The sequence below is a fragment of the Salmo salar genome, chromosome ssa12, assembly GCF_905237065.1.
Source record: "Salmo salar chromosome ssa12, Ssal_v3.1, whole genome shotgun sequence".
In the NCBI taxonomy this organism is placed as follows: Eukaryota; Metazoa; Chordata; class Actinopteri; order Salmoniformes; family Salmonidae; genus Salmo; species Salmo salar.
In genome coordinates this window covers 84,859,922-84,925,578 of record NC_059453.1, presented here as the reverse complement: position 1 = coordinate 84,925,578, position 65,657 = coordinate 84,859,922, and the positions used below count along the sequence as shown (strand labels likewise).

At 43.1% G+C, this 65,657-nt stretch overlaps 4 protein-coding genes across 6 annotated transcripts; 3 read left to right on the top strand and 1 right to left on the bottom strand.

Annotated features, from left to right (window-relative positions):
• The first annotated feature begins 7,521 nt into the window (after positions 1–7,521).
• Positions 7,522–15,693, top strand: LOC106565993 (protein DDI1 homolog 2). 2 transcript variants are annotated; one of them, XM_014133739.2, is made up of 10 exons: positions 7,525–7,922; positions 8,450–8,579; positions 8,827–9,108; positions 9,246–9,372; positions 9,583–9,710; positions 10,096–10,224; positions 10,399–10,502; positions 10,629–10,821; positions 12,393–12,443; positions 12,791–13,024. In XM_014133739.2, exons 1-9 carry the CDS (start codon positions 7,785–7,787, stop codon positions 12,401–12,403), a joined length of 1,242 nt encoding a protein of 413 aa, XP_013989214.1. In that variant the 5' UTR covers positions 7,525–7,784; the 3' UTR covers positions 12,404–12,443; positions 12,791–13,024. The 2 variants fall into 2 exon arrangements, with proteins under 2 accessions (XP_013989213.1, XP_013989214.1); XM_014133738.2 differs by lacking the exon at positions 12,393–12,443 and having other exon boundaries at positions 7,522–7,922; positions 12,791–15,693.
• A 573-nt stretch (positions 15,694–16,266) lies between these two features.
• si:ch73-15b2.5 (rho guanine nucleotide exchange factor 19) lies at positions 16,267–21,037 on the top strand. The gene is made up of 12 exons (XM_014133762.2): positions 16,267–16,895; positions 17,320–17,487; positions 17,571–17,647; positions 17,761–18,017; positions 18,153–18,313; positions 18,696–18,848; positions 18,930–19,059; positions 19,210–19,284; positions 19,389–19,481; positions 19,664–19,815; positions 19,960–20,130; positions 20,207–21,037. Exons 1-12 carry the CDS (start codon positions 16,666–16,668, stop codon positions 20,289–20,291), a joined length of 1,752 nt encoding a protein of 583 aa, XP_013989237.1. The 5' UTR covers positions 16,267–16,665; the 3' UTR covers positions 20,292–21,037.
• Positions 21,038–23,235: 2,198 nt separating this feature from the next.
• LOC106565994 (ephrin type-A receptor 2) lies at positions 23,236–45,111 on the bottom strand. Of its 2 annotated transcripts, none has more exons than XM_014133740.2 (15): positions 44,860–45,111; positions 43,722–43,789; positions 41,678–42,317; positions 32,215–32,370; positions 31,332–31,792; positions 31,014–31,191; positions 30,804–30,903; positions 29,814–29,869; positions 28,690–28,815; positions 28,388–28,573; positions 27,922–28,193; positions 27,527–27,676; positions 25,490–25,683; positions 25,218–25,373; positions 23,236–24,861 (listed from the first exon to the last, which is right to left on the bottom strand). In XM_014133740.2, the coding sequence occupies exons 1-15, from the start codon at positions 44,942–44,944 to the stop codon at positions 24,741–24,743; spliced, it is 2,949 nt and encodes a 982-aa protein (XP_013989215.1). In that variant the 5' UTR covers positions 44,945–45,111; the 3' UTR covers positions 23,236–24,740. The 2 variants fall into 2 exon arrangements, with proteins under 2 accessions (XP_013989215.1, XP_013989216.1); XM_014133741.2 differs by having other exon boundaries at positions 30,804–30,900.
• An 8,895-nt stretch (positions 45,112–54,006) lies between these two features.
• On the top strand, positions 54,007–61,241 carry LOC106565995 (GDH/6PGL endoplasmic bifunctional protein). The gene is made up of 5 exons (XM_014133743.2): positions 54,007–54,094; positions 56,260–56,932; positions 57,863–57,980; positions 58,096–58,365; positions 58,760–61,241. The coding sequence occupies exons 2-5, from the start codon at positions 56,285–56,287 to the stop codon at positions 60,106–60,108; spliced, it is 2,385 nt and encodes a 794-aa protein (XP_013989218.2). The 5' UTR covers positions 54,007–54,094; positions 56,260–56,284; the 3' UTR covers positions 60,109–61,241.
• Positions 61,242–65,657: the final 4,416 nt, after the last annotated feature.

Genomic DNA, 65,657 nt, shown 5'->3' with positions numbered 1-65,657 from the left:
GATTTGGCATGGGTCCTCAGATCCTCAAAAGGTTCTACAGCTGCAACATCGAGAGCATCCTGACCAGTTGTATCACTGCCTGGTACGGCAATTGCTCGGCCTCCGACCGCAAGGCACTTCAGAGGGTAGTGCGTATGGCCCAGTACATCACTGGGGCAAAGCTGCCTGCCATCCAGGTCCTCTACACCAGATGGTGTCAGAGGAAGGCCCTGAAAATTGTCAAAGACCCCAGCCACCCAAGTCATAGACTGTTCTCTCTACTGCCGCATGGCAAGCGGTACCAGAGTGCCAAGTCTAGGACAAAAAGGCTTCTCAACAGTTTTTACCCCCAAGCCATAAGACTCCTGAACCGGTAACCAAATGGTTACCCGGACTATTTGCATTGTGTGCCCTCCCCGCTACTCACTGTTTATCTTATATGCATAGTCACTTTAACTATACATTCATGTGCATACTACCTCAATTGGCCCGACCAACCAGTGCTCCCGCACATTGGCTAACCAGGCTATCTGCATTGTGTCCCACCACCCGCCAACCCCTCTTTTTACACTACCGCAACTCTCTGTTCATCATAGTCACTTTAACCATACCCACATGTACATACTACCTCAATAAGCCTGACTAACCGGTGTCTGTATATAGCCTTGCTAATCTTATTTTCAAATGTCTTTTTACTGTTGTTTTATTTCTTTACTTACCTATACACACACACACGCATCATTTTTTTTCGCACTATTGATTAGAGCCTGTAAGTAAGCATTTCACTGTAAGGTCTACACCTGTTGTATTCGGCGCAGGTGACAAATAAACTTTGATTTGATTTTAACACATTGAACTTTCGATTTTGATTTGGTAGGCTACATGAAAACTTAAGTGAAAAATGGAAACACCACTAACCACGTTTCCATACACAGATTTTCTGTGAGTAAAATCATACCATATCCTCTATGGGACCGGCGGGACGAATTCGTCCCACCTACGTAACATCCACTGCCAGCCTGTGGCGCGATTTTCAAAATCTTCAAAATCCTATTACTTCAATTTCTCAAACATATGACTATTTTACAGCCATTTAAAGATAAGACTCTCGTTAATCTAACCACACTGTCCGATTTCAAAAAGGCTTTACAACGAAAGCAAAACATTAGATTATGTCAGCAGAGTACCAAGCCAGAAATAATCAGACACCCATTTTTCAAGCCAGCATATAATGTCACCAAAACCCAGAAGACAGCTAAATGCAGCACTCACCTTTGATGATCTTCATCAGATGACAACCCTAGGACATTATGTTATACAATACATGCATGTTTTGTTCAATCAAGTTCATATTTATATCAAAAACCAGCTTTTTACATTAGCATGTGACGTTCAGAACTAGCATACCCCCGCAAACTTACGGGGAATTCGCTAACATTTTACTAAATTACTCACGATAAACGTTCACAAAAAGCATAACAATTATTTTAAGAATTATAGATACAGACCTCCTCTATGCACTCGATATGTCCGATTTTAAAATAGCTTTTGGTGAAAGCACATTTTGCAATATTCTAAGTATATAGCCCAGGCATCACGGGCTCGCTATTTAGACACCCGGCAAGTTTAGCACTCACCATAATCATATTTACTATTATAAAAATGTCATTACCTTTTGTTGTCTTCGTCAGAATGCACACCCAGGACGTCTACTTCAATAACAAATGTTGGTTTGGTCCAAAATAATCCATCGTTATATCCGAATAGCGGCGTTTTGTTCGTGCGTTCCAGACACTATCCGAAATAGTAAAGAAGTGTCGCGCGCTTGGCGCAATTCCTGACAATAAAATTCAAAGTATTCAATTGCCGTACGTCGAAGCATGTCAACCGCTGTTTAAAATCAATTTTTACGTCATTTTTCTCGTAGAAAAGCGGTAAAATTCCGACAGGGAATCTCCTTTTCGGCAAACAGAGGAAAAAATCCCAAAGGCGGGGGCGGTCGGGGTCACGCGCATAAGCTAGTGTCTCTTGATGGGCCACTTGAGAAAGGCGATAATGTGTTTCAGCCTGGGGCTGGAATGACGACATTCTCTTTTTTCCCGGGCTATGAGAGCCTATGGACGACGTGGGAAGTGTCACGTTAGAGCAGAGATCCTTAGTAAATGATAGAGATGGCAAAGAAGTTCCAGAAATGGTCAGACAGGCCACTTCCTGTAAAGGAATCTCTCAGGTTTTGACCTGCCATTTGAGTTCTGTTATACTCACAGACACCATTCAAACAGTTTTAGAAAATTTAGGGTGTTTTCTATCCATATGTAATAAGTATATGCATATTCTAGTTACTGAGTAGGAGTGGTAACCAGATTAAATCGGGTATGTTTTTTATCCAGCCGTGTCAATGCTGCCCCCTAGCCCTAACAGGTTTTTAAATTAAAAAAATACAGCTGTGATGGAAACACAAATGTTCAGTACAATTTTATGAATGCCGACAGATAATTTGTTCATTCGACATGGTGGGATATTTTTGTGTTGGTAAAATTTGAGAAATGGCAGTGGTTTTTATATTGATATTAAAACCATCATATCAAAGTAAACTTGGAGTCACGTGATGATATTGTGTGTGGTCCTCCCACTACAATCTGGAAACCATGCAGTTTATTAGGATACAGATTAAATAAAATGGTGAACTTCACAGGGTGGTGAAAATCAAATCAAATCACATTTTATTAGTCACATGCGCTGAATACAAGATTACAGTGAAATGCTTACTTACAAGACCCTAACCAACAATGCAGTTTAAAAAATACAAATAAGAAATAAAAGTAACAAGTAGTTAAAGAGCAGCAGTAAAATAACAATAGTGGGACTATATACAGGGGGTACAATGTGTCAATGTGCGGGGGTTAGTCGAGGTAATTGAGGTAATATGTAGTTAGAGTTATTAAAGTGACTATGCATAGATAATAACAGAGAGTAGAGGCGGCGTAAAAGGATATCCATTTGATTAGATGTTCAGGAATCTTATGGCTTGGGGGTAGAAGCTGTTTAGAAGCCTCTTGGACCTATACTTGGCGCTCTGGTACCGCTTGCCGTGCGGTAGCAGAGAAAACAGTCTATGACTAGGCTGGCTGGAGTCTTTGACAATATTTGGGGCCTTCCTTTGACACCGCCTGGTGTAGAGGACCTGGATGGCAGGAAGCCTGGCCCCAGTGATGTACTGGGCCGTACGCACTACCCTCTGTAGTGCCTTGAGGTCGGAGGCCGAGCAGTTGCCATTCCAGGAAGTGATGCAACCAGTCAGGATGCTCTCGATGGTGCAGCTGTAGAACCTTTTGAGGATCTGAGGACCCATGCCAAATGTTTTCAGTCTCCTGAGGGGGAATAGGTTTTGTCGTGCCCTCTTCACAACTGTCTTGATGTGCTTGGACTAGAGGTCGACCGATTATGATTTTTCAACGCCAATACCGGTACCGATTATTGGTGGCCCAAAAAAAGCCGATACCGATTAGTCGGCTGATTTTTATATATATTTGTAACAATGTCAATTACAACAATACTGAATGAACAAATAAATAATGAAACATGTTCAATTTTGTTTAAATAATGAAAAAAAACAGTGTTGGAGAAGAAAGTAAAAGTGCAATATGTGCCATGTAAAAAAGCTAACGTTTAAGTTCCTTGCTCAGAACATGAGAACATATGAAAGCTGGTGGTTCAATATTCCCAGATCTTCAATATTCCCAGTTAAGAAGTTTTAGGTTGTAGTTATTATAGGAATTATGATGCGTCAACTATTTCTCTCTATACCATTTGTATTTCATATAACTTTGACTATTGGATGTTCTTATAGGCACTTTAGTATTGCCAGCCTAATCTCGGGTGTTGATAGGCTGGAAGTCATAAACAGCGCTGTGCCTCAAGCATTGCTAAGAGCTGCTCGCAAACGCAGTAACGTTGTGTTTGAATGAATGCTTACGAGCCTGCTACTGCCTACCACCGCTCAGTCAGACTGCTCTATTAAATATCAAATCATAGACTTAATTATAATAAACACAAAGAAATACGAGCTTTTGGTAATTAATATGGTAAAATCCAGAAACTATAATTTCGAAAACAAAATGTTTATTCTTTCAGTGAAATACGGAACCATTACGTATTTTGCCGAAGGGCTGGCAACCCTAAGTCTAAATATTTTGGTTACATTGCATAACCTTCAATGTCATAGTTATGTAAAAGTCTGGCAAATTAATTACGGTCTTTGTTAGGAAGAAACACAATTTGCAACGAGCCAAACTGTTGCATATACCCTGACTCTGCTTGCACTGAACGCAAGAGAAGTGACACAATTTCCCTAGTTAATATTGCCTGCTAACATGCGTTTATTTTAACTAAATATGTAGGTTTAAAAAAATATACTTCTGTGTATTGATTTTAAGAAAGGCATTGATGTTTATGGTTAGGTACATTTGTGCAACAAATGTGCTTTTTTCACGAATGCGCTTTTGTTAAATCATCACCTGTTTGGCAAAGTTGAAGTAGGCTGTGATTAGATCATAAATTAACAGGCACCGCATTGATTATATGCAACGCAGGACAAGCTAGTTGACCTAGTAATATCATCAACCATGTGTTGTTAACTAGTGATTATGTGAAGATTGATTGTTTTTTATAAGATAAGTTTAGCGCTAGCTAGCAACTTACCTTGGTTCATTGCAGCCACAATGTCCTTTTGACGCTGCACTCGAGTAACAGGTGGTCAGCCTGCCATGCAGTTTCCTCATGGATTGAAATGTAATCGGCCATAATCGGCGTCCAAAAAGGCAGATTACCAATTGTTATGAAAACTTGAAATCAGCCCTAATTAATCGGCCATGCCGATTAATTGGTGGACCTCTAGCTTGGACCATTCTAGTTTGTTGGTGATTGTCCAGAGAAGACAAGGTGAGCGCTACCATCAGTCCTGTGTCATGCCAATAGTAAAGCATCCTGACACCATTCATGTGTGGGGTTGCTTCCCTGCCAAGGGAGTGGGCTCACTCACAATTTTGCTTAAGAACACAGCCATGAATAAAGAATGGTACCAACACATCCTCCGAGAGCAACTTCTCCCAACCAACAGTTTGGTGACGAACAATGCCTTTTCCAACATGATGGAGCACCTTGCCATAAGGCAAAAGTGATAATTAAGGGGCTCGGGGAACAAAACATCGATATTTTGGGTCCATGGCCAGGGAACTCCCCAGACCTTAATCCCATTGAGAACTTGTGGTCAATCCTCAAGAGGTGGGTGGACAAACAAAAACCCACAAATTCTGACAAACTCCAAGCAATTGATTATGCAAGAATGGGCTGCCATCAGTCAGAATGTGGCCCAGAAGTTAAATTGACCGCATGCCAGGGAGGATTACAGAGGTCTTGAAAAAGAAGGGTCCACACTGCAAATATTGACTCTTTGCATCAACTTCATGTAATTGTCATTAAAAGCCTTTGACACTTATGAAATGCTTGTAATTATACTTCAGTATTCCATAGTAACATTTGACAAAAATATCTAAAGACACTGAAGCAGCAAACTTTGTGAAAATTAATATTTGTGTCATTCTCAAAACATTTGGCCACGACTGTACTGCTCAATGCCATAGGAAGAATCCCGGAACATATTCCAGTCTGTGCTAGCAAAACAGTCCTGTAGCTTAGCATCCGTTTCATCTGACCACTTTTTTATTGACCGAGTCACTGGTGCTTCAAGCTTGAATTTTTGCTTTTATGCAGGATTCAGGAAGATAGAATTATGCTCAGCTTTGCCAAATGGAGGGCGAGGGAGAGCTTTGTACACATCTCTGTGTGTGGAGCAAAGGTGGTCTAGAGTTTTTATCCCACTGATTGCACATTTAACGTGCTGATAGAAATTTGGTAAAACAGATTTAAGTTTCCCTGCATTAAAGTCCCCAGACACTAGGGGTGCCGCCTCTGGATGAGCGTTTTCCTGTTTGCTTATGGAGGAATACAGCTCATTGAGTGTGGTCTTAGTGCCAGCATCGGCACTATGTGCACTGTCATCTTGATGCACCTTTACAATATGGGTCTAATTCTGGTGACATGATGATTGATGCTTGACTGCAAAAATATTCTCCATAATAATCTCATCATGTAGAGTAGCCTACCTGCCCAGCCTACCCACACTGTATCTGCGAGCCATTGGCTAGAGTGCACATGCCAAAACCAGAGTAGGCACATTTACTATTTAACGCAACAGTATTGTGACAAAACTATTGGTAGAGTTGAAAAGGAGATGGAGACACATTGAATTTAGATTTTTATTCGATACATGAAAACTTAAGCGAAAATGTACATTTTGTGTGATTTTTATACACAGTACGTTCAGGGTAGAAACACCACTGGTGGGAAAATGTGCATCTTTTTTTATGCATATTTTAGAATATTTGCATGAAAATCTGTCACCAATTGATGGAAGCCTAGCTATTGGTGGGAAAATTCACATATTTTCTTTATGCGAATTTTAGCTACTAACAAGGTTTCCATCCAACTTTTTTCATGTGTGTAAAGTACATGTCCAAATGTCACAAAACAAAATACGCTAGACAAGGTGGAACCTTTTTGTGTCTGTAAAATTAATTAAGCGAGAAATTTAGGTGGGAACGTTTTTATGCGCAAATATTGATATAATAACCATCATATTGATGTAAACTTGGAGACACTATGATATGGTGTGTGGTCCTCTCACTGCATCTCCTTGGGAAAGCATAAGGTTTATTGGCTAACATATAAAATAAATGATGATGAACTTCACAGGGCAGTAAAAGTGCAAGATGATGAGGTTAATGCTCCTTTCCAGTAAATATCAGGGGTCTTATTCTGGTGACATGATGATCGATGCATGGCTGCCATTGGACAAATAAAAATAATCTCACTCTTTTGTCCATAATAATCTCATCGTGCAGGTAGGCTATACCTGCACCACAGGAGGATGGTGGCACCTTAATTGGGGGGAACAGGCTCGTGGTAAAGGCTGGAGCGGAATTGTGGAATGGTATCAAATACATCAAACACATGGTTTGATGTATTTGCTCTGTTCCAGCCATTATCATGAGCCATCCTCCCCTCAGCAGCTCTACTGCCCTGTACTGTATCTGCAAGCTGTTGGCGAGAGCGCATGTGGGCACACTCGCTATATAACATATAATGCAAAAACAATTGTGAGAAAACCATCAATAGAGTTGAAAATGCAATGGAACCCCATTAAACTTTGTATTTTTTATTAGGTAAATGGGAATTTAATCACAAAGGGTATTTTTATGTGCACTACGTCATCACGCACAGCCTTTTATCCGCAACAAGTACATTTGATAAACACATCTCATGTAGTTTTTATGTGGATTTTAGAATATTCGCATGAAAATCTGTCACCAATTGGATGGAAACCTTAGCTAATGACTGTAAAAAGTGTTGCTCCCGTTTGGTGGGTGTGACTTGAAGTTACGTATTTAAAGAGCAATTGAACGTTCCCGAACGTGAAAACGTAATGAACGCAGCCCTGGTTCCGGATACATAAAAGAACCAGAGTGCCTATTTAGCAGTATTTGAGGAGCCGAAACGTCATACACTTATCTACATAGCTAGCGCCCGTGAATATTTCATGTTAGATTATATTTGTTGAGTTTTGCTGAACAGAAGTTTGCGTGCTCACAACGATACTGAAATTAGCTAGCTAGTAGTAGTGTCAACAAACTGAAAGTGACTTTACGTTACGTTAACGAGTTCAAGTAACTCTGCCCAAAAGCGCGATGCTGGTAACCGTTTTCTGCTGCCCCAATGACCGTTCGGAAATCACATTTGCACTCGATGTCTCTCCAGAGCTTGAACTCAGAGATTTTGTTGCTCTGTGTGAACTAGAATCAGGAATCCCTGCTGGTGAAATTCAGGTGAACTACTAGCTAGTTAGCTTAGCATAAACGTGTTAGCAGCTAAGTTAGCTAGCTACATCTCATTGTTTATATCAGCTAGTTCATAATATATATATATATATATATATATATATATATATATATATATATATATACTTAACAGAACTAGCTAAACCTACTGAGTAAGCAGTCAGTTAACTTTGTCATTGGTCGCTAGCTAGGTAACGTTAGTTGATTTAACTACTGTCGTAATTAGCTATTTACGCTAGCCATCTTGCTAACTAGTACGTTGAGCTAACATAGCATGTGTCAACAGTCAGAGAACAGAACAACAACAACTTCTACTGACTCATGTAACGTTACCTGGCTAGCTGTCCATTGGTTTGCTTGCCACGTTTTGATTAACCACCTAGTTAATAAATTAAGTTGATTTGGCCACCAGACAGCATTTTAATTTGTCCTCTTACTTTTCTTCAAGTGTGAAAAGGGAATGCTTCTTATTTTGCATCATTGTTTTTCCTCCTGTGGCCCTTCCCCCTCTTCAGATCACATATGCAGAGCAGCCCCTAAAAGATCTGACCTGTGCTTTAGGGACTTATGGTCTGAAGGATGGCGACGTGGTGGTGCTCAGACAGGTAGAAAGACGGCAACTGCCAGCACAACCAGTCTTCCCAGGTAAAGTTAGTGCCAGTGGGCAAGCCAGAACAACTGAGAAATCTACAGTCTGGCTGCTCTAGTAAGAGTTCAGTCGTAACCCTTCACTAAAGCACTTCATTCTGTTGGTTCTATTGTTCCTCAGTCAGTAATGGATTTACAATTTAATAGGTCATCCCAAATGTCTACCTGGCATGATGTCACTCAACCCTCAGTCATGCTTACTCTCTCTCTCTCCTACCCTCCCTGTCTCCCCTTTCTCCTCCAGGTCTGCCCCGTATTGACTTCAGTTCCATCGCAGTCCCTGGAACCTCTTCTGGTTCCAGTCAACGGTCCACCCGTAGACAGCAGCAACAGGCCCCGACTTCACAGCAGCAGCGCCCTCCACCCCCTGCTGCACCCCCATCCCTACTGGGCTCCACCTCCTCTCCTCAGGGTCTGGATGACCCCGCCTTACTGCAGCAGATGCTCTTGGCCAATCCACATGAACTGTCGCTGCTCAAGGAGCGCAATCCGCCATTGGCTGAGGCCCTGTTGAGTGGAGACCTGGGTGAGTAGAAGTGGTGTTAGCGGGATAGCATCAACCCCTATCTCTGAGTTGAATATCTTGTCATTATAACGGCTAATGGGTCTTAAGTGTTCAACTAGGAGCTCTAACCATGTTTCTGACTGCCTCCCTTCCCATAGAGCGTTTCAGTAAAGTGCTGTTGGAGCAGCAGCAGGATCGAGCTCGCAGAGAGCAGGAGAGGGTCCGGCTTCTGACTGCCGACCCATTTGACATGGAGGCCCAGGCCAAGATAGAAGAGGACATCAGGTACACACACCTAATATCACACATCCAAGAGGGGAAAGGAAAGGAGTTGGGTTGGAGTTGAAGACAGCTTTAGTCAGGGTCTCTTCTGAAATCAATTAAAAACGTGCTAGTTTACATATTGACTTATGCCCCCTGTCTGAACTATTTGAGAGTACTAAGTATCCATGTACATGTGCGTCAATACATAATCACACACAATTTGTACTTCAGGCAGCACAATGTTGAGGAGAACATGACCATTGCGATGGAGGAGGCCCCAGAGAGCTTTGGCCAGGTGGTTATGCTCTACATCGACTGTATAGTCAACGGGTACCATGTGAAAGCTTTTGTTGACTCAGGTATTGTATCCTATAATTTTCTTCCTCGGTGCAAAAGCATTTTTGACTAGGGCAGTAGGGGGACTCTTCAGTTCAGGGTTTGTCTGTTGTGGTGTCCAGTATAGTGTGTCTTGGCTAGTTTTGACATGGCTTTGCTCTCATGATGGTATATCCACTAGTATTCAGTGTGTCTTGGCTAGTTTTTTACTTGGCTTTCTACTGCATATATTCTCTCTACACCACTTCTGACATATCTTGATTTAAAAAAGTCTTCCAACTTGCTTGCCTGTACTTCATACATCCCCCCCACCTGTTCTTCCCTACTCCTGTCCTGTCTCTATCCCCCCTTTATTGTCTTTGTTCTGCTCCTCTCACCCTCTACCATTGCCTGCTTCCCCTCTTCCAGGGGCCCAGATGACCATCATGAGTCAGGCGTGTGCTAAGCGCTGTAACATCATGCGCCTGGTGGACCGACGCTGGGCCGGCATCGCTAAGGGAGTGGGCACCCAGAAGATCATTGGCAGAGTCCACTTGGGTGGGTATCAATCATATCTCAAAGAACCACTTTCTTAAGGATGCACCACATTGTGTTCCTGTAGACTAGACGGTCATGAGATGTTTTCCTTGTTTTATAAATTTTTTCGAAAGTAAAGATATCCAAACCTGAAAGCAAGTGTTGGTGGTATCATCTGTGTGTTTCCCTACCCAGCTCAGGTCCAGATAGAAGGGGACTTCCTGCCTTGCTCCTTTTCCATCTTGGAGGACCAGCCTATGGATATGTTGCTTGGACTGGACATGCTCAAGAGACATCAGGTCAGATCCCTGTCCCTCCAAATCCATGCACACTAACTACCACACAATGACATCCTTTGGAAAAGTAGGTCTTTAAAAATACCCCTGTGTGTAAATGGCTGTTCTTTCTATATCCTGCTACTTCAGTGTTCTATTGACCTGAAGAAGAACACGCTACTGATCGGGACAACGGGCACTGAGACCCGCTTCCTGCCCGAGGCGGAGCTGCCAGAGTGTGCCCGACTGGCGTACGGGCCGGAGGGCCGAGAGGACGCCCAACCAGACGAGATCGCAGACAGAGAGCTGGCGGAGGCACTTCAGAGATCTGTTCAGGAGAGCGGTAAGAAACACGGTCTGGGAGAGAGGGCTATGGGGATTCCTCAGCTCTCTGTCTGCACACTAAAGCAGTGGACATTTTTGCAGTACAGCAGAGACATGACCCAGAAAGCACATTTGCATGGGTCTTTTTTTAGCTGCTTTACTCCTGAGCCCTGTTTCTGTACTCATCTGCCTTCTCAGTCACATGATCACTGCATTTTCACCTCAGCAAATAAAAAATAAGCTTTATAATCAGCAGGGTTCTTGCCATCATGAAAGTCTTTAGTCTTCGAGTTTTAAAATTGTGTTTTCCAGGCCCCGAAAAGTTTCAACATTTCTGTTTTATGTAATTTATTTAGGCACAGTTCTTAAATATTTTATCAATCAAATACATATCAACATATCAGCCAGGATTGTCTGTTTGTGCGCATCACCTGCATATTTATTTATTTTAATTATTTCACCTTTATTTAACCAGGTAGGCTTGTTGAGAACAAGTTCTCATTTACAACTGCGACCTGGCCAAGATAAAGCAAAGCAGTTCGACACATAAAACACATGGAATTAACAGACATACAGTAGAAAAAGTCTATATACAGTGTGTGCAAATGAGGTAAGATAATGGAGGTAAGGCAATAAATAGGCCATGGTGGCGAAGTAATTACAATATACCAATTAAACACTGGAATGGTAGATGTGCAGAAGATGAATGTGCAAGTAGAGATACTGGGGTGCAAAGGAGCAAGATAAATAAATAAATACAGTATGGGGATGAGGTAGTAGGATGGGCTATTTACATATGTGCGAGATGAGTGGGCCGTTGCTCAAGGAGAGGGAGTCTGTCGGACATTGTAGCAGCAGGTATGCCTATGTAGTCTATACCATATGATGGAGAACAGACCAATAACTAGGTGGCCAATTCAAAACATATCTTGTACCCTCAAGTTAATTGTTTAGCATCACTGAACAAAAATATATACGCAACATGCAACAACTTTTAAGATTTTGTTAAGTGCCCTGCACAACGACAGGTGATAGATGGTACATGGGATCAGTGAGCAGTCGCCCAGTGTCCACATTGCATTTGTTTTTTATAGGTGTATGCTGCCAATTGATGGTCATGGAAATCTGGTTAGAAGTCATGGAGAGGTTATGAAATTCCATCTGTCAAAATGTGTATGAACCCTGAATTAGACTAGATATGAAATTAGGCTAAGGCCCAATTTTGGGTTTATATTAAGTCTAGTTACAGTAGTGTTTAAAAAGTATTGGAGGTTGCAGTGACGAGACAATTGGATATCATGAAATTGTGGAGAAAAGGGGGGTTAAAAATAAAATAAATGCACATTTAAAAAAACTGTATTGGAAGTTTGGTTCTGTAAATGTATTTGGTTTAATAGTTCTCTAAGTTCAAAATACACTGAAGTCCCTCTGCGGCCCAATTTGGATCTGGAGTCATAGGTCAAATAAAGTTGTCTTGGCTGACTCTCTTCACTATGTGAACAGTCTGACTGTGGCGCATGCTTTGTGTGCGAGTGCTAACGCTCTGCGTCCCTTTGCATGATGTGTGGTGTGTGGCCTAACCATGAGCAGGACAGCACTGATGCATTTGGAGAGACAGCTGGAGTCAACCCTACCAACCAGGTACTGCAAACTTACAGAGAATCAATACCAAGGTCATCACCCATATTCTTTTGGGGAATTTTGTAACAAAATCAGTTTTGCTTATTGAAAAACCAATGATAAAGATTGGTATGATAATATAATTTTTGTATATATATATATATATATGTCAATTGTATTTACCATGTTTTCCCACTTATTTTAAAAAGTAGAAGATGCAACCACTAAGGTCTCTGCATTTCATGTTTAATTTCAGAAGCTGGCATGGACAAAAATGATGCATGTTGTGTGCTTGAGTGTTTTGATCCGTAGCAGGTTTCAATTGTTGTACAGTACTGTTTAACTCTCGAACTGATCTCTACCATCAGACACTGCAGATGGACAAACTACCTCACCGGAATCCCCACCATTCCCAACGCCCAAACCCCTGAACAACATGTCCCCTTCCCCCGGCCATCCCCGGAGCCTTGTCCTGGACCGCTCCCAGTCTGCTCCATCCTACATGCGCCAGCCTGGGGCCCCAACACCAGGACAGAGCCAAACAGAGCCTGGCTTCCAGGGTCTCACCATCCCTGGACCCTCATCCCAGGCCCAGAACACAGCACCTACAGCCCCACAGTCTCCTCTCTCAGGCCCCAGCCCTACCAACCACACCCAGCCCCTCCTTTCCACTATCACCACTCCCCCGGCTCTGTCCACATGCTCCCCTCCTGCAGACAAGATGGTGACTGGGACTCCCACCTTGGGAGGTTCAGCCAGTCAGATCCCTTCAGCCACAGAGATTGGGTGTGCCTCTGAGAAGGCAGGGAACAGCTCAGTGTTCCCCCACCCAGAGGAAAGCCTTACCACTCAGCCCATGGAGCAGGAGGAGGACATGTCAGACACCATTACAGATCACCGGACCTGTCTGAGTATCCCACGTCAGCAGAGTGAAGGGGGTTCCCAATATCCCCACCAGCCCGTCTCTAATCCCCCATCACTCACACTAGAACCCTGTCCTTTTGGATCCACCTCTACAGAGATCAAGCCTCCCCCTGCCTCCTCCCAGAACACTGTGCCATCAGAGAGGGACCAGCCAGAGGGGAAGCGCTGTTACTACTCAGACCAGATCCCATCTCTGGCCCAAGCCCTGCTGGAGCTCCATGAGCTGCTGGTGTCTAACAGCCGTAGCCTGTCCCCTCAGGACCACAGTGCCTCCTGCTCCCCCTCACACAGACAGAATGCTGACGGACTGGACGACAACCACAACCCCACCGTAGAGCCCCGAGTCCTGACACCTGAAAACACCACCCAACCCTCCCCCTCTACTGCCATTACAGCTGATGCAGAACCATGCGATGCCAAAGCCAACCATCCTGCTGCTGTGTCTGACAGAGGACCTCCTCCTGACTGTGTCCTGCCAGGCTCCTCTGAGCAGAGCCTGGAGACCAGGACCGAGGCTGAACCAGGAGAGGGACACAGGGAACCAGAACCACAGTGTCCAAACAGCTCCTGGGGGGAAAGGAGGGCAGACGGGTATGGGCTAGATACCAGTAAACACAAAGGGACTATGTCTGAAGCCAAAGGCCCCTCTTCACTCCAAGCAGACCTGGTGTTCAGGGAGCCCCCTGAGGGGCAGCAGGGGAGGGGTGTGGCGGACGGGAGAGCCTCTGGCAATGACAACCCAAACACACTCAACCTCCAACCTGACAAAACACAGCAGAGCCCCCTGTCCATGGCTGCGGGCTCACCTGGGGAGGAGTCTGGCGATTCGCCCCACACTTCACCTCTTCCTCAGGCCCCGGACCACCCCTCCTCCTCAGCCCCTCTCTTCTCTGCTCCACGTCTCTTTACCGATGATCACATCCAAAGGATCCAGGCAGCTGGCTTCTCTGCCAGGGAGGCTGCGGAGGCACTGGAACAGGCCCAGGGCAGTGTGGAGTTGGCTCTGCTGGCACTACTGGCCCGCAAGATCACTGTGCCCACCTAGACACTCGCAACATTGCATTCATGTAAGAGTCCCAGCCTCTGGCAACATGGGTTTGATTTGTACTCTTGTACAGCACTCTGAGATATCAGCTGATGTAAGAAGGGCTATACAAATACATTTGATTTGATTTTGATTTGATGGTGACATCTGAATTCCCCTGGCCTCTCACAGCTACGACATGCTGAAGGGGAAATGCTGTCAGTCTCTTGGTTTCTCACAGACCATACAACCAACTGTTATTTGTTCCTGGATTTAGCCGATATGATCTGAGTTGTGTGTGTGTGCAGCAGTTGGTGGTGCCTCAGAAGAAACCTGTTTTTATGCATTTTATAGATGGGATTTAGTAGATTGATTTCCCCCCCCCCGAACTCCGTATATACATTGAATTGCCCCAATGATTTAGGTTAATGTTTACAGTTGTGTGTGAAATAGCATTTTTATAAAGGGCTGAAGATTAGTTCAAATGTCAGATTTGTGAGGAGCATTATTGATGCGCCAAACAATTAATTGGTTAATAAAAAAAAATATATGTTTTACTCATCTCAGATTCTGCTAATAAAACCCACCAGACCGTCAACTTATTGCACTGTGGAAATAGCTCCATTTTAAGAAGCAGTGCTAACTGGTGATCTTTGCCTTCTGCCAATGTTATCATGTTGTAATATGACATTCAGTCAAGTAATTATTGCCAATCCTGGGGAACTTGATGGTTTTAATTTTTAAATGGCTTGCATGAAGAAGAAAAAAATCAGGCAGCACTATTTTTCAAATTACCCTTTTATTTTCTTCATTCCTTTGATTTATAAAGGAATGTCAAAATACATGAGGACATATTCAGCAAAGTTATAAGCCACACATTGAATTTTTCAGAAAAATGTCTGTGTGATTGTGAAGGATAAAGAGGTCTTTAAATATAACAGCATGTGTAATGGGGATGTCTGGAAATGTGTATAAAGGGTTTTGGAGTTTCCTGTTCAGTTTACTTTGGTTTGTTTCAAGTATCTATCATGCGTTAGAATAACTCCATCCCCCATCAACTGGTAATCTCTCTCACAGTCCAAGTTTACCCTATCCAGCTGACTGATTTATTTGCTCAGTCATTCATGTAACAATTTCAAAATTATATAATGGAATTATTTGGGTCATATTCATATACCAACAACAGCGAGGCAGGTTCAATTATTTAGTTATCTTGTACTCCATTTTAAACTCTCAAATAAAGTTAAACTGGTTCTTTGTATGTTTGGGATATTTCTAGGGAATGGGTGTTAAGGATTGTAATTAAAGCCACGTTTTTTCTAATCTGTCTTGTTATTCCTTGCTCTTATAGTTGCTTTTGCATATTATGCAAACATATTTGTTTGTATGTATCTATTATATTAGTGGAGTAAAATAACATGTTTTATGGCAGCTCTATCCTTAAGGCCAATTTCTGCATGCTCTGACAATGCGATCCGGAGGCCAAATCGAGCGCTGTACTGCATTGACGTGCGCCTCCCAAATGTTGTAACACTAAGGAGGATGCCGTATAGTTCTGCATAGACATGATTGTTTGATGGTAGGTGGGGTGGGGAGGTCCTGTATAAACACTCACTTCCTTGAAGCGCAACAAGTATGAATGCCCTGACTGCTGCAGAGGCCGTATCACAGTAAATGCTCTACGACAACAGCAGACGTAGCTTGACCATGCAGAGCCTTTAAGGGTAAACTGATTATTAATGTCCAGAAGTGTCATGAACAGGGAAATGAAATGGGGGCAGACGGCATCACATGTAGACTTTGATTTGATAGACTGCGTTTACACAGGCACCCCAATTTTGATATTTTGCCCAATTATTGGCAAAAGATCTGATTGTCCAAAAACCAATCAAGTGGCCAAAGATCAGAATTAGGCTGCCTGTGTAAACATAGCCGTAGTGACACAATTGTCTAGCAAGCAATTCAATGGTGGCAGAAGCACAGTCCAGCATTTATCCATACTAGCAACAATAACCAGTGTGACAGAATCCACATAATGCACACCTGTAACTAGTTGCTTTGGGATTGTTAGGGTGATAATGCCCAGCTGAAACCAATAAACTGGAACATCCTGTGTTGAAGCAGGTCCATGGTAGGCTTAGACTACCTTTTAACATTTGTGATTGTACCTTGATTTGTTTTCACCCCCAACTCTCAAACCATTACCACTGCATAGTATGACTCTGTACAGGTGTTTTTGAGTCCAACAATACACTAACTATCAGAATCTGTCCACCGATCGATTACTTGAGCACAATGGCTCAGCTGCCTGACTTGGTAGTTCACTTAAGGAGTGAGTCATTTCACCACACATATCCCTGCATGGGGGTTTTGGACCACCTTGAGAATGATCTTATGGAACAGATGCCATCGGTAGAGCGCTCAGAACAACCTGGTGGGTCTGAGGAGAGCAACAGGTCAGAGATGAGTGGAAACATTGTAGGTGGTGTGACAGAAGATCAGAACCAATTGGAGGACCTCTTTGGGTATGTGACTATTTTACACTGGTGTAAAATGTAGTTGATTGTCATACTTGAGTGAAAGTAAATGCTATACATCCGTCCTTATATTAAGTAAACCAAACAGCAATATTTATTTACGGACAGCCAGGGGCACACACATTTACAAATACTGTATTTGTCTTTAGTGAGTCAGCCAGATCAGAGGCGGTAGGCATAACCACGCTTTATATTGATAGAAGCGTGAATTAGACTATACTGCTGTCCTACCTGTGCATTTGAAATGTAATGATTCCTTTTGGGTATCAGGGTAAATGTAGTGGAGTGAAGTACAGATACCCCCCCCCCCCAAACAAAATACTGAAGTACTGTACCCCACTGCTAAGTTTTCTTATTCTTCAAACCATGACTGTCCTGTGTTACTAATATAATGCCTTCTATTTTTCCTTAGTTCTGGAGGCATAGCAGCAACTCTCATGTCTGTGGCCACTTTACATACATGGGGTCTTGGAGGCCAGGTGCAGCAATCTGTGCCCAAGTTATTTTCAGTTCCAGGGCAGGATGACAGGGAGGCTACAGCCTCTCCATTATCACTCTATAAGGATGATGACAATGAAGGGTGAGCGTGCGGAAGCTTTAATTTATTATTTTATTCTGCTGGTTTTGTATTCTAGATTAAAAGTCCCTGTTTTGTTCCTGTAGGGCAGCAGATGCCAATAAAGAGGATACTCAAGACCTCACTTTGAAGGAATTGTTTGAGTCTAAGTACACTCATGTTTGTAAGTTTCTTTCAATTGTGTACTTTTTTATATAATTGACCCCACATGTTTAGTCTCAATCACTAGTCGTCTAAGTGCATTGATAAAGTGTAATATTTGCCTCCTTTCTCCAGTTCCTCTGTATCAGTACTACTGCCTGCAATCTGTAAAAGCTGACCTAAACAGGATAAACCACAACAGTCTGTCTGAGCTTGTGACCGCCCAGTGTCTACCTGGCCTACAGTCCCCACCTGTCTTCCGCGTGGTCACCTCTCCCCCACCACTGTCTCCTCTCACAGTAAACCCATGCAGCTTTTGGCAGGACTTGTCTGAGGTGAAGGAGAGTGGCCTACTTAAAACCCTCTCCCTCAGCGAGCTCCGTCTACAGGAGGTGGGTGGGTAGTACCAAGAATGTTTTCTGCTGATGCTGTGTCTGATGTTTGTCATCCCATACAATAGTGAACATCTCTGGTATGACTTGAAGTGTAGTGAGGAATAGATTAAGTAATCTGCTTTTGCTCTGAAGGCTATGTTTGAGATGATTGGTTCTGAGGCCTCCTACCTGAGAAGCCTGGGGGTAGCTGTGTATCACTTCTTTGCATCAAAGACACTGAAACAGACCCTCCATCGCATGGAGCATCACATTCTGTTTTCCAACCTACGCAGTGTGATGGCAGCCAGTGAGGGGTAAGGACTGCCAATGGACTAGTCTTTACATGACTGACCAGACTGGCATAAAACATTTTTTTTTGTCATATAGGTGTAGTGAAATGTGGTATTTTACAGGGTCAGTCATAGTATGGCTCCCCTGGAGCAAATTAGGGTTAAGTGCCTTGGACATTGACAGATTTTTCAGCTTGGGTATTCCATCAGCGACCTTTCAGTCTCTGGCCCAACACTCTAATGGCTAGGCTACCTGCTGCCCTTGGGGTGTCTTCGGGTTACTGTTGAATGAGTCTTGCTAAAATGACAGAACTAAAATCCTTAGTCTCCATTTTTGTTTATTTGACATTCCATACCAACTTGTGTGTTATGAGGCTTTAGGCTGACACTGCTCTGATACCTACAGGTTTCTGCTGGACCTGGAGTTACGTCTGGGGGAGGGTGTGGTGATCTCTCAGGTTGGAGACATTGTGCTGCGTCACTGCCTCACGTTCCGATCCCTCTACGTGCCATATGTGACCAACATGATGTACCAGGAGGCCCTGGTCACGCTACTGCTGTGGGTTTCCCCTCTCATTATGCTTCTGTTACTGTCTTGGCTTCATTTTTACCTCGGTCTTGCTCTTTCCCCTATTCCCAGGCAGGAGAACCGACAGTTTCTGTTAGCAGTGAAGAAACTGGAGAGTGATCCAATATGTCGGCGACAGACCCTAAAATACTTCTTAGTCCTCCCCTTCCAGAGGATCACACGTCTGAAGATCATCATGGAGGTAGGCAGGCCTCAGATGTGAGTCTACAGGGGGAGTGCAGTATTGGGTGGTGTCCCTTACTCGACTGATTAGGGTTCGGTATACAGGATTCCATGCAATAGACTTCATGCTTGTGGAGGTTAATGCTGGGACTTTCTATGGTCATTGCAGAGCATCCTGAAGCTGACTGGGCAAGACTCTAAATCGATCCCTTGTCTGAAACAGGCCATTGAAGCCATACACAAGGTAGAGGTCACTACTTACACAATTGAATAAAGATTTGGTTTTAAGCTCAACTGTTGACTTGTTAGGCTGCAACACTGCCATTTTATCTCCTCCAATGAGACCAGATAGTGATGGAGTGTGATGGGGGGGTTCAGCGGATGAAGCAGATTGAGAAACTGGTGGACCTGGACAAGCACATGGATTTTGTCAATGTTAAGGTCTGACATCATTGCAGTCTCTAGTTATTTCAGTGACACTTGTTAGTTACTACGTCGTTGTATCCCTTCAGTTTTAACAAGGTCACAATCACAACAGCCTGCTTGTTCTCCCTGTTTAACCTATAGGTGGCAGTGGTGCCTCAGCATTGCGATTCACCATTTACCTCATTGTTTCTCTCCAGTCCATTCCTCTGATCACAAGTGTCCGCTTTCTGGTGCATGAAGGCCCCTTGAGACAGCTCACTCCAGAGGGCTATGTGCCAGGATCCAGGATTTCCTACATGGATGTTTACCTGCACCTTTTCAATGACCTGTTGCTCATCTCATTGAAAAAGTATGCTGCCAGATCTTCATACATGCATCTATGAACAATATTTCCAAGCACTACATCCAAGCACTGTGCTTGTTAAATACAAAGTACCACTTTCTCTTTGTATTCCTGTCACCCAACTTCCCTTTGGTCTTCTCAAACCATCAGAGAGATGCGTTTCAGAGTGCTGGATCATGCAGTGTTCCCCACCCACGTGCACACTGAGCAGCTGAAAACAGAGGCCCTTGGTCTGCCCCTGGAGTCCTTCGTGCTGCGCCTCTCCCAGAACCACACTGGGCATGCCACTGCTTTCATACTTGCCCCACATACCACTACCAGGTAAGAATTTCGTTATAAATTCCTTTGTCCCCTCGCATCTAATTCCCACAATGACTCCATATGCATGTGTTTACAGGTCAGACAAAGAAGCCTGGATGAAAGCTTTGTCCTCTGTCAGTGGGGACATGTATGAAGGACCTGTGAAATACTGTACTGTGTAGAGTTTCTGATGTGTTATTAGTCGATGGTTCTCTGGAAGTGCAGTAGTTTTAGTTGCCTGTCAGTGTTACTGCATTGGAAAAAGTGTTTACATTTTTTTTTTTTTTTAGACATGTTTCAGCTTCTGATATTGTGCAATTTGATGCAACAGTTTTAATCTGTTACTGGATTGCATGTACTTGCATCTTATTCACTGTGTATATTTGGCACTTAGTTTTCCTGTTTTTTTGCACTTTTTGGGGGGGATTGTATTATATTGGATATTTGATGGACCACAGCTCTTGTTTGTACATGGATGACTTGGACGGATCAGTTACCAGCTCACAATTAGTTTAGCAAACATCAGTTTGACATTTTTATGTGAATTTTATGCATGATAAATAAAGTGTCATATTTTTAAAACTCCCTGTTGAACTATTTTCCTGCTGAAATCGCTTGTACGTTTCTATAGTTACATTTTGAGCAGCATGGTTATAACTATAAAGCCCTCAGTACAGAATAAATGTCAGTGTGGCAATGACTGAATTAGCAGGTAGCTAATGTGAACATTACAATTAGAGCATGCTAGCTAACCCACTCTTTTCAGCAATAAAATACAAACGCTCATTCCAGGTTTCCCCCAATGGCTAACAGGTACAGTTGAAGTCAGAAGTTTACATACACTTAGTCATTAACTCGTTTTTCAACCCCTCCACAAATTTCTTCACAAACTACGGTTTTGGGAAGTCGGTTATGACATCTACTTTGTGCATGACACCAGTAATTTTTCCAGCAATTGTTTACGGACAGATTATTTCACTTATAATTCACTATCACAATTCCAGTGGGTCAGAAGTTTACACACTAAGTTGACTGCATTTAAACAGCTTGGAAAATTCCAGAAAATTATGTCATGGCTTTAGAAGCTTCTGACTCAAATGATGTCCGTTAGCCTATTGACGGTGTACCTGTGGATTTATTTCAAGGCCTACCTTCAAACTCGGTGCCTCTTTGCTTGACATCATGGGAATATCAAAAGACCTCAGAAAAAAAATGATAGACCTCCACAATTCTGGTTCATCCTTGGGAGCAGTTTCCAAATGCCTGACGGTACCACGTTCATCTGTACAAACAAAAGTAAGCAAATATAAACACCATGGGACCTGGCAGCCATCATACCGCTCAGGAAGGAGATCGTTCATCTCTAGGAGACAGAACGCTACTTTGGTGCAAAAAGTACAAATCAATCCATGAACAACAAAGGACCTTGTGAACATGCTGGAGGAAACGGGAACAAAATATCTATATCCACAGTAAAACGAGTCAAATTGACATAACCTGAAAGGCCACTCACCAAGGAAGAAGACACTGCAACAAAACCACCATTAAAAAAAGCCAGACTATGGTTTGCAACTGCACATGGACAAAGATTGTACTTCCTGAAGAAATGTCCTCTGGTCTGATGAAACAAAAATGGAACTGTTTGGTCATAATGACCATTGTTTTGTTTGGTGGAAAAAGGGGGAGGCTTGCAAGCCGAAGAACACCATCCCAACCGTGAAGCACAGGGGTGGCAGCATGTTGTGGGGGTGCTTTGCTGCAGGAGGGACTGGTGCACTTCACAAAATAGATGGCATGAGGAGGATATATTGAAGCAACATCTCAAGACATCAGTCACGAAGTTAAAGCTTGGTCGCAAATGCGTCTTCCAAATGGAAAATGACCCCAAGCATACTTCTGAAGTTGTGGCAAAATGACTTAGGGATAAAGTCAAGGCATTGGAGTGGCCATCACAAAGCCCTGACCTCAATCCTATAGAAAATGTGTGGGCAGAACTGGAAAAGTGTGTGCGAGCAAGGAGGCCTACAAACCTGACTCCGTTACATCAGCTCTGTCAGGAGGAATGGGCCAAAATTCACCCAACTTATTGTGGGAAGGAAGGCTACCTGAAACGTTTGACCCAAGTTAAACAATTTAAAGGTAATGCTACCAAATACTAATTGACTGTATGTAAACTTCTGACCCACTGGGAATGTGATGAAAGAAATAAAAGCTGAAATAAATCAATCTCTACTATTAGTCTGACATTTCACATTCTTAAAATAAAGTGGTGATCCTAACTGACCTAGACAGGGCATTTTTACTCTGATTAAATGTCAGGAATTGTGAAAAACTGAGTTTAAATGTATTTGGCTATGGTGTATGTAAACTTCTGACTTCAACTGTATGTACACAAACGCACATCAGGACATGTGTACTGAACAAAAATATAAATGCAACAATTTCAAAGATGTTCCTGAGTTAATATTACGAATCGATCAATTGATATAAATTAATTTGGCTGAAATCTATGGATTTCACATGACAGGGCAGAGATGCAGCAATGGCCTCAACCTTCCATTGATCTCACTGTACAATCATACAAGGACTGAGAGGAGAACGTCTGTGGAGGAGCAACGCATACATATATCTGTGCAAAGATAACACTTCATTATTTCGTCACCCTGCCCTCCCCATCTGACGACAATGCACATGAAGAAGCCGGATGTGGAGGTCCTGGGCTGGTGTGGCTACACGTGGTCTGCGGTTATGAGGCTGGTTGGACGTACTGCCAAATTCTCTAAAATGATGGTGGCAGCTTATGGTAGAGAAATGAACATTCAATTCTCTGGCAACAGCTCTGGTGGACATTCCTGCAGTCAGCATAGCAATTGCATGCTCCCTCAACTTGAGACATCTGGCATTGTGTTATGACACAACTGCACATTTTAGTGGCCTTTTATTGTCCCCAGCACAAGATGCACCTGTATAATGATCATGCTGTTTAATCAGCTTCTTGATATGCCACACCTGTCAAGTGGTTAAATGCTCACTAACAGGAATGTTAACACATTTGTGCACATTGAGAGAAATAAGCTTTTTGTTTTTTATTTCAGCTTTTGAAACATGGAACTAACACATTACATGTTGTGTTTATATTTTTATTCAGTATAGATAAACGTGTCTATTACATTTAGAAACATTGTAATTACTGTCCCACTCAAAATTGCAAGTGAACAATTAATTGAAGAGGAATTAATATTGAGCCCTAGATGAAGCGAGAATGAATTTAGCAGGGGCTCAGTAACAGATGATGCATATGTGATGGGGTACAGTAGAGTGGAGATGGAACATTCCAGACTGCAATGGTAGTCACTAATTGACATCGAAGCTGACTGTGCTTATCGCCAACTGGAGGGTGGTTGTCAAGGAAATGCCCCCAAAAATGTTTATTCCAATCAAACATTATTTTTTCTTGCCTGTATTTTTTATCAAATCAAAATGTTTCATGTGCTGAAATGCTTGTTTCTAGCTCCTTAACAATGCTGCAAAAAGTCAAACAAGCACACAAATAATCCTCAGAAACAGGAAATCATGAATATCAGAACTTATCCAGTGAACCCAAATAACATTGTATTAGTAATCCTAATGCAATCTATGCATATTTACACCAAATATATATACCTAGAATGATATGTACAGCAGTAGATATTACAGTGAGCTATGTCAAGAATCCAGTGTATAAATAGTATAATGTACAGTAGTAGATATTATTTTCTGCTGGTTGATTGAATTCAGACAAGTGATTGTTACAAGGCAACAATGATTTTATTGAAACAGAAAACTATATTTCTAAAAACATGCCAGAGCAGTGTCTTTAATTTAAAAAATACAATAAATATTAAATAAATATTAAATAATAATGGAAGAACCACTAAGAGTAGATTGAGACGAACTGTAAACTAAAGAAAAATACTATTTCAAAATGTATGAGAGAAAAGTATATGAGCTGGATTGCAGACAGGATGGAACCTACAAAATCAAAAAGAAAGAAAAAGTATTTGATCTCTTGACCTGACTGGAATAATTCAGAAGACCAATAAACCTGTCATTTGAGTAGACTGGCAGATAGATAGACTCGATCTAGATAGACTCTATCTGTTATGTCAAAGCCTCAAATCTTTATGAAACAAATAAGTCCAGAAGTGACTAGAGGAAGAAGTGAGTGCTTGAGGTAGACCCAGTCCTGGAGTGCCTTAGCTTGAATGTCTTTTGTTTTTCAGACTTCCAGTTGAGAAAAAAGGTCTCAGGTCTCATACAGCTTCCTCTAAAGCCTGTTGATTCCTATCTGCCATTATATTTCCATACTTGATAATATAAAAAGTTACTTCTCCTTTAACCACATCTCTCAGCGTCTCTTGTCATGGAGTACTTCATGGAGGACTGACATGTAACGGTTTTACATGTCAGTCTTTTCTGAGTGGCTGGCAGGAAAGGTCCTCTTCAGTCATGCCACTGACCAGTCTAAAGCAGCGTAGCTCAGCCATTATTAGTACATGTTCAACCCAACTTGTTCCATTTCCTTATTCAATGTGACAGTGAAATAAGGTGGTCAGTGCAGTCCTATTTTGGGGAATCTCAGGTTGGGGGTCTCACACTGCAAACACTGTACTGCAAACACTGAGTGAGCTGGTCTGGTCTTTAAGTCCAACGATGCTGTAGGCGATTCTCTTCATGTGACCTGGTAACCGCACGCCAATGTTCCTGATGTCCCTGAGAGAGAAGAAAGATAGAGACAGGAGCTGTTAGGAAAATGTTTCACATTCAAACCAATAGGTAGCACATGATAAAATATTATTGCATTTGAAACTTCCTACTCGGACATGATACAGCCAGTGGTGCTATATAGGGTGGGGCAGCGAGGAATGGTATGGGGGAGGGGCATTTGATGAATGCAGCATGAATGAGAGTGTTGCATTCCATAGATGAGAGTGTGGCATACCAGACAACAAATGCTTAACAAAGATCTGAATACTCTTACTGTATTTTTCAAATGTGGCAGTGTCCCTACTAAGCCCATGTAATGTGGTGAGGCTGGTGCACGGTTACTGTATGTGTGTAGTACTTACTCATGCCTCATGGATAGCACCTGCTCCATGGTTGTGATTCCAGCGCAGGCAAAGCTCTCAGTGTACTGGCTCATCTTAATGGACTCCAGCCATTCCGGCACAGACCTGAAGGGGGAGCCGTCACAGCCACTGGTGCTGGGGAGGCGGATGGACACACTGTGGGAAAAAACGGGGAAATAGATTGGTAAGTAAATGCTATATTCACAGTATGTGATTGAAAAAAATCAACTGACAAGTCCAGGGGAAATCAGCTTCATTCATTCACATCTTACCGGGGATCAAAGTCAGCAATGGTTTTCAGAGACTCTGGGCTCCGGAGCAGTTTGTCCAGGATGTTGACGATGTCTGGGAAGCGAGGTCGTTTGGAGCGGTCCTGCAGCCAACACTGCAGCATCAGCTGGTAAACGGTGGATGGACAGTCCATGGGTGCAGGCAGCCGGAAGGCCTCGTTAATGGCCTTCATCACCTGAGGAAGAAGCGGGGTTTAGACCATGTCTCAGAGCTAGTGATTATGATCTAGACCAACACACTGTAAGATTATGTGTTGTTTTAATGCATGTGGGCACTAACAGTTTTATGTGAAGAGGACTGTGGGAACTATTTTGACTTAGAGGCCCTTAGTGGGTTGTTTTAAACACTCCACCCAGGATAAATACCTAGAGATGATGCATCACAGAGGCCTTGTGTTTACCCAGACCTACAGCGCTCTGTTATTTCCATAAAACAGGGAAGGGAGTGAAGGAAATGTGACGGATTAAGTGTAAGGTCTACCTCATGTTTGCTCATGCCCCAGTAGGGTCTAGCTCATGGTTGCTCATGTCCCAGTAGGGTCTACCTCATGGTTTCTCATGTCCCAGTAGGGTCTACCTCATGGTTTCTCATGTCCCAGTAGGGTCTAGCTCATGGTTGCTCATGTCCCAGTAGGGTCTACCTCATGGTTGCTCATGTCCCAGTAGGGTCTACCTCATGGTTTCTCATGTCCCAGTAAGGTCTACCTCATGGTTGCTCATGTCCCAGTAGGGTCTACCTCATGGTTGCTCATGCCCCAGTAGGGTCTAGCTCATGGTTGCTCATGTCCCAGTAGGGTCTACCTCATGGTTGCTCATGTCCCAGTAGGGTCTACCTCATGGTTTCTCATGTCCCAGTAGGGTCTACCTCATGGTTTCTCATGTCCCAGTAAGGTCTACCTCATGGTTGCTCATGTCCCAGTAGGGTCTACCTCATGGTTTCTCATGTCCCAGTAGGGTCTACCTCATGGTTGCTCATGCCCCAGTAGGGTCTAGCTCATGGTTGCTCATGTCCCAGTAGGGTCTACCTCATGGTTGCTCATGTCCCAGTAGGGTCTACCTCATGGTTTCTCATGTCCCAGTAGGGTCTACCTCATGGTTTCTCATGTCCCAGTAGGGTCTACCTCATGGTTGCTCATGTCCCAGTAGGGTCTACCTCATGGTTTCTCATGTCCCAGTAGGGTCTACCTCATGGTTGCTCATGTCCCAGTAGGGTCTACCTCATGGTTTCTCATGTCCCAGTAGGGTCTACCTCATGGTTTCTCATGTCCCAGTAGGTACCTACCTCATGGTTTCTCATGTCCCAGTAGGGTCTACCTCATGGTTTCTCATGTCCCAGTAGGGTCTACCTCATGGTTTCTCATGTCCCAGTAGGGTCTAGCTCATGGTTGCTCATGTCCCAGTAGGGTCTACCTCATGGTTGCTCATGTCCCAGTAGGGTCTACCTCATGGTTTCTCATGTCCCAGTAAGGTCTACCTCATGGTTGCTCATGTCCCAGTAGGGTCTACCTCATGGTTTCTCATGTCCCAGTAGGGTCTACCTCATGGTTGCTCATGCCCCAGTAGGGTCTAGCTCATGGTTGCTCATGTCCCAGTAGGGTCTACCTCATGGTTGCTCATGTCCCAGTAGGGTCTACCTCATGGTTTCTCATGTCCCAGTAGGGTCTACCTCATGGTTTCTCATGTCCCAGTAGGGTCTACCTCATGGTTGCTCATGTCCCAGTAGGGTCTACCTCATGGTTTCTCATGTCCCAGTAGGGTCTACCTCATGGTTGCTCATGTCCCAGTAGGGTCTACCTCATGGTTTCTCATGTCCCAGTAGGGTCTACCTCATGGTTTCTCATGTCCCAGTAGGTACCTACCTCATGGTTTCTCATGTCCCAGTAGGGTCTACCTCATGGTTTCTCATGTCCCAGTAGGGTCTACCTCATGGTTTCTCATGTCCCAGTAGGGTCTACCTCATGGTTGCTCATGTCCCAGTAGGGTCTAGCTCATGGTTTCTCATGTCCCAGTAGGGTCTACCTCATGGTTGCTCATGTCCCAGTAGGGTCGTTCTCCGAAGGCCATGACTTCCCACATGACTATGCCGAAGCTCCACACGTCGCTGGCCGAGGTGAACTTCCTGTAGGCGATAGCCTCTGGGGCGGTCCAGCGGATGGGGATCTTCCCTCCCTGAAGGAACAGCAACAATAACTAATCGTAAGAATGAGACTGAAGGGAATGTATTCACTAGAGGCATGGCTATTACTAATGTAAAGGTTTAGGAGGCGGAGTGAGTGTCTGTCAACATCACTAATCATTTGTAACCAATTATAAGTAAAGATATGGGAAGGCTACTAAGTGCATAGCACATGGTAGATTGTAATACCCCCACTGTTTCCATACATTAATATCAGTACTATGGATGTTTGACTCACGCTGGTGGTGTAGGTGCCCTCCGGATCGTCTTCCAGCACGCGGGACAGGCCGAAGTCAGACACCTTGCACTCCAGGTTGCTGTTGACCAGAACGTTGCGGGCAGCCAGGTCTCGGTGAACATAGCTCATGTCAGAGAGGTACTTCATGCCGGCCGCGATGCCACGCAGCATGCCCACCAGCTGGTACGATGACATCTCCCCATCATGGTCCTTTAGATAGTTGTCAAGCGCTCCATTCTCCATGTATTCTGTCACAATCATGGCATGCTTGACTGCTTGAAGAAAATTATAAAAAGGTACAAATGTAGTACTTCATGTCAACAAAAGAGGCACAGTATGGTGGAGATGGGAAATAGGGGATGTTACTAAATAAGGTAAATAACTTAATAACTAATAAATGACTATTCAGTGAATCAGTAGAGGCTGCCATTTGAGACGCAGACAGTGTCTGAGAGCAGGAACTCACACTTGGTGATGACTCCCTCCAGGCGGATGATGTTCTGGTGGGAGAACTGGCCCATGATGCTGGCTTCACTCAGGAAATCCTGCTTCTGCTTCTCTGTGTAGCCTGGCTTCAATGTCTTGATGGCTACCGCTACCTCTCCTCTCCTTGGAGCCTTCATCACACCACGGTACACTTCCCCAAACTCTCCTGTGAAACAGAAACACACACACACAGAGAATAATATGAATTCATAACATTCTTCTTGGGGGAGGGGATCAGAGAGATTTTTTCAAAATATTACTGTAAACTGGTTTGACATTTACCTGCTCCGATGGCTTTTTGCTTAGTGACAAGACTGGGATGAATCTCGCTGGCAAACTTCAGGATCGCCGTGTTGGGGTCCTCGTACATGTGTGGGTCAACGTAGGTCTTCAGGGGCTTCAGTTGATCTGAGGAAGTGTGAAAGACAATTAGTCAAGGAGGAGATTGAAGATGGGAGATAATCTCTTTGGTAATGCACATCGCTGTTCCAATAGAGGGACTTTGACTATATATACAAAAGTATGTGGACACCCCTTAAAATGAGTGGATTTTGCTATTTCAGCCACACTCGTTGCTGACAGGTGCATAAAATCAAGCACACAGCCATTCAATCTCCATAGACAAACATTGGCAGTAGAATGGCCTTACTGAAGAGCTCAGTGACTTTCAACATGGCACTGTCATAGGATGCCACCTTTCCAACAAGTCAGTTAGTCAAATTTCTCTGCCGCCATTGGACTCTGGAGCAGTGGAAACTCGTTCTCTGGAGTGATGAAACATCTGGCAGTCCGACGGACGAATCTGCGTTTGGCGGATGCCAGGAGAATGCTACCTGCCCCAATACATAGTGCCAACTGTAAAGTTTGGTGGAGGAGGAATAATGGCCTGGGGCTATTTTTCATGGTTCAGGCTAGTCCCCTTAGTTCCAGTGAAGGGAAATTTTAACGCTACAGCATACATTCTAGATGATTCTGTGCTTCCAACTTTGTTGCAACAGTTTGGGGAAAGCCCTTTCCTGTTTCAGCATGACAATGCCCCCGTGCACAAAGCGAGGTCCATACAGAAATGGATTGTTGAGATCGGTGTGAAAGAACTTGACTGGCCTGCTCAAAGCCCCATCGAACACCTTTCGGATGAATTGGAACGCCGACTGCGAGCCAGGCCAAATCACCCAACATCAGTGCCCGAGCTCAATAATGCTCTTGTGGCAGATTGGAAGCAAGTCCCAGCAGCAATGTTCCAACATCTAGTGGAAAGCCTTCCCAGAAGAGTATAGGCTGTTATAGCAGCAAAGGGGGGACCAACTCCATATTAATGCCCATGGTTTTGGAATGAGATGTTTGACGAGCCGGTGTCCACATACTTTTGGTCATGTAGTGTATTTCTTAGATGCTGTGATTCCTACCTGTGCTGAAGAAGTAGGGGTCCTCTGATCCCTGTCTATGACGGTAGTTCATTCTCCTGTTAGGAAGCATAGTCACTATTATGATTGGCCAGACAATATGCAATGTTAAGACATTCTTATTATGTAAGGTATCATTAAACTGCCCAGTGAAAATCTCACTTTTAAAAGTTAATATTCTGTTAACTCGTATCCAGATAATGTTGTTGACTCGTCCTATACTCGTATTTGTGGACAAAGCATAAATTGGAGAAGAAAACACTTTAAAAAAAAACACCTCAAACTTGTATTTCAAACAGATTGTTTAAAAAATGCTTGATATTTCCTGAGGGGGATGAGCTGGCCAATCAGTGGTTTATTGGCGTGAATATTTTCAATGACTGGTATACGCCCACACCATTCGGACACAGAGCTGCTTTTTAACATACTTCCTTTAACAAATTTGGAAGGAAAACAATTTCACTCATAGTATTTAATAGAAATATGGAAACACTGGGCAGTTACTTTAACTAAATAGCATAGAGACGCATAAACCTGTTTCCTGTGGTGATTAGACCAGTTTAGCTAGAGACACGTAGATTCCCTTTTTTTTGGTGCCATCTCAGGGTTGAACAGTGTTCAAGATGCTTTTAAAGCACACTTCATCACAGACAGGCTGCCGTATCAGTAAGGGGCAGCATCATCTTCAGCCACAGACCCAGTCAGCTACAGTTACAGTTTTTAACAGCTACTCTGGCTGTTACTGATAAAAAACCCTCTTAGAGATGACATGGCATTACATTCTCAATCAGCTTATTAAGAAAAACATTTACTCACTATGACTGAGATACAGTATGTGGTTGTCCCACATAGTTATCTTAAGATGAATGCACTAACTGTAAGTCGCTTTGGATAAGAGCATCTGCTAAATTACTGAAATGGAAATGTAATGAAATACCAAATGTGAACTACATCTTAGGACAGCGGGATATGATAGGATTAGTGTGTTCTAACCGTTTGTGCAGCAGTAGAAGGACTACAACGACGAGCAGCATGATTCCTCCTCCTACTACAGCTCCCATAACCCCTGTGTAGTTCTGGACCTGAGACTCTGCTGAAACACAACCACAGACAACACAGTTAGATCACAATACACTCACATTTTAAAAAGTCTTGCCTGGATATTAGAGACAAACAGTGTGGTGTCTCTACGGCCACACTTACCAATGGGCAAGGTTTTGAACTCATGCTTCATGCTGTATCCCCCTGGGTTTCCCTCAGGGCTGAGAGCCTGGACTCTGAACACGTAGGCCGTGTTAGGGGAGAGGTCACTGATCTGCACCGTACTCTTGTCCAAAACCAGGACTGTGTATGTAGTGACATCACGCTCACTGTCGTCCTCCTGCACGGGGCAGGGAGAGAGAGGAGCACTGAGAGGGGATTCACTATAGAGATATACTAATACTATTATATATATGTTGTGTTTAATGTGTGACTGACATGGAGAGAAGAGAGAGGGAGGAGTGTAGTTGTCTGTCTTACCTTCCTGCGGTACATGAGTTCGTAGCGGTGGGTGATATGGGATGGTGCTCGGCTGGACAGAGCCCAGGACAGAGACAGGCTGGTGGGGCTCCGCTCGTCCAGACGGATGGACGTCACCTTGGGGGGATCAGTGAAGTGCAGAGCAGTGGTGATGGTGCTGCTGGGTCTCTGGCTGCTGTACTGAGACACTCCGCTGCGGGCCTCTACAGTGAAGGTGTAGTTGAGGTGGGGCTCCAACTGGCTGACAGTCACCACAGTGTCCTGGAGGTCCGTGGGGTCGGGCTGGAAGCGGACCTTCTCCCCACAGGGCACACACAGGGCCCCGGTGCAGCGCTCACACACCACGCTGTAGCAGATGTCCCGGCGGCCTCCTGTCACCAGTGGGGGGCTCCAGGACAGCTGCAGCCTGCCGTCCGCTGACAAAGTGGTGGAGGCCAGGTCACGAGGGGCGCTGGGCGGGGCTAAAGGAGGAGGCAGAATGTAGACAAGAGTTATTATGAGACATTCCAAATGTTAATACACCAGATGAAGAACGTTCAGATCCCTCTATCAACAATGATGATGACATAAAGACAGTATAGCCTATGAGGACACAGGATAAAATAAGGAATGGCTGTAGAATTGGCTAATCCTTTGTTAGTGATAGGCCTAGCTGTAGCAGTCCCGTGTGGCTCAGTTGGTAGAGCATGGTTGGTAGAGCATGGTGTTTGCAACGCCAGGGTTGTGGGTTTGATTCCCGCGGGGGAGCAGTACGAAGAAAAATAAATAAATAAATAAATGTATGAAATGTATGCATTCACTACTGTAAGTCGCTCTGGATAAGAGCGTCTGCTAAATGACAAAAAATGTAAATGTAGCTGACTATCTGGCCATTTGTTCTTACCAGAGCAGCTGGACATAAGAGGGTCTGATGGGGAGCGGTAGAATCCCGCCATACATGGACACAGGAGGGCGCCGGCTGTGGATGGCTTAGTATTCTCAGGACAAACCTCACAGGACTCACTGGACACAGTGTCTTTAAAGGAGCCTGGTGTACACGCTGAAAGAAACAGGAGGATGCTTATTAGTTATAGTATTATTAGTATCCACACGTGCACAAGGGAAAGAGTGTGTGATTGAGTTACAATACATTAAAACGATATCTCTGTCAGTCCCCTGGGGCTTGACAGGAAACTCAGGCTGTGGTTAAACTGTAATCACTGAGGCTTTGTATTTATACAGAATGGAATGGGATTTTCCGGACGATTTGCCTCCACTTGTCCTTTGCGCCTCAAGTTCCATTCTCAAGTTGCACTGACAGTCAACCGGATGCCACGGAAACTCAACACAGCAGATGTTCACTCTGTACAACCGTTCCCTTTTCAACTCCAAAATCAGCACTGTGAATGCTGGTGTGGGTATTGTTTGAGGAGCCTAACGGAAATAGCAAAATGGTTACTGCTGAAGATATTCATTGACCTGTAGGATATAAAGAAAAAATGTACCTTCCATTCCGGAACTTGTGTGTGTGTGTGTGTGTGTGTGTGTGTGTGTGTGTGTGTGTGTGTGTGTGTGTGTGTGTGTGTGTGTGTGTGTGTGTGTGTGTGTGTGTGTGTGTGTGTGTGTGTGTGTGTGTGTGTGTGTGTGTGTGTGTGTTTGTTTGTATTGGACAGAAACCAGGATGCAAGGATTGCAAGTCTGAAACTGTACTTCCTTCCTTCCTCCGGTGACAAATGACAACATGCAAGGATGGAGCAAGGGAGAGGAAGTCTGGAGGAAGTAGAACTGCTAAAGGGGAGATGTTGACCGACTGTGTTGTTGGAGCCTAAATCAATACAAATTTTTTAGGAGAATCGATGTGAATGTTTACTTTAAGAAGCGATCTCCTCTCTCTCACCCTTTATTCTAATGTCTCCCTAGGGGATAAGTCTTTCATCAGACCTCTATAGTGAAGAGGGTGACCTGTGATGGACAAGAGGGATCTGCCGGTGACTTAACCACCATGGCAGAAGGACCGCTGTGTAACAACCGGCCCCACAATAGAACAATGGATATGAGTTTTGAGTTTGAGTAGGGGGGATTGAGAAGAATAGATGGATGGGGGATGGGTTAGGGTCGCAAGTACCAACAGAAGTTCTCTCTGGGGAATCACTCTGGGAGTGTAGGGGTGTATAGTGCTCTGGACGCATAAGAAAAGGGGGCCAGCCTCTTTCATCTGGAGAAGGAGCAGCAGGACTCCTGCCACGTATCAAAGCACCCCTACCCCTATTCATCTATTGTGACTGGGATTGGACGGAGTGGTTCCATAAATATGTTGTGCTTATTCATTAGAGCCCTAAAATGGTGGCATGTGCGCTGCATATATCACTCTTTCAAGATCACTCTGAGAATGTTTGAATCTCAGTGAGTGAAACTTTAGAAGACTAAAAAATGAATTTGACTGAATTATTACACATTAATGTGGTTGTTTGTTGTTGATGAATTATATTAAGAGTAAAATAATTGATGTTCTTACAAACTAAGGAAATAAAAAAAAATACCTGACTGAAAGTGGGACCTAAGATAATGCCTCACATTGTCCTGGTCAGTCCCTTTGGACACGGCAGTGCTCTTTATGAATGAATGGAGTGGTGGAGGCAGTAATGCATCTGTTAATTTCATCTATGTTTTGATCTCTGTGTCGGCCCATTGTTCTAATGAGTGGGAACAAGGTTTAGAGAGCTCATTGTGTGTGTTAACAACCGGATGAAAGAGCAAAGAGGAGTAGGGCATATCATTCGCAAACAGCTGTCCTTTTGCTTCACACTAATACTCTTGAAAACATTTTTTTTACCTTTATTTAACTAGGCAAGTCAGTTAAGAACAAATTCTTATTTTCAATGGTTAACTGCCTTGTTCAGGGGCAGAACACCAGATTTTTACTATGTCAGCTCAGGGATTGATCTTGCAACCTTTCAGTTACTAGTCCAACACTCTAACCACTAGGCTACCTGCCGCCGCTTCCCTAAATTAACTACGTTCCTGGCAGTTCCACACATCTAACTGACCAACCTCTCATGCGCCCACCAACTGTCCACTAACCACCAACTACCCTCCCTAATGACTTCATACTGAGTCATGGACAACAATCTGATTTGAGTCATCCTGGCCCAACCTTCCCCTTTACTTCCTCGTTCCCAGAAGATATTCTCTGGACCTTTAGAGAAATAAATCCCTTGCCATTGACAGGAATGTGTTTCTGCTTGACTGCACAGAGAATTAGGATATGACTCAGTATTATAAATTAGTAATAATGAACTGAACAAGTTTGTCATGTCAACCCCCGTTTGGGTCTTTTCTGGCTTTGTCCTCTAGAAGCTTCTGATGGGCTAATTGACATAATTTGTCACGTTCGTCGTACTGATGAGACCAAGGCGCAATGCTCATCTTCTTTAATTAATGAAGAAGAAAACGAAACAAAACACTTAATACAAAAAACAATGACGAGAAACAGTCCTGTAAGGAACATAACAACACAAGGAACAACTACCCACAAAAACCCATGAAAAAACACCCCTACTAAATAGGACCTTCAATTAGAGGCAACGAGGAACAGCTGCCTCCAATTGAAGGTCAACCCAATAAACTAAACATAGAAATAGAATAACTAGACACAGACATAGAAATAGACTAACATAGAACATTAACCAAAAAAAACGAAACACATAAAACAAACACCCCCTGCAACGTCCTGACCAACCTACAATAACAAATAACCTTTTTACTGGTCAGGACGTGAAAGTACCCCCCCCCCCCCCCCCCCGCAAAGGTGCAGACCCCGGATGCACCTCAAACAAAAAAACACAAAAATAAACACAAAAATAAACCCCAAAACAAAAATAATCCGAAACTAAAGGGAGGGAAGCGAGGGTGGCCACCGTCACCGACGGTTCTTGTGCTACACCCCTCCTCCCCCATCCTCCTACTATGGAGGTGGCTCAGGCTCTGGCCTTAGTCCCCAACCTAACCTGTCCACCCCCGCTGAAGGCTCAGGGCTAAGGCACGTCGCTGGAGACCTCGGGCTGATGGGCGACTCTGGGACCTCCGGACTGGAGGGTGACTCTGGGAGCTCCGGACTGGAGGGCGATTCTGGGAGCTCCGGACTGGAGGGCGACTCTGGGAGCTCCGGACTGGAGGGTGACTCTGGGAGCTCCGGACTGGAGGGCGTCTCTGGGAGCTCCGGACTGGAGGGCGACTCTGGGAGCTCCGGACTGGAGGGCGACTCTGGGAGCTCCGGACTGGAGGGCGTCTCTGCAGGCTCCGGACTGTGGGCCGTCTCTGCAGGCTCCGGACTGTGGGCCGTCTCTGCAGGCTCTGGACTGTGGGCCGTCTCTGCCGGTTCCGGACTGTGGGCCGTCTCTGGCGGTTCCGGACTGTGGGCCGTTTTTGCAGGCTCCGGACTGTAGGACGTCGCCGGAAGCACTGGACGGGAAACTGTCGCCGGAAGCTCTAGACGGGGAACTGTCGCCGGAAGCTCTGGACGAGGAACTGTCGCCGGAATCTCAGGACTGGACAGGCGCACTACAGGCCTGGTGCGTGGGTCTGGCTTTGGAGGCGCCAGACTGGTAACACGCACCTCAAGGCCAGTGCGAGGAGCAGGAGCAGGACGTACTGGACTGGGCTGACGCACTGGAGGCCTGGTGCGTGGGGCTGTTACTGGAGGCGCCAGACTGGAGACACGCACCTCAAGGCTAGTGCGAGGAGCATGAACTGGATACACCGGGCCATGAACAAGCACTGGAGGTCTGGAGCGCACAGCCTGCACAACCCGTCCTGGCTGGGTGGTAACAGTAGCCCTGCACGGGCGGAGTGCTGGCACAGGGCGAACTGGCCTGTGCAGAGGCCTGATGGCTGCCGTGCGTAGAGCAGGCGTAGAGTAGCCTGGGCCTAGGAGACGTACTGGTGGCCAGATGTACTGCGCAGGCATACTCCTACCTGGCTGGATGCCCACTCTAGCACGGCATTTGCGAGGGGCTGGAATCGCTCGCACCGAACTGTGCGTGCGCATGGGCGAGATCGTGCGCACTTCCGCATAGACCGGCGCTCTTCTGATCCGCCGCTCCCCATAATAAGCACGGGGAGTTGGCTCAGGCCTATTGCCTGACCTAGCCACACTCCCCGTGTGCCCCTCCCCCAAAAATTATTGGGGCTGCCTCTCGCACTTGCCAATCGGCGCGTATAATGCCTCGTAACGTCGTTGCTCCGCCATGGCTGCCTCCAACTCCTCCTTAGGGCGTCGTTATTCCCCAGCCTGGTGCCATGGTCCTGCCCCATCCAAAATGTCCTCCCATGTCCATAAATCCAAAACCCTCTGCTGCTCCTTCCTCCGCTGCTTGGTCCGTTGGTGGTGGGTAGTTCTGTCATGTTCGTCGTACTGATGAGACCAAGGCGCAGCGGGAATGTGAATGCTCATCTTCTTTTATTAATGAAGAAGAAAACGAAACAAAACACTTAATACAAAAAACAATGACGAGAAACAGTCCTGTAAGGAACACAACTACACAAGGAACAATTACCCACAAAAACCCATGAAAAAACACCCCTACTAAATAGGACCTTCAATTAGAGGCAACGAGGAACAGCTGCCTCCAATTGAAGGTCAACCCAATAAACTAAACATAGAAATAGAATAACTAGACACAGACATAGAAATAGACTAACATAGAATATTAACCAAAAAAAAACGAAACACAAAAAACAAACACCCCCGCCACGTCCTGACCAAACTACAATAACAAATAACCTTTTTACTGGTCAGGATGTGACATCATTTGAGTCAATTGGAGGTGTACCTGTGGATGTATTTCAAGGCCTACCTTCAAACTCAGTGCCTCTTTGCTTGACATCATGGGAAAATTAAAAGAAATCAGCCAAGACCTCAGAAAAAATGTTATAGACCTCCACAAGTCCGGTTCATTCTTGGGAGCAATTTCCAAACGCCTGAAGGTACCACGTTCATCTGTACAATCAATAGTACGCAAGTATAAACACCATGGGACCACGCAGCCGTCATACCACTCAGAAGGAGACGCGTCTCTCCTCTCCTAGAGATGAACGTACTTTGGTGCGAAAGTGCAAATCAATCCCAGAACAACAGCAAAGGACCTTGTGAACATGCTGAAGGAAACAGGTACAAAAGTATCTATATCCACAGTAAAAACGAGTCCTATATCGACATGACCTAAAAGACCGCTCAGCAAGGAAGAAGCCACTGCTCCAAAACTGCCATAAAAAAGCCAGACTATGTTTCGCATCTGCACATGGGGACAAAGATAGTACTTTTTGGAGAAATGTCCTCTGGTCTGATGAAACAAAAATAGAACGGTTTGGCCATAATGACCATCATTATGTTTGGAGGAAAAAGGGGGAGGCTTGCAAGCCGAAGAACACCATCCCAACCGTGAAGCACAGGGGTGGCAGCATCATGTTGTGGGGGTTCTTTGCTGCAGGAGGGACTGGTGCACTTCACAAAATAGATATCATCATGAGAAAGGAATATTATGTGGATATATTGAGGCAACATCTCAAGACATCAGTCAGGAAGTTAAAGCTTGGTCGTAGAAGGGTCTTCCAAATGGAAAATGATGCCAAGCATTCTTCCAAAGTTGTGGCAAAATGGCTTAAGGACAACAAAGTCAAGGTATTGGAGTGGCTATCACAAAGCCCTGACCTCAATCCCATAGAAAATTTGTGGGCAGAACTGAAAAAGTGTGTGCGAGCAAGGAGGCCTACAAACCTGACTCAGTTACATCAGCTCTGTCAGGAGGAATGGGCCAAAATACACCCAACTTATTGTGGGAAGCTTATGGAAGGCTACCTGAAACGTTTGACCCAAGTTAAACAATTTAAAGGCAATGCTACCAAATACTAATTGAGTGAAAGTAAACTTCTGACGCACTGGGAATGTGATAATTCTCTCCAGGAATTGTGGAAAACTGAGTTTAAATGTATTTGGCTAAGGTGTATGTAAACTTCCTACTTCAACTGTATATATATTTTTTAAAGGTCCCGAACAGTCATTCCCATGTAAAATGGCCTTTTGAGTGACTAAAATATCACCCATAATATTTTTTTGGGGTAGAAATGCTGAAATATTTGAGAAAAAAAACCATTTCTCTCTCATGGCTTACTATCAGGAAGTTTGAAAAGACAGGCTGAGTGGCGGAGAGCTTATATTCATGAGCTCGCCTTGACTGACAGCTCTTTGAAACGCCTATGTCAAGAAACTTGGATGCAGTGAGCAGTGTTGCAGTGAAATCATCTCAAGCAAATGTAGTGATTCACAAAGAAACTCAAACAACATTGAAATTGCATCAATAATGTATTTTTTTAATACATGTTCTGTTTGGCATGTCTCTTGTGATGCGATTCACAGCAGCACTGACAGATGCCTCTGCCAACGGTCCTGGACATGGAACATTCCTGAGCTTGGCCTTCCCCCTTAGCCTGGAACTATCAGACCCTTCGGGGTACCCTTCCTCAGGCTTGGAGCTATGATATGGTGGAATACTTCTCAATGTTAAGATAAATGTAAATGTCTCTTTAATGTAGCACGGTAACAACATAACAATCTATGACAGGGTTCCCCAACTGGCGGCCTGCGGGCCGGGTTTGGCCCTCAGTTTTTAGACATTTTAGAAATGTTTTTGAAAATGAAATACAGAAATGTCTCACACCCCTGAGTCAAACCCTTGTAGAAGCACCTTTGTCGGCGATTACAGCTTTGGGTATGTCTGTATCTACAAGAGACACATCTGGATTTGGGGATTTTCTCCCATTCTTCCTTGCATATTTGATCAAGCTCTCATAAATTAGATGGGGAACGGCGGTAAACCGTAATCTTCAAGTCTTTCCACAGATTTTCAATTCTAGTCTGGGCTTTGGCTGGGCCACAAAGGGACTTTCACATTCTTGTTCTGGAACCATTCCAGCATTGCATTGGCTGTATGCTTGGGGTCATTAAATTCTCTAAAATGACGTTGGAGGCGGCTTATGGTAGAGAAATGAACATTAAATTCTCTGGCAACAGCTCTGGTGGACATTCCTGTACTCAGTATGCCAAATCCACACTCCCTCAATACTTGAGACATCTATGGCATTGTGTTGCGTGACAAAACTGCACATTTTAGAGGGTCCTTTTATTGTCCCCAGTACAAAGTGCACCTGTGTATTGATCTTGCTGTTTAATCAGCTTCTTGATATGCCACACCTGTCAGGTGGATGGATTATCTTGGCAAAGGAGAAATGCTCACTAACAGGGATGTTAACAAATTTCCGCACAACATTTTTGAGAAATAAGCTTTTTGTGCATATAGAAAAATGTCTGGGATCTTTTATTTCAGTTCATGAAACATGGGACCAACACTTTACATGTTGTGTTTATATTTTTGTTCAGTTAGTTGATGATCCCTGATCTATGAGCTAACCTGGTTGCATAGCCTATTGGCTATATTTTACTGTAATAGGGAGTCTCCACTGGCTTCCAGTCGAAGCTCGCATCCGCTACAAGACCATGGTGCTTGCCTACGGAGCTGTGAGGGGAACGGCACCTCCGTACCTTCAGGCTCTGATCAGGCCCTACACCCAAACAAGGGCACTCCGTTCATCCACCTCTGGCCTGCTCGCCTCCCTACCTCTGAGGAAGCACAGTTCCCGCTCAGCCCAGTCAAAACTGTTCGCTGCTCTGGCACCCCAATGGTGGAACAAGCTCCCTCACGACGCCAGGACAGCGGAGTCAATCACCACCTTCCGGAGACACCTGAAACCCCACCTCTTCAAGGAATACCTGGGATAGGATAAAGTAATCCTTCTAACCCCCCCCTTAAAAGATTTAGATGCACTATTGTAAAGTGGTTGTTCCACTGGATATTATAGGTGAATGCACCAATTTGTAAGTCGCTCTGGATAAGAGCGTCTGCTAAATGACTAAAATGTAAATGTAAATGTAAAGGGATACAATCCAAGTAATTATACCACCCAAGGTGACCGGGATTTCTGGCTTCAACAAGGGAGCCTCTTGTCCCGTCATAAACCACAGACTGACTCAGTATAACCTTCCTGACTGAGATGGGCGTGACGGCACAGTCCCTGTAATCTGTGGTTCGCCTCAGCCATGGCTATGGACGCACACAAATAGCTGTGTGGAGAAGACACACTGCTCAGGTACTCTTCAGCTGGCACATCAAGTCACATGGCTCTCCTTAGCCAATCAGTACGGGAGGGGACGTGAGGGTGAACGAATTCCTTTCAGAAATCCCCACAGTTCACTGAGCGTAATGTAATGTAATGTTCCTACTGATAGCTCAACACACCACACCCCGGAATACCAAAGACATGGCAACTTTCATACAAACAATGTGAGCAAACAATCATTTACATTTCAATTCATTACTGCAATGTGTTCCATCTAGGTGTACTCTCAGTGTTTCTCAACTACAACATTAAAGAGCCAAATGCCTCTCTACCAGTCCCCTTGCCTCAAACAAACAGATGTGTCCGGATTATATGCATTCGAACATTCTAAAACAACATTCCTACTTAAACTACAAACTTTTACGCCTCATGCCCCTATAGTCTACAACAGATTTCCCTTGTACATTTTTAATTGTCCATAAAACAGTATCCTCCTCACCCCACCCCATTTCTAAGTCCTGAGAGACAAACACAGTGGAAAGAAAACTTTGGCCAACACTAACAGGTAGAATGATTCATGACCAGGAGTGCTCTTTACATCAGTCAAAACTTCCGCAAAATTCCCTTATGCCTTGTACCTCTGCCACATTCTCCCACACGCAGTCCCTCTCCCATATTATGTTTGGAAATAGTGTTACAATCCTAAACATCTCGTGGTATTATTGCTGTCAAAACAAACAAAAACATGTCCAAATTCCTTTCACTGTTTTGTGTTCATTCATTCCTGTAAATCATTCTACACCTGACCTGCTTTTATTTTTGTTTGTGAGATGTTTGAAATCAAAATTAACATGTCTGTGAGGTGTTTGAATTCACAATTAACATTCATGTCTGTGAGGTGTTTTAAATCACAATTAACATTCATGTCTGTGAGGTGTTTGAAATCACAATTAACATTCATGTCTGTGAGGTGTTTGAAATCCCAATTAACATTCATGTCTGTGAGGTGTTTTAAATCACAATTAACATTCTTGTGCACAGTGTGCAGTCATTTCTAAAACCCAGCCAGGATGGTGGTTAGGCCTTGCACTTCTGTAAATACAGCTGCTGTTGAATACTAACACCCAACATTACAACAGGTAGGGGGTTGGGGTGTGCAGGGAGATGTATTATGTGAAGCCTGGCTGTAGTCTTACCTTGGCAGGAGTCTCCAACAACTTCATAGCCTCCGCGGCATTGGCACTGTCCCACAGGCACCACCCACTCTCCCTCAGCGGTGCAGTAGATGCGTGGGGTGGCCTGGCTCACGGCGTTCTGCACACATGTTCCCTCCACCTCCCTCAGGGCATCTGTCACCGTCTCTGGGAAGGCGGCCAGGCTCTGCACGGTGGACGGACACGTCTTGTAGTACACCCTCACCGAGAGCAGTGCCACACACGCTCCCATGTCCTGGAAGGCCAGGTAGAAGCCCTTCCTGGATAGAGGGCCCATTGTCCGTGTCTCCACGTTTACCTTCAGTACACCGCGGCCCCGCGTGATTTCGTCTGACGCGATCGTGGCCACTTTGCGGAACCGGCCCTTATGGAAGCTGGTGCCCACGTCGGCATCGGCCTCGAACATGTGCAGGTTGAAGGTCTCTTTGCAGGCGAGCGAGGAGCCGTCAAAGGTGTTGCAGTCCCGCACAACGAAGTGCAGCTCCACAGAGACGCGGGTGGTCCCTGGGTGCCCCTGGATGAAGGTGGTTCGGAGCCAGTTGTCCTGCTCACCCGCGTCGATGTTACACACACTGTAAGTGTAGAGAAGGGAGCCATTCACCACTGTCTGGACTATCTCCCACTGAAACAGAGAGAGAACAGAGGTTTAATTTAACACAATGTACAGGGCAAGACACAACAAGTGAAGGAAGGAGAGAGAGGGTTTTAAGAGAATGAGCGTAAGATTAAGGGGATTATGTTCTCGTCAAGGATCAGTTGCTGTTTTATTGATGAAACAACTGTCTGCCTGCTGAGAAGCCTATAAACTGCTCAAGCTTTCCTGCTACTTTTTTCCCCACACGCCAGGGAAGGATTTGGTCTGGACGCGTGGATTGCTCACTACGTGTGTGGTTTTCACGAACTGACGTGGGTGCCTGTGTGACACAGACATAACACTAAAACAAATACTCTTGTGAAATACCAAGCATTATGGCAGTTAAAGGGTTTTTTATTAGTTCATGGAAAAGACATGGCAGCAATATTGGCTGTGATTAGGTCTATTTTAAGAGAGGGAAAATAAGGAAATGCTTGCCTGGTAGCAGGATTTAAAGGAATCCATTAATTAAGCACAGGGCTTTAAAAGAATAACCATCATCAAATCATTTAACCCCTCAGATGGCTTCCATAAAGGCATATTTCATTGGACCATGCACAGTGAGTGCTTTATTCCAAGTGTGAGAAGGGAGAGTGTGAGAAGGAAGAGAAGATAGATATAGATCAAGAACAAAGTGCAGTATTAAAACATCCACCTTAAAGTCAAATGTAAATGTGTTTCATAAATTTGAGGAAGTTTGGTGAGAATAGACAAACATCATAAAATAGGGGGGAATCCTACCCAATACATAGAGAATGCATTGCAGGATCTGTAAACTTCACGGTCACAAAAGAAAAGCAGTTAGTGCACTGACGCTGACCACGTCCTGTTGCTTTTTTAAGACAGTCAACCACACTACTATAGATAGAGGAATGCCTCTCTCCCCCTCCAACCAGTCTCCCTTCCTTTCTCCTTCCATCAGTCTTGTGTTCTACTTTGACTGACAGGAACCTCCCAAATTTATATCACCACAGCAACAACATTTTGTGGAATATTGTTGGAATGATGACAACCTGTTGGCTATTTTCAGTTAGAAAATGTACTTTTGTCCTGTAAATTCAGATGCAGCTCTTACGCTGACATTTTATGACATTCATAGTTGTATTATGAAAGGGTTGCTCTAAAACCAGTGTGGGCTAGCTTTGCCAAAACTTTGCGAGCTGCCACTCATTCCATCTTTCACAGAAAACTGTTCTGAAGGAATGAGAGCGGAGAGAATGTCTTGCATGTGACCTTTTAAAAATGTGCAATTTAAAATGTGGCTTGGAGTCTACATTGTGTGACATCTAGCCTACGTTTCACACCATCTAATGTATCATGTGTAGACCATCCATCTGGTTAGACTACTGCAATCCTTATATTTTCACACTATATGGTATGGTAACTACTCACCCCTTCTTCATATGGCCAGGTCAACCATCCCAACTCGCCTCCTGAAGCTTTCATATCCAGCAGCACCTCTACAGAGATAATGTTAGAGCACTATTAGTAAACATTCTTAATTCATATGAGGAGCCGTTTCATTAGAAAATAATAGGCATACGGTCTTATGTGTTATAAGAAATTGAACATGTGTAATAAGCGATGTACTCTACAAGTAAACTGGATTATCAAAGTTACTTTGTTTCTCTGAGCCAACAATTACTAAAGTAGCCTGCTAGAAATTGCCAGGTCTACATTCACCAAATATGCCCAATATAATTCCATCCATGGCTTTCAAGAGGACATGCCCTGGCATGACAAATCTGATCAAATAAGCCATGTCCATTTAAGTAAACTATGAATTACTATGTCCTTCTACCCCCGTGTTTGCATGAAAAAGGCAGAGAAAAGTATGGGAAGTTAAATAGCATGATAAAGGGAGTGAAAATTGTTGGGAACATCTCTAAGAACCCATGCAAGTCAATCACAGCCTACACTCCCATCCCTTCTCCCTTCAGTACAAGACCCTGTCCACTCCAATACTGAAACTAAAAACTTTGAATGAACAATGGCATCACCTAGCAACTCTCATCTGAAGGAATTTCAGTGTCAAGTCCTCTTTTTGTGAAGTAAAATTCCTTCCTTTAAATCATGATGAAATACCAACATTACCAAGTTGTGTAAATTAAGAATAATGAAAAGTATCATTATTGCATGTTTAAAGTAGCAAAGTTAGCCTACAATGTACTGCCTTTCTTTTATTTAAGTCAACATAGGCTAATTCTTTTTTAGTATATAACAATTTACTATTATTTTCATCAAGAAAGAAACTGAACAGTACATGAACAAGCCCATGAAATAGTTTGAGGGATCTTTCCCCATATTGACAAGTTAGTTATCATAGAAAAAGCAATACATTGAACAGAAAATAGAAATATTGGAGGAAAAAGACTGTTAAAAAAGACTGTATAACACTGTAATATAGACAATATTGCAAGAATATTACAAAACTTCAAGACTACCATGTCACAGCCCAATCCCCCAACTCATAAAACACAAAGCAAAGCTCTTTACAATCGCATTTTAAAACGAAAAATAGATTACGTACGTTCTTTCGCGTGAAGAGTAATAAATATATGGTTAATAAATACATACAAAAACAAAGAATAAAAAGTAACACGACGGAAATCCATTTTTTTTTTTTACTTTCACGGCAACTCCTCTCTGAACTGATCTCGTAATATCGCCGAACGTCTGTGAGCACTACCGGTGTCAACCGCCCTTCGTTTCAGTCGAAAGTTCCATTGAAAAACAGGTGGCACGATGAGCTCCGCCTTTGGAATGTGGGCACAATCCATATATGGTATGCGGTAGAGGTTGGGTCAAATCATAAGATTATACTACCTGTGTAGTGCGGATGTACATTCAGTGAAACGACTGTAGGCTATCCCCCTAGTATTTCGCTTTTATAAAAATTTGAAAAAAAAGTACAATATTGTACTATGTCTATTTGTACATTTCTTTCAACACACCACACACACGTGAGCACGTGCATACATACACACGCTCACACATACACACACACCTAGTTCCCTGCCCCAGAATAGTTAATTGAATATGGATTATATCTGTATTATATTCTTATATCCTTATCGATAGTAATAACATGATTTATAATGTGACATTTTGTCTTCTCACCTACTACTAGTACTACTTCAGTAAGAGAGAAAATGAGTGTGAAGAAACCAGTGGTTATTACTTATGGTCATCTTGAGGTGTTAAGATTCTGAAAATTGAGCAAGCTAGAGTCCTTATCTTGTTGGACAGTCTTACGAGTAGCTGGAAGCATCTTCCACAAACCATCTTATTTAAAATGGGTCTTTCCCACCCTAGGAAAGGGAGGGGTCAAGTGGAGGGGTCGGCTGGTATGAATATGTGACTACTAATGAGATGGTCTTCATAAAGAACCTTAGAATTTGGGTATGAATATGGGGACACAAAAAAGGCATGAACAATGGCATCACCTAGCAACTCTCATCTGAGGGAATGTCAGTGTCAAGTCCTCTTTGTGAGGCAGCGTGTACTTGGACAGGAGAGCCCCTTGAGCTGAACGCCAAACACAGACAGCCGTCCTCACAAAGACACAGAAGAATCTACTGAAGAAGACAGACATTGTCTTGTCTTATGTTACCATACATGGACATTAATCACACAACAGTTGGAAGGAACGTTGTTGGTTAAAAATGTATTAACAAGTTAAGTGCGCTTTGGACTATACAGTGCATTCGGAAAGTATTCAGACCCGTTTCCTTTTTCAAAATGTTGTTACGTTACAGCCTTATTTTAAAATGGATTAAATGAAAATGTTCCTTCATCAATCTACACACAATACCCCATAATGACAAAGCAATAACAGGTTTTTAGATTGTTTTTTGCAAATGAAAAAAATAAATAAACGGAAATATTACGTTTACATAAGTATTCAGACCCTTTACTCAGTACTTTGTTGATTCACCTTTGGCATTGATTACAGCCTCGAGTCTTTTGGTTATGACACTACAAGCTTGGCACACCTATATTTGGGGAGTTTCTCCCATTCTTCTCTGCAGATCCTCTCAAGCTCTGTCGAGTTGAACGGGGAGCGTTGCTGCACAGCTATTTGCAGGTCTCTCTAGAGATGTTCGATTGGGTTCAAGTCCGGGCTCTGGTTGGGCCACTCAAGGACATTCAGAGACTTGTCCCAAAGCCACTCCTGCGTTGTCTTGGCTGTGTGCTTATGGTCGTTGTCCTGTTGGAAGGTGAACCATCGCTCCAGTCTGAAGTCCTGAGCACTCTGGAGCAGGTTTTCATCAAGGATCTCTCCGTACTTTTTCCGTTCGTCTTTCCCTCGATCCTCACTAGTCTCCCAGTCCCTGCCACTGAAAAACATCCCTATGGCATGATGCTGCCACCACCATGCTTCACCGTAGAGATGGTGCCAGGCTTCCTTCAGATGTGACGCTTGGCATTCAGGCCAAAGCGTTCAATCTTGGTTTCATCAGACAAGAGAATCTTGTTTCTCATCATCTGAAAGTCCTTTAGGTGCATTTTGGCAAACTCCAAGAGGGCTTTCATATGCCTTTTACTGAGGAGTGGCTTTCGTCTGGCCACTCTACCATAAAGGCCTGATTTGTGGAGTGCTGCAGAGATGGTTGTCCTTCTGGAAGGTTCTCTCATCTCGATAGAGGAACTCTGGAGCTCTGTCAGAGTGACCATTGGGTTTTTGGTCACCTCCCTGACCAAGGCCCTTCTCCCCCGATTGCTCAGTTTGGCCAGGTGACCAGCTCTAGGAAGAGTCAAGGTGGTTCCAAACTTCTTCCATTTAAGAATGAGGGAGGCCATTGTGTTCTTCAATGCTGCAGAGATGTTTTGGTACCCTTCCCCAGATCTGTGCCTCGACACAAACCTCTCTCGGAGCGCTACGGACAATTCCTTCGACCTCATGGCTTGGTTTTTGCTCTGGCGTGCACTGTCAACTGTGGGACCTTTGTATAGACAGGTGTGTGCCTTTCCAAATCATGTCCAATCAATTGAATTTACCACTGTCACGCCCTGACCTAAGAGATCCTTATTATTCTCTATGTTTGGTTAGGTCAGGGTGTGACTCGGGTGGGAAAGTCTATGTTTTCTCTTTCTTTGGTTTTGGCTGAGTGTGGTTCCCAATCAGAGGCAGCTGTCTATCGTTGTCTCTGATTGGGGATCATATAAGTTGTCATTTTCATTTTGGGTTTTGTGGGATCTTATTTTCTGTTTAGTGTCTGTGCCTGACGGAACTGTTCGCTTTCGTTTGTTGCTGTAGTTATTTTGTTTTAGTGTTTCTTGAATAAACGAATCATGAACACTTACCACGCTGCGCCTTGGTATACTTCTACCACCAACGAGAGCTGTTACAACCACAGGTAGACTCCAATCAAGTTGTACAAACATCTGAAGGATGATCAACGGAAACAGGATGCACCTGAGCTCAATTTCGACTCTCATAGCAAAGGGTTTGAATACTTATTCTAAAATGGATTAAAAAAATAATAATCTGCATCAATCTACACACAATACCCCATAATGACAAAGCAAAACCAGATTTTAAGACATTTTTGCAAATGTATAAAACATAAAAAACAAATACCTTATTTACATAAGGATGTAACGTAACAAAATCGGGAAAAATGGAAGGAGTCTAAATACTTTCCGAAAGCACTGTAATGGTGCCTTTCGAAGAATGCAGACTGTCAGTCAATACACCAGAATGCATTTCTAACATGATTCATTCTCTGCCACAACGCACCAAAAATGATGAAGACAACGTGCATAGTCAGAAGGATGGCTAAGTATCTACTGGGAAAGACTCTCAGGTAAACAACCCAAGCATCAATTTGGAGTCAGGTGAACTACTGTACTGTTCTGTGGTCTGGGGGAAGCGTCAGAAAGTGAGATAAGGAGGCTGCAGATTGCACAGAACAAAGCAGCAAGGATTGTTCTATGCTGGAGATATGATTATTCTGTTGTAGTCATGGACAATGTTCTTGGGTGTTCAGCAATCGACAAGGTAATTGAAAAAAAACATGCTTACTTTATGTACACCATTTAAAAAGGCCAGACTCCATTCACAACAGGATTCAATTGGTATGAGACAGATATTCAGTCAACACTAGGAACAAGATCCCCACCATCTATGTCTTACCTCAGCAGCGAAAATAAATTGGCAAATTAACATTTAGATTCAAAGCAATAAAAAACTATAATAGTTTATCTGAGCAAACTAGAAATCTTTCAATAAATCCATGTAAGCAATATTTTAGGACCAACAAACAATAGATTGTGATGTTATGAGTGACTATGGTAGATGACTGAACCAATGCATCTTTTCAGACTGTCAGAGTATTTATCATTATTATAGTTTAGATTTTTTCTTATCTACTTTTGTATATATTATGTTTTTGTTTTTGTCAATATGTCAGTGTAATTTATCTGTTGTTTGTAACAGTGTGTTATTTGTGAAAATGTACATTGTATTTTAAAGTTTGTTATGGACTCTTGGAAGATTAGTCCAAAATGAGGACTAAAATAGATCCTAATAAAATAAAATCAAACCATAAACACACATCTAGGTCCTGTTGAGCTCACTTGATAGAACATGAGGTGAGAATCAGTGTGTATGTCATCAATGATAGAACATGTAGTGAGAATCAGTGTGTATGTCATCAATGATAGAACATGATAGAACATGTAGTGAGAATCAGTGTGTATGTCATGTTTAAAAAAATCTGTATGCACGTTTTTCTTTCAAACAAGTGTCATTTCATATGGGATGATTCAATGAGAGGATTCAAAATCATTAAAAAAAAAATGAAGATATTGATTAACTTGAAAATGTGGACATTTCATGCACATGGAGAACATTGCATCTGAGTATTCATAAAAGGCTTCTAGTTATTTACACTCTTCGGTCTGCAAGATCTGCTTCATGTATTGAAAGGTTCAGATATTGAGTGAGGCGGTTTCTGTTGTCAGTTTGTCAGTGGTGCTAGAGAGGTGTCAAAGTTTAACACCCTCTGGAGGTATGCAAATGATCTATTATAATAAAGTCTTCTTAATCCTCCTATGGAGCATGCGTCCTGCTAGAGAAGAGTGTTGAACCCCCCCTCCCCCGGCTGGTACCCATCCCCCCCCCCCCACTCTGCTGGTTCCCTGCTACTTTGGGATCTGCCAACACAAAGACACTTCACACTGGGGGCTGGGCCTGCATTTCGAGGGTCAGCGAACAGCGGCAGCATCAACGCCATGTCATTCAGGCTCTCCCACACCCAGACCCACAGCTTTTCTTGCACCTCTCATGCTTTGAGTAAACAGAGAGGTGGAGCACTATTGTGAAGGCCAGGGAGTTTTTGTGTAATGCTCACATGAAATGTGTCTACTGTTTTGCACAGTTCTCACGGTTAAGGTGCCCAGACACATAGTTAGTCAATGATGAACCTTTGCCAGTTTAATGAAACGTAAAATTTAAGCCACCGCCTCTGTCAGTGATTTCTGTTGAGTTTGTTCTGGTTGCTGAATCCTCTATCAGTCATTGTTAATCACTTAAATAATCCTTAAGACAGATTGTGTGTGTTTGGGGGAAAGCTGAAGGACCAAACTACACACAAAGCGTATAAAGGACTAGTTAACAGAAAATCTTCTTCACAAGTCACTTGCTCCAGTAAAACAAATGGGGGCTAGGTCCATGGCTAAGTACCTCTAGATTTCCATCTATAGTATAGAGTGGTGTTGCATACCTGTCAACAAGGACCCCATGTATTCTCTAAGAATGAGAGGGGCTTTGTGTGTCTTACAATGTCCTCTTAAGTTTATCACACTGAAACCCAAATCTTTTCAGCACCTCTCACAACTGGAATTTGGGCAGCGTCTGTGTGTGTTTTAAAAGGGACTTTTTTAAGGGTGGTGTTCAGAAGCAAAGAAAAGAGCCTGTTCGGACATGTTTTCACTCTATGGATGCAAGAAATGTGAGTATGCAGTTGAAACACACAAACAATTACTCACACAAGGGAGAAGTTTAACTATGACTTCACTCTTTGAACCTTCATCATCACTGCCAGCATCTGCATCACTGCAGCATATTACCTATCAGGGCTGATTGGTGGTTAGCAGAATGAAAGACTTCTAGAATGAGTTGATGGAACTGTTTAGACAAAGCACAGTGTGATTAGGAAAGACACAGTGATGGTGGTTATCAAGTGTAAGAGTCAGTCCAGGGTAACATGTTAAAAACCCTTCCTGTAGTGTGGTGCCAAATACATATGCAATGATAAAATAAATGAAATAACAGTGAATCCAAATTAGAGAGTTTTTAAGTAATTGAAGGGGCAAGTGTTTTATTTGAGATCACAAAAACTGTAATTACATTTGACAGTATTTACTTTACAAAGAAAGTTTCTAACAAATTGAATGAGATGAGTAGTAGATGAGTAGTTAGTGTTTTTAGGTTCAGTCTCTGCCCCCAGATCTGGTGTGGAACATAGAGGGGGAGCCAGAGCACAAACGAAAGTGAAATGTAATTTGGTAAATAGCCGTAGTAAATGTGATATGTGTTGGCCGAGGGGGCCTAATGAAGATGAGAGCAGACATTCATATGCGTCGTTTGTGTGCTCGGCTTGACGACGTCTGCCCTGAAGTCTGAACAAAGGTAGCTAGGGGCTGGGTAGAAGGCCTGGGGGGAGGAGGTGATAGAATACAGTGGCCCTCCAGCTTGTGTCTTGTGGAGCTTGCGCTGCCTCTCAAGTCTTGGGTTATGGCAGGGACAGCTGGGCTAGCAGACTCTGTATGGGCCCATTCTCTCTCTCTCTCTCGCTCTCTCTCTCACACACACACACACACACACACACACACACACACACACACACACACACACACACACACACACACACACACACACACACACACACACACACACACACACACACATACATACTCAGGAAGCACTGTTTACATTTCACAGTGGAAGGACACTTGGGAGGGCTCTGGGGTATGGCCACTGGACATAAAGCTGAGTGTGTGTGTGGTGTGTGTATTGGCAGGATTTAATATAGTGTTATAAGTAGCTTTTGTGTAGTTGAAGGTCAATGTGGTGTTTTCAGGGAAAATTGCATGACCTTATCTGGTAGTTTTTGTGCAGGGAGGTTGATTTAAGATGACTACAGTCTAAATCTGTCATGTGGTAAAGACTGCAAGTATTGAAAAAAGGCCCAAAGAGCTCTTGGTTCCAAATATGTCATTTTTTTGAATATATTATAGTCATTATCTAGTTAAAGAAAATATGTGGTGGTAAATGTTTATTTGTTTGTTGTATCATTCTTGTTCTGGTGAATAGCCAAGACTAATTCCTAAAGAATATTGAATTTACTGTATGGCAATGTTGAGTTAGTTTCTCAATATTTAACAATACATGATCATGATGTAATGTAGGCCAGGCAATTCTACCATATTTTGTAATATTTTTATTTTATTTTATATTTATTATATATATTATTTTATAACAAAAGCAAAAGGCAGGGGGGTAGGGTGTTACCAAAGTGACTCTACAAAGTACAGCACCTCAGTTGGAAATTCTAAATAACTGTAGTGCACCAGTAGAGGGCAGTCATGTGTAGGAGTTGGAGAATTGAGAGCCCTGAAGACAAGGGCCAGAGGTGTCAACCACAGGCACACGCTCATAGTAATGGCTGGAATGGACTGGTATCAAACATATAGTTTCCATGTGTTTGATACCATTCCATTAACTCCATTCCATAATTTATTATGAGCCGTCCTCCTTTCACCAGCCTCCTGTGGTATCAACTAAACTGGGATTTTAAATAAATGGGATAATATAGATTAGAGGGTCAACATTTGTCATGATTTGTTTGATTTTTAAACAGTGTTATTGAATAATTGACTACTATTGTAGCATATGATATGAATACCATTAACCTCTTTCACATTGAAATGCCGAACTGTCAGAGGCTGGCATTAGCAAGACTAGGTCAGTTCAGCCGCACGCAGTGAAATAGCCTCGGCGACAGGCTACTGCCATGCTCGGCTTTTGTTTTCTTTTTAAATTCCCAACAACTGTCAGCCGTCACTTTTTATGTGTAGTTTCAGGTAAACAACCGCACTCTTTTTTTTCTTGCAAAATTTTCATAAAAATCTAGAGCGACACAAATAAAATGCATTTGCATCCGACTAATGGTTTACAGTTTTTTCCAACTGCTTACACACAAAAACATTTCATGTCACAGGATTTTTGAAACCTCTCACTCAAAGTGCAAAACTACACACCAAATATCCAAAACCATAAGCTATTTCTCAGCCTTTGACTCAGTTGTCAATTGCATAAAACACTTTTTTCAAAACACTACACACAATTCTCTACCTAAAACACAAAAATCTAACAGGAAGTGACTTGCTTTCCTTTTCCAAACACAACCAATCAAAATGCTACACTTATTCACCAGGTCACACACACAATAGGACAGAGGGCAATTACCAATGTCCCTGGACAGCGTGGGGGTAATATAACTATGTGTGCTGCCATCACTCAAAACGGGGTCCTCCATCACAATGCCATCACAATGCCACACTGTTATATACAACACCGGCCATATGCTCACTTTTCTGGATTCAATTTACACAATGCTTGTCCCTGATCCAGATCAGGAGCCTGATAGATTTGTGGTTTTATAGGACAATGTTAGTTTTCACCGGGCTGTTCTGGTCCAAAACTGCTTTGCCACCCATCCACAATTTGTAGTTTTGTACCTACCCCCATATTCACCTTTTTTTAAATCCCATAGAGGAATTATTCTCAGCCTGGCGCTGGAAAGTGTATGATCGGCAACCCTATGCCCGCATGCCTTTTCTCCAGGCAATGGAGGACGCATGTGGGGACATAGAGGTTGCCTCTGTCCAAGATTGGATATACCATGCTAGGAGATACTTCCCTCCATGTTTGGCAAGAGAAAACATATCTTGTGATGTGGACAAAGTATTGTGCCAAAGTGCCCAGACCCAGCCCAGAGAAGAGATGAAGCGTAGCTTAGCACTGGTGACTAAACCCCCCCCCTCGCCAATTCCTGGACTGCCGCCCCGGGACCCCACACACACAATTGTGTTCTTTACTGTATTCTAGAGAATATACTTTTGGTTTACAAATGTTTATGGTTTTGTTGTATGCTACTGTATACAACAGTAATGTTTGGCCTAATACATTTTTTCTGTTTCTACATTGCATTGGTGTTTACAGTGTACTTGTTACCCCTCTCAGCAGATTACTTTCACTGTAGAACATTGTATTGAAATGTAGATATAAGCCTATGAAAGACCAAAGAGCTTTAGATTTAGAACAACAGTGTTTACATGGTATATCCAAAAATGTACTATTATGAAAGCAGTGTTTTCCATTTGATGCAAATGCTTCATTCTGACATGTGTTTATGGCATTTTGAATGCAGTGTTACATTTTGAAGGAGATGTGAGGCATTTTGCATTTTGTGTGTGCAGTTTTGGGAATTGTGTGTAGAGTTTTGAGAAAAAAGGAGACAGTTTTGAAAACGTATGCAAGGAGTTGGAAAAAACTGTAATGCAGGATCCCAATGTAACTTACTGAACAATTACGCCTCTGGTGAAATGTACGGGCTATTTGGTATGGACACATATCTGTGAAACGCATAATTTATTCAAGCGCTCGGATGTCACGTGACTGCTCTAGGAAGTGTATTTTGATATAAATATCGACGGATGCAATCTTTCATCGAACTCGATTGTCGAGGGAGAAGGTAAACTTAATTTCAATAGAATGTATATCTTTTTTTGTATTATTATTTTTTTTAATGTTCAGACTAGGTTAGTTTGAATAGTTTGAGTGAGATGGATTAGCTTATTATTTTTTATGTTCAGACTAGGTTAGTTTGAATAGTTTGAGTGAGATGGATTAGTTTATTATTTTTTATGTTCAGACTAGGTTAGTTTGAATAGTTTGAGTGAGATGGATTAGCTATACAACATGACTTTAATACTGAATCGTTTGTAAATGGACAGAAACGCTGTTGTTGGGTAACATTGTATCCATCTACTGCATGGCTGAAGTCAGACAGCTAGCAGGTGTAGCTGTCAGACCTATTGTATGGGCATAGATTGTGATGGCAGGGCCATAGGTGAGAGGACACTATCCATGACAAATACATCATATTTTAGCCAGGGTTATTTAGTCCCTTTTTGTATTTCAGTCAGAAATGAATAGTAGGAGAAAATAGTATCCAAAAGCTAGCTATTATTGCATATTTTTCAAGGTTTAACATGTAATTTGGATGTAAACGTGATAAACACACTAGACAGAAGGTGGAAGTTAAACCATTCGGTTCTGTTTTTTAGTTGAGTGAAGGCTTCAAGGCTCAATACATTTGCACTGGGTGGGTTTTGAGTTTCTACAAAGTTCCACATTTATTGAGTGTAGGCTACTGTATAATTTCAGGATGGTACATTTTTTACTTTCCAATATCCAGCCTTTCAGATCATCTGGAGGACTGTGTTGCAATTCTCTAATGTCCTCAGAGGCAGACTGGGTTAACAATGTGAGCACTGTTGTTACTCATCAGGCTGCTATGGGCTATCTAGTTTTTCCCCCACAATATGACTTTTGAGAAGTTATTAATTCAATGGTTTGTTAGTTCTGCACTTATCATGAGTTAATACTGAATCGTTATTCAAAATATGTATTTATAGTATTTTGTACACTATTTACTGGGACTGAGTTGATCCCTCATAGTCATAAATGAGTCGTTCTGTATGAAAATGGGACAACTATATATCCATGTAATTTTTTCTTTCCCTGAAAGGTCAAAGACATTTTCTCAGGAGGATTGGGATTTAGACACGTGGGATAGGTATCTAAAATGATTATTGAGATGGTTCCTCTATCTTTGCCACTAGCCTAACTTACAATGTGTATACAGTACAGGGCAAGTCTTTATGTTACTGTCACTGAAATCATTATACAATGTGTGGTCTTAAGTGTGGTAAAGGAGGCTTTGGTTACCCAAAGTTTCAAGAACTTAATGCCATGGATATTTATTCACACTGAATGACCCGGCCTATGTTCATCTTTACTCCTCTTTTTTATTGATCAACATCCTGCAGTCAGAGCTGTGATCTGGGTTGTTTGGATATGACCACTCCTTAATCTTGACTTACTGTCAGCTAAAACTGTAAATGTTTTAATAAGTTTCCATCCATTCCAATAGTATTTGATTCCCAGAAGAATTCAGTGGCATTGACTTTTGTTGTTTGCTGTGTAAACTTCAATACTTGACTATGATTTCAGACGTTACAGTAAAGTTATGCAAGCTGTTTACGGTAGATGCCTCATCTGTTTATGTTGTACATTTTGACTTAGGCCACACTCTTTTCAATGGGCTCAGTCTAGAAACCATTGTCTCTCTCTGCAATTTGAGCAGTCCAGTTGTCTATAACTTTCCACCCCAAAACACGTAGGCCTTGGGGTTCAACCACTTGAATACAATCAATGTGGAAAATGTGAAGAACATTTACCACCGGATTGACATGTGATCTACTGACAGACTAGTTCCCTCACTTTGACACAAAAAATAAATACTTTGACCTATAGATGAACCTATGACAGAGACATGTAAGAAGATTATGTTGGGGGGTGATGTTGTAGTTCATGGAATAGCTAAGAGCTGACACTTTCCACCCACAAACCAAATATGCCACATTATTAAGAGTAGACTAGGCTGCCTCACAGAATTCCTAATGCATTGGCGGAAAACCAATCCACAACTGTAATCAATGTGTGTTTTAAGTGGTTAATTCAGCCACTGTGATTATGGGTTAATAATGTGGAAATACTTAGCAATCCACAACCGGTCTGTAAATCACCTTTTTGAAGTGCTCTGATTCTTCTTGCTCTGTCTCTCTCCTGTAGGAGCTGACCTGTGTTGGACCAGAGAATGTGGAAGGTTGTGTGGGCAGCACTGCTGCTTCTGGCCACCGTGTATGTCCAGAGAGGCTGTGCCAAGGAGGCCAAGGGAGCACAGAGCCTAGGGCACGTGTCGGTGGTCATAGTGGGAGGTACAGGTGACTTGGCTAAGAAGTACCTGTGGCAGGGCTTCTTCCAGCTGTACGCTAACCAGGTCAGTAGCGGTTACAGCTTCTCCTTTTATGGCGGAGGCCTGTCGCCCAACGATAAGGCCACGCCGGTCCTGTTTGAAGTGCTGAAGGGAGTGGTCTGTCCTTGGGAGTTGTCTGTGGAGCGCTGTGCCCTGGTGAAGGAGCAGTTCCTGAGGCTGGCTGAGTATCGGCAGCTGAATACTTCAGAGGACTACCAGGCCCTGGGCAAACACCTGACAGAGCAGCTGAGGCAGGAGGGCATAGTGGAGGCAGGCAGGCTGTTCTACCTGTCAGTGCCAGCCTTCGCTTATGCGGACGTTGCAGAAAAGATCAACAGCTGCAGGCCGACCGACGGGGCGTGGTTGAGGGTGGTGCTGGAGAAGCCATTTGGCCATGATTTCAGTAGCGCCCAACTCCTGTCCACTCAACTGGGTGCCTCCCTCAAAGACAACGAGATGTACAGGATTGACCACTATTTAGGGAAGCAGGTGATGTAGGCCTCTTGATCAGTCCATACATAGTAGGTTACACTTTAACACAATACTTCACATTTGAAGCAGGTCTTTGGTTTAATTAAGCTGACCGTCCTGAAATCAGGCACTAGAATTACTTTCAAAAATGTTTTAATGTTGACATGACTTATTTTATTGATTTCCCACCGTTTTATAAGTCAGAAGACAGCCAGAGCTTCCTAGGACTATGTAAACATCTTCTGGGGGGTGGTCCTTAGAAAAACATTTATCCAGCTTGACTGCTTCACGGCACACGCACTGAATTTGTCTCGAGGAGGTGGATCTAAATACATAACTTTCATGGCTCTACACTTCCTTAAACCTAAAATAAGTAATTTGTGTGGAAGTCAAACATTTGTTTTACATCGGAGGCAGACACATTGCATATGCTCAGAACACCAAAATCGATCCCTTTACATAGCCCTTCTCCCTTTGTCTATAGGAGGAACACACACTGTTTAAATGGCCTAAATGTTGATTTAGACAGTCCAAAATCTGTTACATTTGTGAACATCACTAATGTCATGATATGTTTGGTAAAGCAATAAAGAAGGTGAAATATTTTGGGTAGATGTTCATAAAAACAGATTCTAACTTTATACTGTATGGACATTATAAAATAATGAAAGGCTTCATTGACATAATTTTGTATTTTTATCATATTATATTTGTAAATGTTTTATTATACTTATATTGCTAGATCATATGGGTTGAAAAGTATTTTTTTTTCTCAGACATAAATAAACAATTAGAGGTGAAAGCCAAAGGTCATAGGGGGGGGACACTACTACATTGATACAATTCTGCCTTTTTGCAAGATTGATGACTAAAACCTTAGCGAAGCAGTGCAAAACAACTGTCAACTGAACTGGTTTTAATTCTATTGTTTGTTTTTATACTCAAAAGGTTGTATCTAAGATTTTGCCATTCAGAAGGGAGAACAGCAAGCATCTGGATCTTATCTGGAACAAGCACCACATTGAGAGAGTGGAGATTGTACTGAAGGAGACCCTGGATGCCAAAGGTACTGTATAGTTAAAGCAAGTGTATTAACCCCCTCTATAAAATATGTGATGGGGATAGTAACATCACCTGTCAGGGAGTTTTTGATTGTTTGATTTATTCTCCCTTTGTCACAGGTCGCATCCCCTTCTATGAACAGTATGGTGTGATCAGAGACGTGATACAGAACCACCTGACTGAGGTCATGACCCTTCTGACCATGGAGCTCCCATCCAACCTGAGCAACACTAAGGAGGTCCTCAAGAACAAACTGAAGATCTTCAGTGCCTTGCAGCACCTGGACAGGAACTGTGCAGCCATTGGTCAGTACCAGGCCTACAATGCAGAGGTACAGGAAGAACTGAGCAAAACAAAGGAGCACTTCAGCCTCACCCCCACCTTTGCTGGTAAGTGTCATCGGAACGTTTGTCTGTAGGAGTTCTTCTCTTCAGCCTGTGCATTAAAGGCTTATTAAAGGATAAATTATTTGTCACATAGTAATAACATATGATTAGGGCCATGTGTTTTGGGCAATCATGTCACATGATCTGGTTGTTAACCTTTTATTTAAAGCTTTTTCATCAAACTGTCCCCCTTTCTTTTTATGTCAGATGTTCCAGCACCATCCTCAGACAAATGCTTTCATTTTTGGTGTAATTATGATTTCTTGAAAAGGCTTAAAATAAAGGTTAAAGTCTCAGTCATGTGACATGATAGTCCAAAACACAGGACCCTACATGTGATACATAGATGATTTTGTTTTTTTTATTTCATTGATAAAACAGTTTTTTTCTATTTCAGGTATAATGGTGCACATTGACCTAGCCCAGTACAAGGGCATGCCAGTCATTCTGACCTCAGGGAAGATGCTGGATGAGCGCGTAGGCTACGCTCGCATTCTGTTCAAGAATGACATCTTCTGTATCCAGAGCCACAGCAGCGTCCACTGCAAGCCCAAGCAAATTGTGTTCTACTTTGGTCACGGTACTCTGCAGTACCCAGCCATTCTCGTGAGTAAGAACCTGTTCAAGCCAGACCTGATGGACACTGAGTGGAAGGAGGTAACAGAACACAAAGATGTCAGTGTATTAGGTTTGAACATCTCAGACTACTACGTGCTGACGCCAACGGTGGAGAGGGAGGCTTACGCAGAACTCATTTTGCACATCTTCCAAGGCCGGAAGGACGGCTTTATCAGTACTGAGAACCTGCTGGCCTCCTGGAGTTTCTGGACACCTCTCCTGCAGAGCCTGGCCGACACTTTACCCCGCCTGTATCCCGGGGGAGCGGACAACGGCAACATGCTGGATATCAAACTTTTGGGACGGGAGGTGACCTTCGCCAATGAGGCAGTGGTCATGGTCACCCAGGACCACATGGGCAGGTCTGGGACGGAGAGCTTCCAGGTGATGCAGGGGAAGTACCGCAGCGCTGACATGGTGTCTGCCTGGCCCGAGGAGCTCATAGTGCGGCTGGCCGCAGACCTGCAGGTTGCAGCGGAGAGCGCGGTAAGGGACGGCGGACGCTTTCACCTTGCCCTCTCCGGGGGCTCCAGTCCCCTAGCTCTGTTTCAGAGGCTAGCCCGTCACCACTACTCCTTCCCCTGGAAGGACACCCATGTGTGGATGGTGGACGAGCGATGCGTGCCTCTCACAGAGTTGGACTCCAACTTCCGCACCCTGCACGACCACCTGCTCCAACACGTGAAGATGTCCTACTTCAACATCCACCCCATGCCGGTGCAGATGAACCAGCGGCTGTGTGTGGAGGAGGATAGTGGAGCGTTGCTCTATGAGAGCGACATCACCCAGTTGGTTAATGCTTCCAGCTTCCACTTTGTCCTGCTGGGAGTGGGCTACGACGGCCACACTGCCTCTCTGTTCCCAGGCAGCAAACTAGTCGCACATGGGAACAGTCTAGTAGCCTTCACCGAGAGCCCAGCCAAGCCTCACCAGCGTATGAGCCTCACCCTCAAGGCTATCAACCAGGCCCAGAAAGTAGGTGTGCTGGTGATGGGTAAGAGCAAACATGAGCTGGTCACCCAGCTCAGCCGAGTCAAGGATAACCCAAAATATTGGCCCATCACTGGGATCCGGCCGACCAGTGGCAGGCTAGTATGGTACATAGACTATGATGCTCTTTTAGGATAGGGGATACTGTAGCAATGAAATTATGTACATTTAAATTGATTAAATTAACGATTTTCTGTAGTTTTACTCTTTTGCTGTATTTTGACCAAGAATGTAAAGTAATGATGAAGTTCTGTTGATTCCGTGCACCTTACTTAAAGTTGAAAGTAGATGTGCTATATATTTTATTTTTCATTACACAAGATGTAGGGTTAATGTGGTGTGTGTGATGCACGCATGTATTTTAAAGAAGTATCTTTTTTTTATCTCAGGAAAGCAAATTGGATATGGAAGTTTGTTGTTCAGATAATGAGTAATTATTAAAAGACTAACTATATTTTATATAGTTGTAAAAACAGTATATTTTCTCATAAAGCTACCTGTTCTCCACTGAACCAGCATAGAATAGGATTGTTAAAAGGGGATTTTGAACTGTGAAAGGCCAATAATTTAGGTAAAAATGAATGGTCAACAGATAATGTAGGCTATAGCCATAAGAGAATTATATAATAAAGGTAAATGAATAAAGAATCCGACCCTGTCACGTAACCAATTAGTAATTAGTAGTTATGTAGCATGTATAATGAATAATTAAGGTACTAATCGAAAGGCCCATAAGGTCTAGTAGAAGCCCCGGGAGGAAGGGAAATGTGTATGTGTGTTAGTTAGACTAAGGGAACTGTAGACGTGTGTGTGTGTGTGTGTGTGTGTGTGTGTGACCCGACCTGAAGAGGCTTGGAAGAAACAGGGAGTAACCTTCAAGGTCCCCCTAATCTCGGTGAAAGGAACAGGCAGTGCTGGATAGTGATTAACAGTAGTGAGAAGTCCGGGGAGGGATACTATTCACCTACTGTTCGTGTGTATGGATGTGCGTAGGATATCTACTGTTTGTGTGGAGGTATGTGCGTAAGCGGGGAGGGAGCATAAAATGAACTTCTTTGTCTTACAAACATTGGGAATTAGTCAAGGCTTATTGATTGTTAATTATTATCATCGGGATAGAAAAATTCCAGTGGCAGTGCCTCAATGACAAATGAAATCAAACTACATAATGTAATGTACTGTCCAGTACATTCAATTACAAAAAAGCACATTTTGATCCATTGCTGCTTTTGTTTTAATCAGTGCTCGTGAATTAAAAAAACTAAAATGATGATCAAATGTATTACTTGATATCTATGTAAAATGTCCACAGCCTTTGACCCTAATGGGTGCAATTTTCCCTATAAGCCAGCACAGTATTTCCTAATACTTCCTCTTTTAATGTGAGAAAGTGAAATGGTGCTTGTATGTGGTTTTAGAAGTTGTGACCTTCCAAATGTAATACTTTTTAAATAGATTTAAAACAGGTTGATGAAGGTTGGTCAGACCACTTCACTACGTTTACCTTAAGGTCTGGATTCAATCCGTACCGCAGAAGCTCCACGTATACATTTAAGGTAATTTCCGATTGAGCTGACATGTAGCATTCACCATGAATGCAGTCTAAGTGATCCCGGGAACTTTGCCTTTTTATAATTTCTATTGAGTTATAATGCAGATCTTCTGCGATACGGATGGAATCCAGCCCTAATTATACAAAGAGGTGTATGTTTAATATACTTATGGTGCTTGTGAAAAGGATTCAATTAGGTTTCAATTTGATGTTTGTAGATACAAGGTTCTATCTGACATTTTGGTAAAAAATGAGTTAGTCACATATAATTGATCTTTAGATGGTTCTTCATGTGCCTGTGAAGGTCAATTTTGGAAAATGTAAGTTAAAATTGTTTTTATATATACAGTACCAGTCAGACGTTTGGACACACCTACTCATTCCAGGGTGTGTCTTTATTTTGTACTATTTTCTACATTGTAGAATAATAGTGAAGACGTCAAAACTATGAAATAACACATGGAATCATGTTGTAAACAAAAAAGTATTAAACAAAGCTTCTTCAAAGTAGCCACCCTTTGACTTGATGACAGCTTTGCACACTCTTGGCATTCTCTCAACCAGCTTCATGAGGTTGTCACCTAGAATGCATTTCAATTAACAGTTGTGCCTTGTTAAAAGTTAATTTGTGGAATTTCTTTCCTTCTTAATGTATTTGAGCCAATCAGTTGTGTTGTGACTAGGTAGGGGTGGTATACAGAAGATATCCCTATTTGGTAAAAGTCCATATTATGGCAAGCTCAAATAAGCAAAGAGAGGTCCATCATTACTTTCAGACATGAAGATCAGTCAATCTGGAAAATGTCAAGAACTTTGAAAGTTTCTTGAAGGGCAGTCGCAAAAACCATCAAGCGCTATGATGAAACTGGCTCTCATGAGGACCGCCACAGGAAAGGAAGACCCAGAGTTACATCTGCTGCAGAGGATAAGTTCATTAGAGTTACCAACCTCAGAAATTGCAGCCCAAATAAATGCTTCACAGAGTTCAAGTAACAAACACATCTCAACATCAATTGTTCAGAGTATACTGCATGAATCAGGCCTTCATGGTCAAATTGCTGGAAAAAAAACACTACTAAAGGACACCAATAATAAGAAGAGACTTGTTTGGGCCAAGAAACATGAGCAATAGACATTAGATCGGTGGAAATCTGTCCTTTGGTCTCATCAATCTTAATTTGCGATTTTTTGTTCCAACCGCTGTGTCTTTCTGAGACGCAGAGTAGGTGCACGGATGATCTCTGCATGTGTGGTTCCCACCATGAAGTATGGAGGAGGAGGTGTGATGGTGTGGGGGTGCTTTGCTGGTGACACTGTCAGTGATTTATTTAGAATTCAAGCCACACTTAACCAGCATGGCTACCACAGCATTCTGCAGCGATACGCTATCCCATCTGGATTGCGTTTAGTGGGACTGTCATTTGTTTTTCAACAGGACAATGACCCAACACACCTCCAGGCTGTGTAAGGGCTATTTGACCAAGAAGGAGAGTGATGGAGTGCTGCATCAAATGACCTGGCCTCCACAATCACCCGGCCTCAACCCAATTGAGATGGTTTGTGATGAGTTGGAACGCAGAGTGAAGGAAAAGCAGCCAACAAGTGTTCAGCATATGTGGGAACTCCTTCAAGACTGTTGGAAAGGCATTCCAGGTGAAGCTGGTGGAGCGAATGCCAAGACTGTGCAAGCTGTCATCAAGGCAAAGGGTGGCTACTTTGAAGAATCTAAAATCTAAAATATATTTTGATTTGTTTAACACTTTTTTGATTACTGCATGATTCCATATGTGTTATTTCATAGTTGTGATGTCTTCACTAGTATGTAGAAAATAGTAAAAATAAAGAAAAACCCTTGAATTAGTAGGTGTGTCCACACTTTTGACTGGTACTGTATATATAAGTTCTATCTGCATAAAGCCTTTTGAACTTGGCGCTATAAGGTTCTTTCTGCAATCCAATCACAAACCTGAACAAATACAGACAGACCAATCAGAACACGTCTTTGACATTTCCCTCTAAGTATGGTCTAGCCAGCAATAATGGCACGGCAGCAAAAAACAAACCTGTCAGTAATCATAAAGTAAGTCATTTGTCTAATCATAATACATGTCGTAATGTATTTGGTGATGTGTTCTGAGTCTATCATTTACGTATTTAAATAGCTACAGTTAGAACCTTATAGTCCCATTGTCTCGAAATGTTATAGCACTTAATCATTCTCAATGTTGTAAGTTAGTCGTCACCAACCGGTCAATCGCTTTCTCCAAGCGGATCTCCAAGGCATTCCTAGTTGACCACTAAACACTTCTGTGAGGTGCTGCGTAGAATTTTTGTCTGACAAGTATTTTTCATTGCTCATACAGGAGTAATAATTTGTTGAAAAATATATATATTATCAGGGGGTACTGCAGCATCCTCAGCACCCCTACTTCCCGTGGCTATGTATAGACCTACCACTGGCCAATCAGATAGCTCAGATCACCATGTCTGCACAGCTTCCTCAAGCCTTGACTGTAAAAAGAAGCCTTGAACGCACAGCAAAGTTGATACTGAGATTTCAAAAACTATGACTAGAGAGAGACTCAACAAATACACCAAAAAGCTTCTGATTTTATAAGTAAGTTCATGTTTAAGTTGTTATTCTGCACTGTCAACACTTTGTTCAACACTTTTATAAGCCATAAAATATGCATTCTCCCTAGTTCCACTCACGCTATAACCAGCACTGCAGCTACAATGAATGAGTAGCAAAGTGTTTCAATAAACAGCCGTTGTTATTATTAGTGGCTTGTCTTTTTTAATATCGAGGAATATTTCACTTACTCTGGACAATGTCATAGGAGTAACAACATGAATTGGTGCATGAGGCAGAAATAATGAAGTGCTACTTGAGTTTCGCCATCAGCTGGAAGGATGTCTCTCCTTTTCTCAGCGGAGGGAGGGAGAGTGGAGGGATGGTGGGTCATGTGAGGCAGCCTACCCGCTGCTCCATCCCACCCCTCAGACCACCATCAGTCCAGTAAAAAAAGTGAATTATTATGCTCCATCATCTGTGCCTCACAAGTAATACAACAAATGATCTATTACTAGTGTGATCATATACCATTTTTTCAATATAATTTCAAAATGGTCTGAGAAGAACAACATTGGCAGGGCAATTCAAGCATAGCCAATATGCAGTGTTAATATATTAGGCCTATAGCCTACTGCACAAACCTCATTGCTACATAACTTTTTTTAATTGGTTAATGTTGATCTCGTCTTGCATTTTGACTCAGAAAGTGATCTTGACTCAGAAAAGGTTGGTGACCACTGTTGTAAGTAAAAGTGTGGTTTGTTCTGTATCACTTTGAGGTTCAAAAAGGCTATGAATGAAGTATTCCCTAATGTTATTTTTTACATCTGGGGACTGTGGCGGATGAATCAGAATTAGTTGGGTAACATAGATAATTAAGATGTTTTGTTTTTATAATATGCTTATGTGAGATTGTCATATGTGAATGTATCTGTTAAACCATGTGAAGGGATGGCGTGATTAATGGGGAACCAATTACTTGTCTCCACAATGTCTATGCGCAAGTCACTCCCTCCTTTGGCATTGGGGAAAGGTGTATGGCAGTGTCTGGACCATTGTATGTCCTCTCTGATGTTGCACTCATCTTGGGATAGTATATGACTTAGAGGCTCACTCCCCTCAGTGAGCTTGTCCAGGAGTGGAGTCAAGAGGGGGTTTACTTGAGATGGGAGTATCTAGAGTTGTCAATTGATTTATGCCATTGGATGAGCTAATGGTTCTGTTCTATACCGTACCAGGGAGAGACGCTTCCAGTTTGGAGTAGGAGGACCAGACACTGGTCTATACAATGAACACTGTTGATACAGCAGTTGCTGTCTGCTATGCTTTATAGATATCTTTCATACAAAACTTAACCTTTGTGAACTGTTCCTAAGATCTGTGGTTCGTCATGTACGTTGAGAGGGGTGTATCTTGGCTATAAAAGATCTTCGTACTTTTGCGTAGTCACTTTTCAATGGTTCATTAGAGATAGCGCATCATTGAAAGTCAAGTGCTTTTGAAAAAGCATCTTAATTATTAACTCTGACTGGTGTGTGAAGTTTGTAACTCTCCTCATTT

Coding starts and splice junctions, on each gene's coding strand:
- LOC106565993 (XM_014133738.2), top strand. CDS start 7,785: ATGCTGGTAACCGTTTTCTGCTGCCCCAATGACCGTTCGGAAATCACA. Junction 9,711..10,095: donor GAAAGCTTTTGTTGACTCAG/GTATTGTATCCT, acceptor CCCCTCTTCCAG/GGGCCCAGATGACCATCATG. Junction 10,822..12,790: donor GAGATCTGTTCAGGAGAGCG/GTAAGAAACACG, acceptor CTCTACCATCAG/ACACTGCAGATGGACAAACT.
- si:ch73-15b2.5 (XM_014133762.2), top strand. CDS start 16,666: ATGGCTCAGCTGCCTGACTTGGTAGTTCACTTAAGGAGTGAGTCATTT. Junction 17,488..17,570: donor AAGGATGATGACAATGAAGG/GTGAGCGTGCGG, acceptor TTGTTCCTGTAG/GGCAGCAGATGCCAATAAAG. Junction 19,482..19,663: donor TGGATTTTGTCAATGTTAAG/GTCTGACATCAT, acceptor GTTTCTCTCCAG/TCCATTCCTCTGATCACAAG.
- LOC106565994 (XM_014133740.2), bottom strand. CDS start 44,944: ATGGATTTCCGTCGTGTTACTTTTTATTCTTTGTTTTTGTATGTATTT. Junction 43,790..44,859: donor TACTCTTCACGCGAAAGAAC/GTACGTAATCTA, acceptor TTATCTCTGTAG/AGGTGCTGCTGGATATGAAA. Junction 31,192..31,331: donor AACTCATGTACCGCAGGAAG/GTAAGACAGACA, acceptor TGCCCCGTGCAG/GAGGACGACAGTGAGCGTGA.
- LOC106565995 (XM_014133743.2), top strand. CDS start 56,285: ATGTGGAAGGTTGTGTGGGCAGCACTGCTGCTTCTGGCCACCGTGTAT. Junction 56,933..57,862: donor ACCACTATTTAGGGAAGCAG/GTGATGTAGGCC, acceptor TATACTCAAAAG/GTTGTATCTAAGATTTTGCC. Junction 58,366..58,759: donor CCTCACCCCCACCTTTGCTG/GTAAGTGTCATC, acceptor TTTCTATTTCAG/GTATAATGGTGCACATTGAC.